The sequence below is a fragment of the Halichoerus grypus genome, chromosome 10 (assembly GCF_964656455.1).
Source record: "Halichoerus grypus chromosome 10, mHalGry1.hap1.1, whole genome shotgun sequence".
Classification (NCBI taxonomy): domain Eukaryota; kingdom Metazoa; phylum Chordata; class Mammalia; order Carnivora; family Phocidae; genus Halichoerus; species Halichoerus grypus.
Window position 1 is genome coordinate 137,558,581 of NC_135721.1, and position 66,003 is coordinate 137,624,583.

At 63.2% G+C, this 66,003-nt stretch overlaps 4 protein-coding genes and 1 long non-coding RNA gene across 9 annotated transcripts in view; 2 read left to right on the forward strand and 3 right to left on the reverse strand.

The window, feature by feature from the left end:
* Positions 1 to 407: 407 nt before the first annotated feature.
* RPS21 (ribosomal protein S21) lies at positions 408 to 1,566 on the forward strand. Its single transcript, XM_036105382.2, has 6 exons — positions 408 to 539; positions 661 to 723; positions 829 to 892; positions 1,029 to 1,100; positions 1,366 to 1,421; positions 1,507 to 1,566. Exons 2-6 carry the CDS (start codon positions 674 to 676, stop codon positions 1,514 to 1,516), a joined length of 252 nt encoding a protein of 83 aa, XP_035961275.1. The 5' UTR covers positions 408 to 539; positions 661 to 673; the 3' UTR covers positions 1,517 to 1,566.
* A 116-nt stretch (positions 1,567 to 1,682) lies between these two features.
* CABLES2 (Cdk5 and Abl enzyme substrate 2) lies at positions 1,683 to 16,145 on the reverse strand. Its single transcript, XM_036105323.2, has 10 exons — positions 15,640 to 16,145; positions 8,226 to 8,297; positions 8,060 to 8,152; positions 7,339 to 7,416; positions 6,768 to 6,876; positions 6,076 to 6,241; positions 5,556 to 5,659; positions 5,055 to 5,161; positions 4,138 to 4,342; positions 1,683 to 3,956 (listed from the first exon to the last, which is right to left on the reverse strand). Exons 1-10 carry the CDS (start codon positions 16,143 to 16,145, stop codon positions 3,816 to 3,818), a joined length of 1,581 nt encoding a protein of 526 aa, XP_035961216.2. The 3' UTR covers positions 1,683 to 3,815.
* Positions 16,146 to 16,613: 468 nt separating this feature from the next.
* Positions 16,614 to 46,245, forward strand: LOC144379305 (uncharacterized). Its single transcript, XR_013442115.1, has 6 exons — positions 16,614 to 17,661; positions 35,824 to 35,915; positions 38,079 to 38,279; positions 41,467 to 42,138; positions 43,660 to 43,910; positions 44,725 to 46,245. It is a non-coding gene; the product is annotated as an uncharacterized LOC144379305 (long non-coding RNA).
* On the reverse strand, positions 18,414 to 32,462 carry RBBP8NL (RBBP8 N-terminal like). Of its 5 annotated transcripts, none has more exons than XM_078057358.1 (14): positions 32,366 to 32,462; positions 27,228 to 27,358; positions 26,146 to 26,188; positions 25,565 to 25,660; positions 25,147 to 25,259; positions 24,587 to 24,659; positions 24,106 to 24,236; positions 23,859 to 23,941; positions 23,504 to 23,670; positions 22,281 to 22,995; positions 21,898 to 22,024; positions 21,358 to 21,428; positions 21,131 to 21,260; positions 18,414 to 19,459 (listed from the first exon to the last, which is right to left on the reverse strand). In XM_078057358.1, the coding sequence occupies exons 2-14, from the start codon at positions 27,286 to 27,288 to the stop codon at positions 19,329 to 19,331; spliced, it is 1,941 nt and encodes a 646-aa protein (XP_077913484.1). In that variant the 5' UTR covers positions 27,289 to 27,358; positions 32,366 to 32,462; the 3' UTR covers positions 18,414 to 19,328. The 5 variants fall into 5 exon arrangements, with proteins under 5 accessions (XP_077913484.1, XP_077913483.1, XP_077913486.1 ...); XM_078057357.1 differs by having other exon boundaries at positions 21,892 to 22,024; XM_078057360.1 differs by lacking the exon at positions 21,131 to 21,260.
* A 13,730-nt stretch (positions 46,246 to 59,975) lies between the features above and the next one.
* The window catches only part of GATA5 (GATA binding protein 5), a 10,115-nt gene continuing 4,087 nt past the window's right edge, over positions 59,976 to 66,003 (reverse strand). Inside the window, exons 3-6 of the mRNA XM_036105381.2 lie at positions 62,118 to 62,243; positions 61,639 to 61,726; positions 61,219 to 61,343; positions 59,976 to 60,870 (exon numbers count right to left, since the gene is read on the reverse strand). Coding sequence (XP_035961274.1) covers positions 60,715 to 60,870; positions 61,219 to 61,343; positions 61,639 to 61,726; positions 62,118 to 62,243 — 495 coding nt within the window. The 3' untranslated portion in view covers positions 59,976 to 60,714. The remainder of the gene's footprint in view (positions 60,871 to 61,218; positions 61,344 to 61,638; positions 61,727 to 62,117; positions 62,244 to 66,003) is intronic.

Genomic DNA, 66,003 nt, shown 5'->3' on the forward strand with positions numbered 1-66,003 from the left:
TCAGCGCGGCCCGGGACCCACCCCCTGCCCTGACAGCGCCCCCTCCCCGCTCTGCTCGGCCCTCGGTTTCCGGAGGGCTGGCGCCTACACGCGAGGGCGGCGTCCCCCCCTCGCAGGGGACCCCAGCCCAAGCCCGGCTTCCCTCCGCCGCCCGCCCGCGGCTTCCTCGGGCTCGGATCAGCTACACGCCCTGCTGCGTCCATCCGCACCTGGTCCTCGGCCACTTGCACGGGGCAAGTCCCAGGAGGGCTGTGCACAGCCCGCGTCGCCGCTCTTCCGAAGCCGAGGCCCGGGCCCGCCACCAGCCCGACCCGTCCGCCCTCGCGAGTCAGCGCCCGGCTGCTACCCACCCCGCGCCGCGCAACACGCGGAGGCCCCGCCCCCGTCCGCCGGAAGCGGAAGTGCATCCGAACCGGCCGGCTGCGCGCGGCGCGCCGGGACCCGGAAGCACTTCTCGAGGCCCCGCCCCGCTCGCCAATACCGCTGCCGGGGGACGCAGCGCTTCCTCTCTGCGCTCGAGCTCGTGGTGGTGGCAGCAGGTGGGCCGTGCGGCCGGGTGGGGGCGCCGGGCGGGGGCTCCGGGGCGGGGTCGGAGACCGGGGCCGCGGCGGGCGGGGGAGGGGACACGGCCCGGCCTCACGGCGCCGCGGGCTCTCGCAGGCGCGCCTTCGACATGCAGAACGACGCCGGCGAGTTCGTGGACCTGTACGTGCCGCGGAAATGGTGAGCGACCTCCGCCCCCTCGACCCCCCACTCCCGCCCCCTCGACCCCCCACTCCCGCCCCCTCGACCCCCCACTCCCGCCCGCTCACTGCGCCCCCCCTGCAGCTCCGCCAGCAACCGCATCATCGGCGCCAAGGACCACGCGTCCATCCAGATGAACGTGGCCGAGGTGAGCCGGGCGGCGGAGGGCCAGTCCCGCCGGGGAGGGAGTTCCCAGGGCGGCCTGCGGGGTCGGTCATCCCCGGGCCCCAGGTCGGAGCGAAACGTGCCTGGCGGTCTCTGTGACGCGCGTGGACGATTCGCAGGTTGATAAGGTGACGGGCAGGTTCAACGGCCAGTTCAAAACCTACGCTATCTGTGGGGCCATTCGCAGGATGGTGAGTGTGCCCCTGCTGCACTTGCCGGCGCGCTGTGGACCGGGGAGGGGGATGTGCCGGCCGCCCGCCCTTCCTGGGGGTGCGTTGGGGAGGGGGCAGGGGCCGGGCAGGGACCACCGTGACGGGGCACTCAGGCGCTTGCGGGCGGCAGGGGCGGCCTGGCCTCCAGAGCCCCCCCGCAGTCAGGGGTGAGGCCGGGAGACTGGGCCAGTCTGCGCTCCGGCGCGGGGGAGCAGGGGAGATGGCCTGCCGTGCTCTTTTCCAGGGGGAGTCCGATGACTCCATCCTCCGACTGGCCAAGGCCGATGGCATCGTTTCCAAGTAAGTAAGAGGGCCTGCGTTTGGGCACAGAGGTTCTGGACCTTCCCAAAAACAAGGTTTAACATTGTCCTTATTTTTGTCCTAGGAACTTCTGACTGGAGATCACGGATGTGGGATATTTGTCATAAATAAATAGTAAAACCCATTTGTGTCGGTTTGTTCTATGACTGGGTGCGTTCTTCTGGGTGTCAGAGGGTCAGGGCTGTGCGTGTTTGACAAGGAGGGGCCGCTCAGCCGAAAGGAGGCAACCAACCTACAGAGTACGTTGCAAAACCACGTTTTACTTCGAACCACAAATACATTACCATTTGCAAACATATCACCACATGTGACTGGACAATGAGGTCAGATGGTCGTGTAGCGCACTTTTCAGTCTACAGCTGCTACCAAGTGCCGAGAGCCGTGTTAGGCCCTCAGACACGTCTCACACGTCAGGGCTTGTTCCAGAGAATGAGGGGTTCAGGCTGAAGTTTGGCTTCAATACTGGCTTTGCTGCGGTGACAGCTGAACACCACACGAGAGCAGCTTTCTGCACGGATGACACGAGGACACACCAAGGGAGAAACTATGGGTTGTACGTGAATACGTGAACTCCGGTCGTCTCAGCTGTTCTAAGGTCGGCACGGAAATTCCAAGGACACGTGCCCTTTTCTGAGGTGAAGCTGTGGACCAGGATGTACACTTGGGGTCGGTCCCTTGCAGTACTCGTAACCTAAAAATATCCTTGAGACACAGGTGGTGGGACAGGTTGCTATCCAGAAGGAAACTTCCACCTTCACCTTGGGTACGTGTGGCTTAAGGGGCCACGTTGGAGAGGACAGGGCGGTATTCCACAATAAATAAGCTTGGAATATGGACTTGGGCTTTGACCTCCATGCTGCAGTCTCCCCTCACCCCAGGAAGGAACGGCTGGCCTGTGGGCAGACACGGATGCTGGGGTCTGGGTGGAGTTGCTGGTGCCTGAGCGCTGTGATGAGAACTGGGGTCTCCTTGCAGAAGCACCGGTCCACACACGAGTACAGGCGGGGTTGTAGCCAGGGCCCTGTGACAGTTTCATAGGACAACAGTAGGGAAGCAGCTAAATGGCCCGGCCAACATGGACATTTTTGACAGCAGCTGACCCAAGGGGAGAAACTCCTCAGTTCTTCAGTGTTTGGTGGGGCAGCACGCTGGAGAACCAGGTCACAGAGCGTGCGCAACGGACACGCAGACCTGGGAAAGCAGAACACGGGCCCTGTTGGCACGTGGGGCACAGGCGACGGCCACTACCCCTTGGGCTCCTTTCACGACAGCCGGGACTGCTGCTCCCTCCTGCCTGGGAAGAAACTCTGAGCACCGACCCCTTTAGGGAGGTGGTGCCATGGGGTGCAGGGCCGTGGAGGAGCCCGTCTCCTGCCTGCTTGAGGATCAAGTGTGGTTTCAAGTCAACTTCAACAGATCTCACGTAACCAGTTTTTGTTCCCTTAAAAAGACCCATAGAACCAAATCCCAAGTAACAATAAATAACGCTGTTTTTTTCCATCACAATATTGCTTAGGAAGATCAAGAGCCAAGAGCAAGCAATCCAGACATCCTGAAAGTCCAGAGTGTCGCAGGTGAGCAGGGTTTCCCGGTGAGAGGTGAGCGGCGGGTCCCCCAGGGGTGGACCAGTGTCTGCGCCGAGGCCTGCCGGGCTGTGCGACGCTCGGGCACCAGGATTTCACAGTGACAGGATGCTCGGAAGAGTAACGAATGAGATAAACCGGAGTCTGCTCTGGTTGACTTAACCTAATGCCAGAGCTCTGCCTGTGGACACAGGGGAGGCAGATGGGCATCCCCAGGGGGGGCGCTGCTGGGCTGGGAGCGAGCCAAGCCGTGGGGGTGCAGTGCCGCGTCTCCACATCCGAAAACCTGTAGTAGCCAAGACTAATGCTTCGTTACGTTAACTTCAGCAATTTCAGTGTGTCAGGTACGGTCTGGAAACCCAGATCTTCACTGAGATGCTCGCGCAGCAGCTGTGGTTTGCGGAAGACGCAAGGGAGAAGGACGCTGCAGAGCTGGGATGACTGCACGAGGTAAGCCAGGGTCCCCGTGCAGCCCGCTCTCAGGCACGTGGAAAAGAACACAAAACCTCCCACCTTGTTCCTGTGAAAATGCAAGCAGGCTCTCAGGAATACCATGGGCATGGTGTGCTTTGGAACGAAAGCAGTGTCCCTCCAAGGACGCAAAGGTGTGCAGACAGGGTCGTCGGTCACAGAGGGCAGGTGGGTCCCCGCCAGGTGGGTGCCGAAGTGGGGACCTGTGGGCGTGCCCTGCAGCGCCTGAGAACACCGCCCCGGCCCGCGTGTGAGTGCCTGCACCAGGGCTGTCTCGGCAGCGGAGGCCAGCCTCCCGGCATGCGGAGGCCGGCCTCGGCTAGAACTGCTGCGTGAGGCGTCGGTAATGAGGTAACACCTGGCTCTCGGGAAGGTAGAGTGCGAGTTCCAAGGCCACCAGCACCGTGAACTCGAACCCAATTAGATCCCGTCTGTTGAATCGAAACCTTTCTTCTAGCTTCTGCATTGAAAAAGCGAGGAGATTACGCGGGGCCCGGGCCCCGTCTCCCACCCAGGGCAGCGGGTTGGGGTGTGGGTGCAGGCCCGGCTCCAGGTTCCCCACAGGCTCCCCGCAGGTGGCCAGGCCTTGTTGGGGGGTGGGGGGGCTGCAGGCCAGGCTGGGGCGGGACAGGCACACTCACGTCGATGAGCTGCTTCACTTCACTCCTGCGGAGGTCGCTGCTGATCTTGGCAGCGAGCAGCACGCACGCCCCGGCGCACAGCTTGCGGTTTTGCTTGTTGAGTTTGCCCTGCAGGACGAGCTTCTCGAAGTACACGTAGGCCATGGACACCGTCACGGGCTCCAGGCTGCACTCCTCAGAAAGGTTCCGCATCTCCCGCTTTAAACTGCAGGTTACACGGAGGCCCAGTGCTCAGGGGCCGAGGAAGTGGCCACCCTCTTCCTGCCCCAGGAGGGCCCTTTGGGCGCTGAAAAAGCCCCATTCCCTGCGGGTGGGCCCGGCGCAGCACTCGGCCCGCAGCGTGGAGGGCGAGCCGGCTGATGTTGGCCCGGGGCACTCCCCCCCAGCTGTACTGGCCGGCCCACACTGTCCTCCAGAGAACACCACAGAGGACACGGTCCCTGCTGTCCTGTGGCAGTGAGGAGGACAATGCGGGGAGAAAACCGCCTGTGGAAAGGCCTCGTGGTGTAGACACACCTGTGAAGCCCCTGCGGGTGCTGCTGGGGAGGGGTCGGTGGGGCGCAGTGGGGCCAGATGGACCCAGGGCAGGGCAGTCCGCCACTTACTCGCCGTGAGGTCTTGGGCAAGCCTCCTCGGCCCTCGATCCCATTGATCACGGGGGGGTCAGTGCCCGTCTCCCGTGCTGTCCCGGGAAGGCTAGGAGGTGTGGGTATGAGAGGCAGCGAGGTGGCCTGGCCCGCGGAGGTGGTAGGTAGGGGGCTAGGGAGCTGCTGATCTTGGCCTGGGCAGACGGCAGGGGGGGTCTGGGTGGGGCACATCTGTATTTGTCAAGCTCAGGGACCTACCAGAAACGGGGGAGGAGAGGAACGGCCCCATCGGGCGGTGGGGCCCAGAGACCTCGCCTCAGCCCCCCTTACCTCCGGATCTTGCTCAGCGTCAGTTTGATGTGCGGGAACTTCTCTCGGAAAGTCTCGTTCATGTCCTTCTTGAGGTCAGAGGGCTTCACATACTCTATCACCGTGGTCTGCAGGACAGAAGGCAGCAGGGTAGGGAGCTGGCCCTGCACAGGCCTGGGGGCCCACCCGCCCCAGCCCATGGGCTGATCTCATGCTGGCCTGGGACTGCGATGTGAATGTGCGGCGGCTTCAGGCACCGGTGCTGCCGAGGACAAGCCTCCGGACAGAGGGCGCAGAGTGGGCAGCCCCGGGCCGCCAGGGTGTGGGCTGAGGGCAATGGTGACCCCAGGGCGGTGTGGTCAGCGCAGCCCCCCGGCCTACTGTGCACCCCCTCCTGTCCCGAGGTGCTGCTGGTGTCCAGGGGGTGGGGGGCACGTCAGCCCTGCCCTGGCGGCTTGCCCTCGGCCTGCCCCCAGATACCCAGAGGCGTGCGGACCGGGCACGTGGTGATGCTCACCGTACCATGTAAGAGGCGAAGATGAGGACCCGCTTGTGCTTGCCGCAGGGCCACTGTGGGTCGTCCAGGAGGTTGGGGTTATACTCCAGCGCATCCCCTGCGTCACTCCCTGCATGCAGAGGGCAGCCCTGACCCACCACGAGCCCCAGCTCTGGCCAACCAGCTTCTGCCAACCCAAGCCTCCGCTGGAACCCTGGTCTAGTGCCGGGGGGGCCGTGCTGCTGGGGTCTGGGGTCTGGGAGGGGCTGCAGGCCGCGGTTCCCTGTCCCTGAGGGCTGCGTGGAAGGAAGGCTGTCCTGACGAGGAGGGGCCCCCTGCCCCCCGCCTCCATGCCAGTGCCCGGCTGGGTGAAGCCTAGGCTGTCTGCTCTCAGGGAGGCCCTTCTCTTGACCCTGCCCCCGAGCCTGGCGCCCTGTCTGGACTGCGGACTGTGGGCTGGAATGGGTCTCTGGTCGGCCACATGCTGTCCCTTGCCCAGCTGGTGTGGCTGCCTGCCCTGCGCCCAGTTAGGGCATGTGAGGCTACCTAGCTCCGTGCCGGCGGGCGCTGACTTGGCCGGGGCTGCTTTGTATCTTGAGACTGGCAGAGCGCGGGGGACGCTGGGCCGGGGCTGGGGCGGCAGGCCGTGGCTGTCCGTCTTGTGTGTGACCAGGGCGTTGGTAGGGTACAAGAACTTGGCATAAGACACCACCTGGAGAGGCAAGGGTGTCAGGGCTCAGTCCCTACTGCCCCTGGGCCCATGGCCCCGTCCTGAGACCAGAGGGAGGGCAAGCTGTGCCTTACGCCTTCCTGCTGCAAGAGGGCCCTGCACAAACGCCACCCTTCCGTGGACAGGGAAGGACCTACTGAGAGCTAACGCTCCCAGGCAGCCCCGTGCTGGATGCTGCTCACCTGGGGTTAGCGTCCTCAGCAACAAGAATGTTCCAGAATGCCACCCTTGCCCTCCTGTGTGGGGTCTGCAGCACAGGGACCTTCTCCCCGCCTCTGACCGACAGCAGAGGAGGCACCGGGACACCCTCCCGACGCAGGTCATTTTTCGTCACTTGGCCACTGAGTGAGGCGACGGGGTCTGTTCTTACGGGGCTGTGGGGCTTCCACCCACACCGGGCGTTTTATAAGATTCAGGGGGAAACGCAGCTCCACGTGTTTACTGCCTTGGTGAGCGCAAGCTCTGTGCCCGCCCACCCGCCCCGACCGTGGACGGCACCCACACTTGCCTTCCCATCTGCTCCCAGCTCGACGCCTTCCAACTCAAAGACCATCTCAGAAGACACGGAGACGCCACCGGAGGGGTGCCTCTGCTTCTGGCTGTCCACCCTGAGGTCACTGCAATGCACAGGATGGGGGACAGCTGCCTTCCTCTGCCCCTGGAGGAGGCCCAGTCCCGCCGCTCCGCGGGCCCAGCACTTCCTGTTCCAACACTCTGGAGGTTGGCAGTAACGGGGCAGCACTGACCTCTATCTGAGGCCACCCCCTTGGCCAGCGTGGCCCAGGCCCATCCCCCGTGAAGGGTTCCCTGTTGCCAGGCCCCCTGGTGCCGCCCCCGCCCTGACGGCCGTGTCCTTCTTCCCGGAGTTCTGTGTGGGACGCATTTGCCTGGACTGCTCACGAGGACGCAGGGCAGCATCCCCATGAGGCGCGTCCCAGGCATCTGCACTCAAGCAGCTCAAACAAAATAACGGTGCAGACACACCCCTGCTAGAGAACCAGGACCCAAAAGGCCTTCAGAGCTCCTGAGGAGCTTTGGCAGAGCCGATCCCGAGCTCGGTGCCTCCCCGGGCCGCTCACCTGACCCGCACGCCTTCTCCGTAGGGCAGCACTGAGAAGGCCGCACACAGGGACCGCCTGGCGCAGATGAGCACGATCCTGGGGGGAGGTGCTGGTCAGAGGAGGTGGCGGGCGTTTCTGGGACAGAATTCCTTCCCCCCTAGACTTGGGTGACACAGGCTGCTGGCTGGGATACCGGGCCCCTGGGCGCGCTCGGGCCTGCGCCTCAGCACCAGCACGAGCCCGTCACGCTGAGGGTCACGCTGGGGGGGCGGGGTCTGGGCCGCTGCTAGGAGAACAGGGCCGCTGGGTGGAGGCTCGGCAGCATGGCCTCCAGCAGGAAGGGCAATGGGCTCAGATGCCTCAGGGTTGGCAGGGCGGGCCGTGAGGGCGGGCGATGGGAACCCCTGGGGCCCCCAGGCAGCGCCTACACACACACAAGCTCCGAGGGCCACCGCACCAGGCCTGTACCCCTTTGGGGCCCCTGCATCCTGGCTTTTAGCTCAACCACCCCCTGTGCTTCCCAGACAAACCAAGCCCTTCTCTCTTGGCCACATTCCATTGCCACACCTGCTCTGTGGCCCTTCCCCTGGGCTACCAGCGAGGAGGACAGGGTAGGACCCAAGCCCTCGCTAGGTGCGAGGCGGACACGGTGGGCAGCTCCAGGGCTACAGGCAGGGGCCCAGGACCGGATGGCAGCCCTGCCTCTGGGCGGCCACGTGCTTGCCGTGGCACGTGGTACCTGCTGTTCCTGGTATCATACTGCCTCATGTTCTTGATGAAGTGAGTCTTCTTCAGGCCTTTGTGTCTTGGGGATCCGGATATGTGTTTGGTTCTGCAAGGTAAAAACCAGGTCACTCTTCCCTCCCTTGAGCCCCCCTCTGGCCCCGGGTCTCAGAGACTCTTACCTTTGAACTGAGGCACATCCCACAGCATCTTCCAGGAACTCGAGAGAGCAGCGCTGGGAGGCGACTCGCCTTCTGTAAGAAGACAGAGCAGGGCCTCAGCTAACAGACCTGGGAAGGGGCTGCCCTCGGACCCAGAGACGTGCGCTCAGTCTTCTCCCTGCCGAAGGGGCAGCCCACAGCCACCGACCGGGTCAGGAGCCGGTCTGGGGTGAGGTCTGAGCCTTGGGGAGGGCCACCCAAGGACCAGAGTTTGCCAGAAGAATCCAAGCGGGACCAGCACCCTGGTCCGCTGCCCGTGGCCTCCTAAAGCTCAGCCTACACGTCCCAGGCGTCCTCTCTGGCCCAGGATTGGCAGGGTGGGTCGTGCTTACCCACAGCAGGCTGAAGGCAATGAGGCGCTGCAGGAAGGCCTTCCAAGATTGGAGGAGCTGCTCCTGGAGAGCTCACAACCTCCTACCCCGTGTCAGGGGAGCTTCTCACGCCTGAAGGCTCAGAAACCCTGCGTGTCTGCACCCTCAGTTCGAGATCACAAACCCCGGTTACTGGCACCCAGGCCACCACTGTGGTCACCTGTCAACCTCCTAGTCCTCATGGGGCAGACATGCACATCTCACCAGTAAGGCCCACTTATGACAAAGCTGTGCAGATGGGCCCCAAGTCCCCACACCTTCCCAATGAGAGGGAGGCTCCCAGAGGCCAAGGCTGCGTGGTCCACAAAACAAAGCGACATGGGCGCTGCACTCAGCCCAGGCCGGCAGGTGCCAGGTGCCCTGCGCGTCTGGAGTGTGAACTGAGTCCAGGCTCCTGGGGAGGGGTCGGGGGGACACACGTGGCCGAGGAGGCCACTTCTGGGAGCTACAGCCTGCCCAGAAGCAACTCTGTCCTCCCGCAGGACCCCTGGCTGACAGATGAAGCCCAGTGTGGTCAGGCCACCTCACCAGGTGGAGCGAGCCTAGAATCCACGTGGCCACCGGCGTGTGCTAGGGGCCCAGCCGCCACCTCCTGCCATGGAGCCACTGCCTGTGGGAGCGTAGAGCAGCTGGGCACCTGCCCCAGGTCACACAACCAGGGCAGTCCTGGGGGACTCCAAGGCTGTCAGCCACAGCCCAGGTTCCACGTAAGTCTTTAAAATGACAGAGGCAGCAGACACTCGCTGAAAAGAAACCAGAATCGAACACAGCACAACCTCTAGTGAGATGCTGGGTGTCCCCCACTGCGGCCCCACCTCCGGAGAGGGGCGGGGCCTGGGGGGGGGAGGGCACCCGCCTGCGGGATGAGAGTGCTTGAGGGTGCTGTGAGTGCGAGAGTCCATCAGATAGGGGAGCCCAGGCTGGAGCCGCGGTCTGAGAACCGGCCGGGGGGGCGGGGGGAATGGGCCCAGGGGCCTCTGCAGGCGGGTGTGCAGCTGCTCAAGGGACGGCAGGAGGGGCATGTCCGGTGGACACCCAGCGTCCTAAGAAGCCTGGGGGGCGGGGGCGGGTGAGTAGGTGGACGGGCAGGACCCATGCCAAGAAAAGCCGCTGACTTGGGTAGAGCCCGAGCGGCCCTGCAGGGCTGGGCTCAGAGGCCCCGTGCAGCGGCCCCGTGAGGCTTCCTCAGGGCATTTTCCAGGTGGTGCCCCAACGGCTTCCGCACACCTGGGACCTCACCTGCAGGGCCCAGGCCAGCAGCGGTCTCCACAGAGGCCCGGCCCCGCACACAGCCTCTGGCCCGCTGCCCGGCAGGCGAGACATGGGCATCTGCCGCCTTGCTCGCACCTTCTGTTGATTCTGGGATGATGCCACTCAGCTCACCAGGCTTTAAAATCTGTTCCCAGTTGCTTTTGCAGGTACCTGTGGTTTTCTTCCACTTCTCTCTCCTCCTGAGCATTTTACAGATACTCAGCCCTCACGATATCTGCACACGATGGGCGGTGTTACTACTCTCAGTTCACACGTGGGGAAACTGAGGCACAGAGCGGGCAAGCAAGCTGCCCGAGATCACACAGCTGGTCAGGTGCTACTGGGACCTGCACGCCCGTGGGCGTTCTGTGCATTTGCCAACAGCAGCAACACTGCCTCTCTACCCCCTGCAGACCCCGGGGCTGGGCTGGCTGGAATTGAGGCCACCCCTCAACCATGCCCTCAGGCGCTCCTCTGCTGAACTTGGCCTGCGTTCCAGGTGTGCTGTTTGGGGTGGCATGAAAAGCCTATGACAATGCTGATCACCGAGCCCCAAGCTCTGATGCGCAGGTCTGCGGGGGCACGTGGGACATGGGAGGCCCAGGCGTGCAGACCTACTGTGTTCTCAGGATCAGGCTGATGTGCAGATATGGGGGGGCGGTACATCCCCGTCTGCAGAGGGCCGAGTGAGGGCACAGTGATGAGCTGGTGGCTGCAGAACATTCTGGAAGCGCAGCGTCTGGGCAGGAGAGAGTCTGGGCTCCCAGGGACCCCAGACTCTTTGGTGTGGAGGTGACTGCGTGTCGGGCGGCACCTGGTCTGCAGGGTTCTCAGAAAGTGGAGGCGGTAGGGCAGCTGGCAGTCAGAGCCCCGGTCATGGACGCACACGGCTATCTAGGGGCCGCCCCAGGTGGTCAGGCGGTGCCTACCCTTCCCAGAACGTGGAGCAGCTCAGCCGCTCCGGGGACAGTGCCCCTTTCAAAAGGGACTGCTGGCTAGTCAACCTCTGGCAGGTGGCTCCTCTGGAGGAATGTCCAGCCCCTCAGTGAGTCCCGAGGCGAGAGCACCACGCCCTCGCATGTGGCCCCAGCAGGATGGGCTCCGGCCAAGGGTGCCCTGCTCAGCCTCTCTGGAAACTGCCCCCCAGGAAGGTGTCCGTGTGGCCAGCAGGCATGACAGGACATCCCAGCAGCTGCCTCTGCAACAGTCCCCGCGGGAGGCAAGCCAGCGCGGTCAGCAGGAGCTGGGCACGCCGCACTCAGCGCACCTGCATGCACGGCACCCACGGTGGGGACGGACGCTGGCTGCGGAGAGCTTCTGGGGGACGGCGTGTGCTGCCCCCAGGGCGCGACACACATTTTACACCCCCATTTAGAAACACTGCTAACAAATACGCTACAAAGAACAAAACTTGGGCTCTCTGCTCCCTGCACCGCCCCCCTCCCCTGCCAAGTCACCCCAGCCCAGGAAGCCTCTCTGCTGAGCCACGGCCAGGGCCAGGGTCCGCGGGATGGGGTCTACTCACCGGCGACTGGCCCGAGGCTGCCTGCGTTGGACTCTTGGGGGAAGAAGGAGCCAAGGGTCGGGGTGTGGGAGAGGCACAAGCGGCCACTGTCGGACCACGGGCCTGCTCAGCCTCTGGTTCACTGTCAGAATTGCCGCCCCCCACCCCAGATGTGAAATGCGCCTGCAAACAGGAAGCGAAATCACTACTGGACGGTTTCTATCGTCTGACTAACGCCCTTTACTTTGTCACTGCAGAAATACCCAGCCAAGGAAGGCTCCCACCTGAGGTCTGTTTGAGGGCCGAGAACCACCCAAACAGAGTGAGGGGCCAAGTGAAGGGGTCAGACCAGCTGGTGTGGGCTGTTGACAGGCACTCGTGCCCACGACTTGGGCCCCTCTCCTGCTCCGTGCCCATCTGAGCATGGCACCTGACCTCGCAGATCCTTGTGCATATCTGCCCAAGGAGTGGTGGTCCTGGGCACCCCATCTCACCAAGTCCCTGCCAGGAAAAGCACAAACCCCACATTCCAGCCAACCGCTCCGAGAGGCCTGAAGTTCCCCCGGTGATGGGACCCCAGGTGTGGTCTCTGGGGGCCAAGTCTCAGCAAGGCCTCCGAGCCGCCACGGGATGATGCGCCTCTAGGCTCTAACCTTGGCAACCATCTCCAGCTGTCCTCCAGCAAGAACCCCTCAAATCAGAGTTGTAAGCAAATTGCCAGATGCTACACTGAAAATGGTTTAATTTCGACAGGAGCTTGGCAGCTTCGGGAACACGAAGTGGCTCCTGGCCAGCATGGCAGCTGAAACCCCAGGCCCTTTCTCGGAATCGTTCCAGTGTGAACCGTCCAGAGCTGCGAGGCTTTCTGCTCCCCCCTACCGCAGCAATGTCCCTGGCCTCACGGCAGCACCCCTAGCTCCCCTGTGCCTTGGACACTAATGAGGGCTGTCGTGGGCTGAGCTGTGCCCCCCAAAAAGTTATGTTGAAGTCCTGACCCCTGACATCTGTTACTTTGGCCCTGGTTAGAGACAGGATCTCTGCAGATGTGACCAAGTGAAGAGGGGGCCCTTCGGGTGGGCCCTGATCCAATGACTGGCGTCCTTACAAGGAGAGGCCAGGTTCAGACACAGACACACAGGACAAGCGTCATGAAGACGGAGCAGAGACTGGAGGGATGCCTGGGCCACCCAGAGCTGGGGGGAGGCAAGAAGGCTCTTTCTCTGGGGCTTCCAGAGGGAGCGCAGCCCTGCCCCGCCCCAATCGCAGCCCTGCGTCCCCTAAGACAGAGAGAGGAAGTGAGGCTGCGGTCCGACGCTGCCCAGCTCGCGGGAACCCCCTCGGGTTTTCTAGGAGAGGAGGGTGCGGGGCCCGAGAACCTGTTTCTGCCAGCTGGAGGAGCCCAGAAGCCCGCCTGCTTGCCTTAAGTGACCGTGGTGTTGAGATGAAAGTAAACACCGTGTTAAAGGTTCTAGGAGGGAGCTTTGGACTCCAGTGACTTGCTCACTGGCTTAGCAGGAAAAGCCACACCGGGCTGAACCCCGAGGGTGAAACACAACTTCCCTGCTGTGGACTGAGTGTGAGCACTCACTGGGTAACCTGCTTGTGACAAGTGTCTGCTCACCTGGCCCTGGCCACGGCCACCCCTCACTGAGCCCTTGACCTCATCTGACCTCACAGAGCCCCTCAGGTATGTAGTACAGAAGGCAAAAGCACTTCACAGAGGAGTAAACTGAGGCTCAGGGAGGCTCCTGCCCAAGGTCACAACAGAGCCCCTGACGGGTGGACCTAGGATGACAGCGCGTCTATCCCCAGAGCCTGGCTCAAACCACCACACTCATGGTACAGACTTGAGGAGGGGGCCCCACTACCGCCACTCTGGAAATACAACTGATCCTCAGACTGGGCCTGCAGCTAAGAGCCCCTTGGCTTGGCTGAAGGCCCCTCATGCACTCTGCAGCGACTCTCTTGGGCAGAGCCCGAGGAGGGACAGTTCTGCGCAGGCAGGTGTGGCCCCAGAGGGCAGGAAGGAGGGAGCAGCAGGAGAGGGTTCATGTCCCGGGTGGAGGGACAGAGGGATGGGGGTGGGTGCAGCAAAAAAACCAAAGAGCACCCCGCTCACATCATTTCCCGTCCTGCGCCAGCGTCCTCCCCAGCTCCCAGGAACGGGTGGTGCGGGGGCCCCACCAGCCCCTGTGGCCTCGCAGGGCTTCTGCTCACAGCTGCTGCACCCAGCACCCACGCACCCCCCCCCCCCAAGCCCTTCCCTGGAGCGTGGCTCCAAGGGGCAGGCTGCCGGCTAACCTGGTTTGCAGGGTCTGGCCCACAGCAGGGTTGCCTGTTTGCTGAGCAGAGAGCCTAAAACGACATGCGGTCTGCCCAGAATGCACACGCACTCCAAAAGGGGAAGGGGGCGGCCCAGCGTCAGACAGCGGACGGAGAGAGTAGACACAAACTGCTCGCAGGAAGCTCGGGTCTGGCAGCAGGTGAGCCCCCTTCCCTCTGAAGCCCCATGACTCGTCAACGCCACAGAGGGACTGCAGAGGCCCGGCGTGATCTGGGGACCATCCTCCGGGCGGACTCTACGACTTCAAGGAAGAGGACAAGTAGGCTTTGGGGCTCTGGTTTTAAAATGGACTGATTTCCACGGATCAAATAGTTTTTTCTGAACATGAGCCTCCTCTCGGATAAGCAGTCCCGTCTCCCCAGGGATGGCAGGAGTGTGCTGCTCAGCAGCCGTGTTTGGGGCCGAATGATCGCTTGGCTCCACTCAGCCCCCTTACCGTCTCTGCGGCCTCAGCCAGGCCTGCTTGTGGAAGGGTCAGGTCCACGGGCATCCTCCTGGCCTGCCCAGGAGGCAGCCGCTTCTCCACAGAGTTGGAAATACTTCCGTCTACGGTGTGACGGTGCCCTCAGTCAGCACTCAGCCGTGGGCCACACACCAGAACTCAGAATGTAACGTCAAGAACTGATAACCAAGCCTGCATTCTGGTCTCAACCCCATCATCTTCAGCGCTGTCTGACGGCCAGGGGTGTGAGGCAGCCATGGTGACCTCCAGGTGACAAGAGCCGCCTCTGAACCCCAGGGACTCGAGGCCTCGGCCCACCCATGCAGGGCAGTGAGCTGCAGGGCTCTGCTCTCGGCCCCTCCCTGCATACCTGCGGGGCCTGCCTCAGGAGGGCCTGCCCTGCGGCTCTGTTCTGCAGACAAAGGCTAAGCAATGCCCTTCCAGAAGGACTGCGATAGCAGCCTCTCCGGAGTCCCAGGCCCAGGCACCAAATCACTCGTCACGGTGAAGGTGGGCAGTGGGAGGGTAGGGGATAGCCCCAGCGTCTGGAGGAGGGGGCACCCAAAGCTGAGCTCTGCAGGCAGCTGTGGAAGGGTCTCTGGGAGAAGAATGTGGGTGTCTGGCAGCCAGGGGCTTTCTGAGCACAGGCAGACTGGAGGGCCAGGGGTGGTGGCTGCTCTGGGTTGGGCTGAGGGCTTCCCAGACACAGGGAATCAGGGCAGGGAGAGTAAGTGCAAGCTGGGAACAGACAGGGCCAGGGACACTGAGCTCAGAGGGACTGGGGTGGGGGGACAGCAGTCAGCATGGAGGTAATGGGGTGGACCAGGGACCAGTAAGTTGGGAGGCGGGGAGGTTCGGCCGGGCGCAGGGGCTCGGAAGCCACATGTCACAGGGCAGGGGGACTGGAGGGGTCACTCGGCTTGGAGAGCACAAGGAGACACACAAGGGATGCTTGAGAGTCCCTGAGTCCTGGGACTGACGAAAGCAGGTTGGGGAGGGGCGTGTCCAGGGCTGTGTGTCTGGGGGCTGATAAGGGCGGAGGGAACCCTGAAACTCAGGTTTCAGGGGATTGCCAAGGTTGAAAGGGGCTGACAGAATTAAGGGGACCATGACCCCTGTGTCTGGGGACACGGCCTGAGGACCGCTGACCCCCACATCTTAGACTCATGGGGCCCAGGCAAAACTCTCTTTCTAGTGCTGGCAAAGCCCAGGACACCCCAACCCTGTGTCTGGGGCTCCCAGGGGAGCGGGGCCCCCTTCTGATCCCTAAGTCCTAGGCGACCCTCTGTCATGGGCTCCCAGGGCCCCAGGTGACCCTGATCCCCAAATCCTGTGCAGATGGGGCCCTGGACCACTCCACCCCCATCCCCTGGACCCATGACTCCCAGGTCACTCCGACCCTGTGTGCTGAGCTGTCAGGTCACCCCAGCCCCGCGCGGGTCCGGCCCAGGGTCCCCACTCACCTCTGGCGCTGCATGTCCAGCCCGAGTCCCAGGCCGAGGCCGAGGCTGGCGGGCGCGGGGCCGGGCGCCGGGCTGAGCAGGCCCTGGGGCGCCGACGCCCTGCCCGCGGGCCCGGGCAGCCCTGGAAGGCCGGCGGGGGGCGCGGGCGGAGGCGGCGGCGGCGGCGGGGCCCCGCGGGCGGGGGGCTCGGGCCCCGGGGGTCCTGGTGGTCCCGGCGGCGGAGGCGGCGGCGCGGGCGGCTCGCGGGCCTCGGCGGGCGGCGGCGGCGGGGGCTTCTCTCCGCCCGGGCCCAGGCTCGGGGGCCGGCCGTCCAGGGAGATGTTGTTGAGGAAGAAGAGCGCGGCCTGGCGGCGCCGCGAATCCCCGCGCCTCCGGAGCGCCTGCGGCGGGGCCCGGGCAGCGGGGCCGGGGCCGGCGGGCGGCGGGGCCCTGGCGGGGCCGGGGCCGGGGCCGGGGCCGGGGCCGGGGGCCGGGCCCTGGGCTCCACCCGCCGCGGCCGCGGCCATCCTCCGACTGAGCCCGCCGGCCGCCCGCCGCCACCGCCCCACCTGCGCGCACGCGCCCGCGCACGCCGCCCATTGGCCGAGGCTCGCCCACATGCAAATGTCTTGCTGTCGCGCTTACCCATTGGCCCGCGCGGTGCCGTGGGCGGGCCGCGGAGTTCCGGGGCGGCTCCCCTGGGTCCTAGAGGCGGTTTGCTGCGCTCCCGGGGAGCGGGAGACCGGCGCCCGCGGGGCACTCTACCCCGCGGGGCCTGGCCGGGGGCCCAGCGCCGGCGCTGGGCCAGGTTCGAATCCCCGCCTCGGACGCAGCGGCTACGGGGGCGCCGGCGCCCGGTTCTCCTTGCGGGGCTGCGGCGTTCATGGTCAGCGTCGGTGCAGCCTGAGTCTTTAGGCTCCAGTGCACGTCTCCTGTGGGGTGTGGGTCCGTGCTAGCGGCTGGGGCGCGGGGTGGGGGGCTGAAGCTGTGCCGCCTGCCCTCTGGGGGGGGGGCGTTCAGGTTGCAAAGGGCCATCCCCTCGAGGAGCCCCTAAGACTCCCTGGAATGGCGGGCGGTGCCGCCTGGCTTCCCTCACTGACTGAAGAAGACACCGAGGGTCTGAAGGGAGAAGGCACCTGCCTGGAATCACCGGCAGGTCGGGGCCGTGCTGGGCCTTCAGTCCCAGGCAGAGTCTTGCACTGCCCTCAGCAGCAAGGTGACTTTGAGCCTTGGTGCCGCCTAGGCCCCCTTGCCCTCTCCTGTACCCGGGTGCCCCTGACTTCAGAGCAGGTGGCTCCATGCTCAGGTGCTGCTTCTGGAGCCCCCAGGAGCCCACCTGTGTCTTTGCGGGGACAGGGTCCTGCCGCCACCTCTAGGCCACTCTTCTGGTCTGCCCAGCGTTCTGCCTGGGACAATGACTTCAGGGTACTGTCAAGGTGAAGCGGGCTCCTGAGGGGGCATCCCCAGGCTGCAGGTCCGGGCACCTGCTGGTGGGCTCGCCCACACAGCTCAGAGAGCGCTTCTGCGTGTGGCCGCTCAGCACACGCCATTACCCCGCGTGTATTCTGTGCCCATGCTGGAGCGGGCGTGGGGCGGGGCGGGGCAGACGCCATGAGACAGAGCTTCCTGTCCCAAGGGAGGCCTACTGCATGGCCCGGCTCCTCTTTTGGACCCCATACCCCCCTTCACAGTGGCCGTGTCCCCTCCTACTGATCTTCATTTGCCACCATGCGTAGGCTCACCCAGTGTCCAGCCTGACCTCTTTCCTCTTCCCTCTGCCCTTCCAAATTGGTCTTTAAAGCCTCTCCCATGCCTGGGAGGGAGTGGACAGTTTCCCATCAGGTAGAAAGTGGGGCTTGAACACGTGCCTCCAGGTGCTCATGGGCACGAGAACTGCACTCTGAAGGCCCCTCTTGGGGAGTCCCTGTGCCCACTGATGGTGCCCTCTGCTGCTGCTGCCTGCCGATGCACAGGGAGCAGGGAGCTAAGAGCCTCAGCTCCAGCTTCAGCCTCCTCGGCCACCTGCCAGCTGGGTGACCTTAGGTGAGTTACTTGCCCTCCCTGAGCTTCAGCTTCTCTGTCTGTAAAGTGGGGGTGCTAGCTGTGTGTGCCTCATGGGGCGCTGGTAAGGGAGGAGTGAGACCAGGGCTGTAAAGTGCTGTGCCCAGGGGATCATGGAGGGGCAAAGTGACAGAGGAGTGTTATCTGCTCTTGCTTCTCGGCTCCACATCCATGCTTGTCTGCAGCGTGGTGACAGAGCTGGGCCCTGGAGTGTTGTTTCTCCTTTGCCAGTTGGCACTGAGTGACGTTTTGAGGGTGGTGGGGGGACCCCAGGAGGAACGTGGTCTTCTTGCAGGGTCTGTTGTGCACTCTCCCTGGGCTCCCACACCATGTGGCTTCTCCACTGCCCAGGGTACCCCTGAGCCAGCCCTGGCCTACAAGTCAGATGTGAATGGAGCACCCAACTTTTATTTGATTTCAGGAAAATCAAAACAACTTTTAACAGGAGGTTTCACACACACTTACACACAAACATGCACATACACACCCCTACACCTCCCTCTTGGGAAATTAGTCCCTTTGGGGTTTGGGCCGGCCACAGGGAGCAAGGCGGAGTGGTGTTCCCATGGTCCGGCCTGTGCTTCCAGTTTGCCCCAGGCCTCACCCAGCCCAGTTATTGCCCGGTCTCCTGCCTTTGCCTTGCATCGGGCAGTTCTTAGATTTCTCAAACTTCATGTGCAGGTGTGGCCCTAAGACCCGGATTCAGTGGGTCTGGGATGGGGCCTGGGAACCTGCTTAAGCTCCTCTCGCAGAGGGTGCTCTGAGACACACCCTCCGGAAGTGAGAATGGTTGAGGGAGCAGGATATCCCTGAGCGCTCAGGGTGAGGTCCTGGGCCAGCTGCCCTGGGGCCCTGCAGGTGGCCGAGCGGTCGGCGGCAGATGTGGGGCCAGGGCCTCAGGAGTAGCTAGTGAGGAGGGGACTCTGTGGGGGGACTGGTACACATTTCCTGTTCTTTTCCCTGCAGCCCTCCCTAGAGGTGCCCCTCTGCAAATGGGGCTGGTTTTGTTCCTCAGGCCTGGATGCATCCCAGAGTCTCTCGAATCATCTGCGGAGGCAGGTGGAGACCCAACTGACCCCTGAGTCTGCCAGCCGAACATGCCATCTTTGACACCTTTGATCCTGGGTGTCCCACCTCTGCTGGGGTGCCCCACACCCTCACCACCCAGCGTATTTGCGGGACTCCACGAGGGGGCGCCTGAGACCACTGCTCGTGCTCCGCGCCCCGACAGGGCCGGGGTGGCCAGGCAGCAGGGCCCAGGGAGTCAGGGAGGCCAGTGGAGTTTGCGATGGTGAGAGGTGGGGGCAGCCCAGGAAGGGTTGCCTATGAGCAGCCGGGGTGGGGGCTGGGCTGGGCTGGGCTGCAGCTGGAGTCACCCCTGCCTCCCCTGCCTCCCCGAACCCTACTTCCCCCAAGGGAGCAAATGCTAGGGTGTGGGAGGGGCAGCAGGACCAGCTGGTCATTTCTGAGATGGGTAGAGATGGAGGGGTTCAAATGACCAGCCAAAGACCCCTTCTTGGGCTTCCCAGCCCCTGTGGCCACAGGCCAGGACCCAGTCCCCTCCTGCCCTGTGCTGGGCCGTCTGCCGGGCTGGTGGCCAGGTGGGAAGCCATGTCTGGGCAGGCTGTGGTGCCCCTGGGAGCAGCCTGCTAAGTCTCCTCCCAGCTGCTGTTGCTGGGTGAGGGGCTGCTGTCCTCAGGGTGCCTTGGGCTCCCGGGCCCCTCGTGTGCTGTCAGGGGCTCCCCTGGATTCCTTCTTGCCGGTGGCGGCTTCCTGGGGGCTGTGGAGAGTGGAGCAAGGTTAGGTGGGAGCACAGCGGTGGGCTGGCAGCAGTCGGTTCTCGCTCACTGCGATGCGGAGTTCTTGCCCAGGGCCTCGTGGACAGGATTTGGGCGAGGGGAGCGAGCACTTGTGAGCCCACACTGGTGGAGTTGACTCGTTCCTGGAAGCAGGAGACACCCGGGCAGGGCGGGTCTGATTGAAGGGTGAGCATGGCCACCTGGCGGGAGGGTGGGCTCTCTGCGGGTGTGTGACCCTGCAGACCATCTGGCCCCAGTGCCCGAATGCCTTGCTGAAGGTCCGGGACCTTCTGGATAAATCGAGCTTCTGGGGAAATGCTCTTAGGGTGCCCAGGGCCCTGGTGGGGTGCCTCCATGGGCCTAGGGTACAGGGGAGGACCCTTGCAGGCTGGTCCTGCTGAGACGCTGTGCCCTAGGCCCATCTCTGATGCAGGACGAGCTCAAGTTCTGGGTCAGAAGAGTCAAGTAGGGATCCTGACCCCATGCACCAGCTCTGTGAGCTTGGGCAGGTCATCTCACTTCTCTGAGGGCTAGTTTTCCCAGCTCTGAAACAGTGATGACCATCCCTGGGCAGGGTGGTGAGCCCCAAAGGCAGTGGTTACTGTTTATCTCCACCTTGAACCTCTGCACGGGCGCTGCCCTTGGCGCTGAGTGGTGCCAGCCACAGGCTGGGTCAGGGCCCCGTTCTCACTGACCAGCAGCGTGTGTGTTGCAGCGTTCGGGTACCTGCTTGGGAGCCCCTGTCTTGGCCCAGCCGGGAGGACCGGGGAGAGCTTGGCTCCGAGGGGGGCGGCGGATGCCCCAGCACCCCTGTGGACTGTGGCCACCAGGACAGTTTCCCAGCATGCCCAGCAGGAAGTGGCTTGAAATAAGACAGGTGTGCTGGCCTCCTCCACCGTGTGCTCGAGCAAACACAGGCCACTGTCACTTTCCCGGCAACAATGGCATATTGTGGTGGCCACAGTCCAGCCTGCCTGTCGCGGGCCCGCGTGCACAAACACTGGGGCGGCATCCATTAGGAGCTCGGGCCTTCACAGGCGCCTGGCGCCCTGCGGAGCTGCCTCTGCGGCCAGAGCAGGAAGCGGAAGGTCGCGCTGATCCCCTCAGGCCAGCCCGCCGCCCTACGGGGAGGAGCCCACAGGCGCCACCCTTGGCACACAACCGAGCAGCCCCCAGTGCCTCAGCCGGAGCAAACACCTCCACACCCAGAGGGCGGCACCCTCCTGCTGCTCCTCTTCGAAGGTGGACGGGGGTCCAGGAGTCCCCCCACCACGAGGGACGGGCAGAGTGGCAGGGCTTCAGGGCCCCCAGGCCTGGGGGCTGCTTGTGGCCCAAGAGGCCCCTCCGCCCTGATGGCAAGGACGGTGAGAACCACTGTCCTCAGCCTTATTCTGTGGAAATCTCACGCTAGCCCTGGTATTGCCCCCCTTTCTGGGGGGAAACTGAGGCTCAGGTTGACGGGACTGGCTCGGGCTGCACAGTGAGGCTGAGAAGAGCCAGGATTCACGCTGTCCTGACCTGGGTCCCTCCTCTTAAGGGGTCTGTGCCAGGAGAGGTTCAAGGGCTGGTTTCTGGTTCCTAGCAGCCAGAAAGGTGGGGTGGGGGCATGGTGTTTCGGCTGCCCCCTGCCCCCCATGGCCCCGTCCGCGTACCTTTGCACCACGGGCCCGAGGGCCGTCTCCTCTTCTGCGGCAGCCCTCGCCTGCACTCCTCGGTGCCGGAGCACCTGGACCCCTCCCCTGGCGGGCTCGGCTTGGCCCCCACCTCGGAGCTCAGGCCCACCTGGGGGTGTGGGGGTGTGGTCAGGAGAGGACCTTCCCCCAAGCCTGGGGCAGCCCTGGCTCAGTGGCCCCAACTGAGTGTGTGGCTGGGGACCCACCTCATTGTCCGAGGGGTCCAACTCGTCCAGCTCGTCTGACTCCAGCCCCTGCACTTGGGCCTTGCTGAGTTCTGCAGGACGCAGGGTGTGGGTCAGGCCAGGCTGGGGGCCCTGGAGCCTAGCAGAAGCATAGACCTTTCTAATGGGCCAGACTAGGAGTGACAACTGAAGGAAACTGAGGCACAGAGGGACTGTACCTCAGCGTCTCCCGTGCCTTCTGCAATGACCCTGCCAGCCGGGCTGTCCCCAGGCTTGGTCGCTCTCTGACGGGGAGCTCACTACCTGCCCTGAAGCCCTAATTGCTAGGATGCCCTTCCCTTCACTGCCTATGATCAGAGATGTGCCTGCCCTGGGCCCCCACCTCTTCTCTGGGTCTGTAGCTGGGGTGCCAAGCCCTAGACCCAGGGTTTGGCGGGGCAGCGCAGGGGACTGAGCTGGGCTCTAGGACAGGTCCCCCCCAGCTGATGCTGACCACTGCCCCTCCCTTCCCACTATGGCACCACTTCCTGGGTTCTCAGGGCCCCAGGTACTCACCCTTACCTGGGGGGCCATCAGCATCAGGCCTGTGTGGGTTGGGGGGAGATTTTGGCTTCCCTCTCCCCTCAGCTCCCGTCCCGCTTGGAGAGGGCGTGTTTGGGTGGGGCCCTGTTAGAGGTTGGGAGGGATCCTGGGGGGAAACAAGTAAGCGGCTTGAATTCACCTGAGGCAACTGCCCTGCTTCCAGCCCAGTGTTGGGAAAGGCGGTGAGACTCTGGCTCGGCCCGGCTGCCGCTGGAGGGTGAGCCATCTCCCCTCTAGTGCGAATCAGGCTTTCTCCCGGGGACCGGCCTGATGGTGCAGAGGGAAGCACAGCCCGGGCCCCGGCGGGGTGCTGGCCCGGGCTGGGGGCATGTGGAGGCCAAGAGCAGGGGTGGGCCCCTTACCGCAGGAGCGGAGGGCCCTTCTGGCTCTGGAGCTCTGGCTTCCTTGGTACCGTTGCTGAGTCCCCGGGGTCCAGACCGGGCAGGTAGCTCCACTCCCTGAGGTGGCGCCAGGCTGGGAGTGTGGGCACTCGGGGGGCTGAGGGACCCCGGCCGGCCCGGAGGCTTGGGGGCATGCCGGCCCCGGCCCCGCTCGGAGAGGTCCAGGGGCTTGTCTGGGACATAGTCTCGTGTGGCCCTGTCTTCCTGTCCCCTGGGGCTGCCTGGGCCTGTGGGCTGTGTGTGCCCCCCTCCGGACAGGGCTGCTCCGGCTGCCTCACCCTGGGGGCCTTCCGAGTCAGAGCTGACTGGTGGGGAGGGTGGGGTCCCCGCTGGCGTGGGCGGGCCCCTCAGCCTGGCACTGCCCACCCGCCCCTGTGCCTGCAGCTGCTGGGCCAGGAGCAGGTGCAACGCTCCTTTTAGCCGAGGGTCTCGCACGTCCACCAGGGCGCCCGGCAGCCCCAGCAGGCCCACCGGCTCATCCCAGGCCTCTGCCTCCCCAGCCTTTGGGCCCTGGGGCCGGGGGCCACGGGGGGCTGTGGCGGGGCCTTGGGGGCTGCAGCGGGGGCTCTGAAGGTGCAGAGACAGGTGATGGTTCAGGAGGCACAGGTGGTCAGCCTGGAGGGAGCGCTTCAGGGACTCATAGGCCGTGGCGGGGGGCCGGGAGGCCCGCAGAAAGCTGCAGGATGAGGAGAAGCTCAACTCCTGTGGCCCTGGGTTAGCCCCCACTTCACAGGGGAGGGCCTGGGGCCCACAGGCGAGCTGTCCCAGGTCACAAGGTGGGTCGTGGAGAGGGGTAGGCCCACGTGGACGGTTGTGGAGGGGCCAGAGGTGACCCAGGGCCTGGGGCTCTGAGGAGGGACCTGCACATAGAGATCTTTCTCTCTTCGGGGCCTGGGCTACCTGCTCTGTTCCCGGCCACCTGTGTATGATGCTCTCAGACACGGATGATGATCTTAGACTACTTCTGAGAGGGGTTCCTTGGCCTCAGTCCCCATTGCTGCTCCCACACCCCCCGAACTCTGTCCTGCCACCTCCTGAAAGGTGGGACCAGATCTGGAGACTGGGTGCTCCACTGTGGCTGCTCCTGGTGGTGGCCGTGGGTGGGGCCTCACCTGTCCAGTGGGAGGCTGTGCTTGTAGGGGCCTCACCTGTCCAGTGGGAGGCTGTGCTCGTAGGGGCCTCACCTGTCCAATGGGAGGCTGTGCTCGTAGGGTGGGCTGGGCGGGCTGCTCCTGGTCAGTGGCCGTGGGGGTGTCCCGTTGGTGGAGCCCCGGTCAGTAAAGCAGGCCTGGGAGCCCGGCCGCACCACGGCGATGGTCCCATGCAGCTGGTTGGAGATGCGCTGGGGGCTCTGCACGGGGTGGAGGGGTCAGCGCGGCCCTCTGCCCTGTTCTCTCTTGACTTCGGGCAGGTCACCCACCCCCTCTGAGCCTCGCCGCCACCCAGTGGTCCCTGCGCGGCACAGAGGACAGGTGAGCTGGCATAGACCTGGGCTGCCCGCCTCCCGCCTAGGGCTGCCCAGCAGAAGGGGGTCCTCACCGTGTCCGGGGCCCGTGTCTCTGGCAGGCTGGCACTCGGGGAGATTTTGGCTACTGGAGATGTCCTGTACCCCGTAGACTTTTCTGTGGGAGGAGAAGCGGTGGGCAGGGCAGACTGGGAGGCCCTCAGAGGGGTGGGCGGCTCAGCCCCCTGCCCCCCGCCCTGGGCCAGAGGGCTCTGTGATCCTGCAGGGCCCAGCTTTCTGGTCTCTTGTCCCTCAGAGCACCTTCTCTCTGGGGACTCGCACCTGGATGGTCGTCCTCGCCCTCCTCGTGGCCTCCCAGCGTCTTCTCCGCGATGGCCTTCCAAGCGCCCGGGGAGGGGAGTAGTAGGGGTGAGGGGGGGTCTGAGGCACCCTCCCTGTATTGGGGCTTGAGCCTAACTCCAGAAGGGAGGCAAAGACAGGGAGGGTGAGCGAGGGCAGCACCCCCCAGAGACAATCAGAAGGGCCAGGGCACCCTCCTGGGGGCCAGGCCAGCCCTGCGGGGACACTGGGGTGACCAGGAAAGAGCCCTCTCCGGACATTGCCTGGGCTCCACCACCAGTGGCTCATGCGGCCGGGCTGGCTTCTCACAAATGCCAGTGTCCTCAGGGGGGTCTCGGGTGTCGGCTGCCGCGGAGCTGGGGCCCCCACCCCCACGGTTCTGTGCCCTGCTCTCGGCGCCATGTGCCCGGGGCCTGCCGTGGGGAGGGCCTTGGCGACTGAGGGTGTTCGCCTCCCCGCTCACCGCGGGCCCCGAAGCCGCTTCACTTCCTCTTTCAATGTCTCGTTCTCCAGCTGCAGCCGGTTCAACTCGTTGGCTGCAAAAGGCTCTGATTAGTGAAGGACGAGGGGAGGGGAGGCCGGGCAGGGGCAGGGAGGTCCCCCTCTGTGACCTGTCCCCAGCCGGCCGCCAGCACTTGGCCCGGGGCTTGCTGGCGGTGGCCGCACGAGTGAATGGGTGAGGCTGCTGAGCCTGGAGGCCTAAAGGCTGGTGGGAGCCCCCCCGCCCCCATCTCCGACACCAAGCTTGTCTCTGGTGAGAGCCCAAGGGAAGGGGGGCTTGTGCTCCTCATCGGCAGGTGGGACCTCCGGGCTCTGCGGGACTACCCTCGTTACAGGGGGCAGGAGTTGAGGTCCTGAGGGCAGGGGCACCCCCAGCCCAGGTGACTGACCGGTGAGGGACATGCTGGGGCTTTGTACCATTGTTTCCCCGAGACCCCATGTCAGGCTGAGCAGGTCCTGGGGGTCACTGGACCCCCACAGGAGGGGACACCGAGGTGCAGGGTGACAGGGGGCGGGGCTCACTGAGGATGAAGACGTGCTGTAGGTTTTGGAGGAGGGAGTTCTCGAACTCCTGCTGCTTCTTCCTGGCCAGCTCCTGGGTGACCATGCAGCGGTCACACAGGCCGGCCCGCAGCCTGCGGGACGGGGTGGGGGTGGGCGGTGAGAGGCCACTCTGAGGAGTGAGACTGAGGCCCACAGAGGGGCTGGGACCCTCAGCGCCTGCTCCCGAGATGTGCCCTTGCCATTCCCAAACGGCGGAAGCCCCACCCCACCCCTACCCTGTGGGCTAAGCGCGCCGTGTTCCGCCGAGTTTGGGAAGGAGCCTCGCAAATGCAGTTGACCTGAGGCTCTGAGAGTCCCGCGGGGGCGGGGGAGACCCCTGCCTCGTTCAGTCTGCCCAGAACTTCCCGAGCTCCGCCGCCCCCCATCCAGAGCTCACCTGTTCTCCAGCACCCACACGTTCTCCTTCAGCGCCTTCTGCTGCTCCCTAAGCTGATGGTTCTTGGCACAGAGCTCCTCCACCCTCTGGGCGTCCCTGTGGGGACCAGCCGAGGTGGGGGTTCTGCTCTGCCCGGGAGCCCCACGCTGCGTCCGGGCTGGCCTCGCCCGCCGGAGTAGGTCCCGGCCCGGGGCCTGCTGGGTGCGCCCGCTGTGGGGACTTCCTGGCAAGGGCTGCGCGGAACCAGCAGCCCAGTCGTGAGTGGGACCGGCCGGGTCCACGCGCCGCTCGCAGCGCTATGGAACTGCAGCCCCGTAAGTGAAATGGGGAGTGAGGGGCCACTCCACTGGCCGTGGGGCCTCCCAAGGAGCATTCCTACTGATCACTGTTGGTAGCCCAGGTGCCCACCCCCTGGAGAGTCCCCATTCACTCGGGTGGGCTTGGAGGTTCCATTCCTGGCTCCACCTGCTACTGGAGGCATGGCCTCGGGCCAGTGATCACCCCCAGCCCCCACACTGAGCCTCAGTTTCCCCTTCTGCATCACTGTCTTTCCCGCTGGGCCAGGGTCTGTCCGGACTCACCGGCATCTCTCCGAGTTCAGTTCCAGAAGCTTATTCTGCAGGCCTGGAGGAGCCAGGGAAGGGGTGGGGGTCAGGCCCGGTCCCGCAGCAGAGCCCGGGGCACCTCCTGTCCCTGGCTGTCTGGCAGGGCTCTCCGCAGAGCCCCGCTGCCTGCCTGGACCCCCTCACAGATGCCCCAAGGCTGCCCCACCTGAGGGGCTCCTGCCGCATGCCCCCTGGCAGCTTCCACCTAGTCTCATGGCTGCCTGGGACCCCTTGCAGTCTGGCTCTGGTGTCTGCCTGGAGGTTGGGAGGGACCCTGACACTGGGAGTGACCGGCCACCGGGCCATGTCCCGGAAGTGTGTTTTTGGGGAGGCACAGCAGGGTTGAAATAAAGCAGGCTCTTTGGGGAAACCGCAGCGAGAGGTTGCCTCTTTGCCACCTGGTCGCCCTCGGACGCGGGCCTGCTAGCCCACACAGCCCCCCGCGTCGCTGGGTCTCTGGGTCGCTGGGGAAGAGATCCAGGCCCTTTGGCCCTCAGGGTGGTGTGTCAGTGCTGGGGAGAGGTGCTGGGAGGGTCTGGCTGGCTCTAGAGTGAGGGGAGTGGGGTGGCTCCAGCCCTGTGGTTAGGGGGTGGAATGCACAGTGTGGGGGCTGGGGCAGAGCTTGGCCTGGGGGTCCTGCAGGGAAGCAGAGGGATTTCAGCTCAAAACCCTGGAATGCTCTGAACAGGCCTCCAGAGCCATGAGCTCCCATTCCTAGAGGTGGGCAACCGAGCACCCCCCTGCCCCACCCTGGGTGAGGGGGCCCATCTCAGCCAAAGCTTCTGGCTCTCCGCTGGGGGCGTGGCTTTTTATTTCTGCTCTGCTGTCAGTGGACCCTTTGGGAGAAGACCCTCCAGGGCCACACTCAGGGATGCCAGTCTGCGGCTGGGCGCCTGGCTACGTGGCAGCTCTGGGCTCTGGGTTAGGACTCCCTGTCTGGGCCTGGAAGGCAGGGTCCCCAGGTCTGGCAAGAATTGGAGGTGACCTGTAGGAGCGCCCTGACCGGGCCCAGGTGAGGGCTAGGGACACCTGCCCCCACCCGGCCCCATGACACTCACCTCGGACCTCGTTCTCGTGGACCTCCTTCAGCCTGTTTAGCGACTCTGTGAAGCTCTCCATGGCTCCCTACGGCTCTGGCCCAGACCCCTCTGAGGCTCCTCTTGGCCTCTACTGCCCCTCTGTTCCCAGCCTGGGGAGGAGGAAGTGGGGAGAGGTCATGCTGGCTTGGGAAGGGTCTGTGGGCTCTAGGGCCCCATACGGATGCGCGTGCAGACACAGATCTGTAGAGACACACCGGCCTCATCTGCTCAAGGAAGTGGGCCCCGTACTGAGAGGCTGCAGGGCTCCAAGGAGGGGGCGGGAACCCCTGTGCAGCGAGGCCACTGATTGCTGAGCCCTTCCCCCTCCCCACAGGCCCTCAGAGGCACCTACGTGGGTCATACACACCCTGAGGTCCACTGCCTGAGACCAGAATTAAGGGGCCCGGAAGCCTGGGGCCTGGGCACCCTGGCGCTCACTCCCTTCCAGGCCTTTCTGAGACTCTGCCAGCCTGGAGAGGTCTCGGGCAGGCAGGCAGTTGGGAGCAGTGAGCTCACAGGGCTGTGGGTCCCCACTCCCTCCCCACCTCCCCTCCCCTGCCACTGCCCCTGTGGCCGCAGGTGGGTCCCAGGCCTGGCAGGCTGGGCCACAGGTCAGGAGGCTGGGCCAGGCCTGGCCCACAGTGACTCCAACACCCGTGGCATGTGCTGTTACCCTGAGCTGCTTGCCACACGCAGAGCCCTTCTGGGGAAGTCTCTGTCCCGGCTCCTTGAGAGGAGGGGGCGCTGCCATGGCTGGGGCGGGCGCCGGCCACCAGCCCAGACCTCTGCCCCGGGCTGCCCCTCACTCGGGCGGCGTGCATGCACTGTGTGTGTCTGTGTCACACAGGTGTGGTGTGAGTGTGTGCACATGCGTGTGCTCTACGTGTGCTGCGTGGTGCCGAGGCCCCAGCTCTCCTTCTCCCGTGTTCACCTCGAGTCTGAGTAATTGTGGTGCTCATGCTGACCCTGGCCTGCGCTGACCGAGGCTGAGCTGAAGCCCTCCGTCCCCACCGCAGGGCCCATGCTCTGAGTCTCTCAAAGGACAGAGTGGGGCTTGTCCTGGCCCGCCTGGGCCGGAGCCTACACTCTTCCTCTCCGATGTCACCACCGGCCAGGGGAGGTGGCCCCTTCTGGTCCTCGGCCCGAGGAGCCCTGGGGTCTGCTGGGTCCCGCCAACACGCGGCTGGGCTCCTAGCCCTCCCGGCCGCTTGCCTGCTGGCATCCTGCACCCACCAGCCAGCAGTGACTGTTGGTTGCTTCCTACGTCCACCCAAACCTCACCTTTCCCTCCCCTGCCACACCCGCCAGGGCCCAAGCCACCCCCTTTCGTGAGGACACGCTCTCAGCCCAGCGGTGGTGCGGGCCCCGGAAGGCCTCTGCTCACACCTGCTCGCGGTCCCATCCCTGCAGGCTGGGCCCGAGTCCCCGCTGTGGCTGCCCAAGGGAGCGCTGTCTCATTTGAATTTCAGTTTGCCCTGAAGATGTGCCCGCAAGTGTTTGCAGCAGCACTCTGAGAACAGCCCCGACCTGGGAACCCCCACATGCCCCTGCCAGTGGCCCCTGCTGGGAGGAATGACCGCTCCCCGCCCTCAGGGGCTAGCACACGGTGACACCCCGTGATGGGAGCCGGCCTGACGTGGGGTTCATGCACACGGAGCACGGCAGAGGCATGATGCTCTGGGCTCTTGGGAGCTGGGGTGGTGGCCACTCTGGGCGTGGGACTGAGGGGTGTCCCTGACTGAGGGGAGCAGACCCCGTGGCTCTAGGAGAAGCCACAGGTCGGGGCCGGCAGGGCTTCTAGAGCTGCCCGAGGAAGACTGGACCGTGGAGTCTGGCTCAGCAGGCTCTGTGCACCTGAGGTCAAGCATCAGAGCACCGGAGGCATCGGCCGGAGGACAGAGTGAGGTCCCGTGTCCTGCGGTGGCTTGGCTGCGGATCCAGCTGAGCAGGGCTGTCTGGGGTGTGCTGGGAAGGTGGGGCTCCTTAACTTGTTCTGAGGACCTGCCTGGGCTCTGGGCCACTCCCGGGTGATGGCCAGGGGCATGGGGGTGGCTGCTGGGAGGCTGTGTGCTGAGTGGTGAGGGCTTAGGAGGGTCCCGCCGCCCGAGGCTGGGAGCTGACACCCGATGAGGGACATCCTTGCAGGTTAGGAGACCACACCGTACATCTTAGGGCTTTGGGAGCAACCAGTGCTCGAGCGGGTACAAATGACAGTCCCAGCCCCATTCCCAAGCGCGACACACACCGTCACTTCCTTTGCAGCCTGTCTGCCCAACCCTGGCCACGCTGTAGGGAGCCCGCTCTCCACGTGGGGAACCGAGGCCCCAAGGGGTAGCGTCGTGTTCGTGGGAGCTGCGGTTTGAACTCACTCTGGGGTCGGCACGGACCAGAGACGAGATCCCCGTGGCCGTGCCGTGCGGGCTGCGGCGATGTTTACCTTACGGCCGGGCGCCTGGGAGCTCAGGCGGGGCAGGCGGGGCGGGCAGGCTGAGGTGGCCGGGCAGGGGCTGAGCTGCAGCTGGAAATTCCACCCCGACCCGCCAGACAGGCCGCTCCCCCCAGCCGGTAAAGGAGCCGCCCGAGGGCGCCGAGGGTGCCCGTAGGTCTGGAGAGGCTGTGCGGGCTCTGAGTCTGCGCGGGAGGTGGGCACTGGAGGAAGAGCGGATGGGTCGGCCTCGTTGATGACCCTGTGCATCACCTACACTGGGCAGAGGGCTAACCCTGTGGGTGTCCAAGCCGACAGCCTGGGTGGGGGTCCCCGTCCTGCCTCTATCCTCTGTGTGACCCGGCAAGTCGTTCACCTCTCTGGGCCTCAGTTTCCTCACTGGGGGGTAATACCCCCCCCCGCAGCAGCTTGTTACACGGCTCCTTTCCATCAGATGATGCTTGTCCAGGTGACACCTGTCCAGGTAATGCTTTTCCAGGTAACGCATGCCCAGGTGACACGTACTCAGCCAGAAACCCGGCAGGTCGAGTGCTCGGCTAAGTGCAGATGGAGACCCCCGTGTCCGCTGCCTGCAGTCCCTCCACGAGCCCCGCCCGCTCACGCGGCCCCAGGGGCTCACAGTGCGCTCACAGGAGCGCTCCTGCCTTGGACAAGCACGAGTACCGCAGCTACCAAGTTCCTTTGCAAGAGGACCAGACCCCCACCCCCAAGTTCAGGGGAGAGGGCTCAGATTCCAGCAGGCACACACTTGCATCTTTGGACAGTTGCTCACTGTGCGGACACTTTGGGCCCACGGAGTCTTGGTGACTGCGTCCAGGGGAGGCGCCATCCAGCCCCTATGCACAGAAGAGGATGCCGAGGCTCCGGCTGTGGCCCCGGGCCTGGGCTGGGCACCGTCAGGCTGTGCGGCAAAGCCCACCATGATGTGGGGTCTTGCCTCCTCCCGGGCCAGCCCGGCCCCTGGGCTCCTCCCGTGTCTGAGTGTGTGGCCGTGGGAGCGGGGCTCCTCACCCCCTGGCCTGCTCCCCTTGTCGGGGCCACCCCTGCTCCAGCAGGCCCCCCGGGTGCAGGACAGTTGTGTGGGTCCCCCTGCCCCCGACTCTGCCCCTTCTCTGCAGTCGCTCCTGTCTGTCTCTCCACCCACCCCTAAAACATCAACAACAGCAGTAGAAGGAGCGGGACTGCTGCCCCCGAGCATCCGCTCTGTGCTGAGTGCTGGCCCTCTGTGCGAGCCGGCCTCGAGGCAGCTCAGACGCTCCAGGGTCTCCCTCCACCCTCTCTGGGGGTCTCTGTGGTGATGGCCAACGCTTCCGCCGCAACTTTGGCCAAGTCACATGCCTGGCCCTGCGTCAGTGTCCCCGTCCCTAAAACAGACGGTGGAGGTGGATCCTGCCCTGGGCTCCTGGAGGCACGTGAGTCCGTGCCTGCTGGGGCTGTCAGGACTCCTTGCACGTGGACAGGCCAGCTGGTGGTCAGGGGCCAGCCCGGGAGCCCCGGGTGCCGGGCACCCATGTGAGCATCACATGCAACTGCTCCCCGGATCTCACGCTTACCGTGAAGTAACTAGGACAACCCCATTTCACAGATGAGGAAGCTGAGGCTCAGAGCGACATCACCTTTCCACGGTCGCCAGCTTGCTAGGGGCACAGCCGGGGCAGAAGCCCGCAGCCTGGGCCTCCTAGCAGCCCCCGGGCCAATTCACACGCAGTAGGTATCACTGCCGGGGTGGTTCCAGTATTGCCAGACCCATAGCCCATGACACACGGGCATGCACGTGTGATGCCCACACACACCCAGGGAGGCAACAGCGTCCTAGCGATGTCCCAGCACACGTCGGCGTGCACCCCAACACAAAGAGGCCACGCACACGTGTGCCATCCTGGGTCACCCCCTGCACCACACGCTCAGCCCCGCACAGGCCCAGGGACGGCCGCACACGCACGTGCACACATGTGCAAATGCACATGTAGTTGTGTACCCCACGCACACGTGTGCACATGCACAGAGGAACAAGGCGGGTGTGCGCTTGCTTGGCGGGCTGAGGCGTTGCTCTGCGGCTCGGGTAACGGCGGGCCCTGCAACCTGACTCCTTGAGGATGGGCTGGCCCTCGGTGGCTGCGCCCTCGCTGGCTTCCACCCTGAGGCCTGGTCAGGGGAGGCTGAGTGGGACCTACGTCCCTGTTTGTCACTGTCTTTCAGGGGACACCGAGCCGGGGGCAGCCGAGGGCCCCACGGTGCCCAGCCCTGAGCTGGGGCCGGCTGTGCCATGTAGTCCCCTCACCCCCACGGCTGCACTCCTTTGCCCTATGAGGGTCTGGGCAGTGGGGCAGGTCCAGGATGGAGTGCCTGGCCACCGGCCCGTTCCCGGTGCCCCCGGAGCCTCACCAGACGACCACTTCCTGGTGCGGTGCTGTCAGGCGCAGCACTGCCCCTCTGCACCCTGACCCTCCACCCAGGAAACCCACCGAGCCTCCTTCCACCGCTCAGACCCCGGACCGGTGCCCCGGGGCAGGGGGCTGCGCCTCTCAGCCAGTCTGCTGACCCCCTCCTCCTGCCCAGCAAGCAGGGGCTGGGGCTCCTGCCTTGGCGGCAAGCACCTCCCAGGGACCCCGCCCCGCCTCCCCCACCCCGGTTGTTGGAGCTGCCAGCCCTGGGGCCCCCAGGTACTCACATGGCCCCTCGCTGCAGCGACCTCCGCGACCTTGTGAGCCGAGCGCTCCCCACCTGAGGGAGACAGAAGTGAGCAGTGCGTGAACTTGCACGGGCAACAAGACACAATTTTGACCAAACCCGCTTGACAGGTTTTGGGCTCTCTCCGCCAGGAGCGGAAAGGAGACAGAGACTGCCCAAAGCTGCCCAACGGGTTCCGCCTTCGCACAGAAAGTGGCAAAACGGGTCGGGGCTGAACCCACACAGACCTGGGATTGTTTCCCCATAATTACCAGTGGCCGAGCCCGGCCAGTTAACTAGCCCAGGGCCCGATGGGGAGGGTGGCGGGGGTGAGGGGCACGGGGCGGGCCGGGGCAGCAGACCCGCTAGTCTTGTCTCCTTAGGGAGAGGCCTGCAGTGGCCCCTCTTGCCTCACATCCCGGCTCAGCACGGGCTGACCTGTCTGGCCTCAGTTTCCCGGTCTGTACGGCGGGGCTGATGAGCACAGGTGTGTCCCTATGAGAGCTCAGGAGACGGGAATCCAGAGGTGTGGCTGGAAGTGTCCCCGCTGGCTCTGGGAAACGCTGCCCCGCACTGCCTCCCGCACCCCTGGGAGGGCCCAGCCTGGGGACATTGCTGGGTCTCAGGGCAGGTGGGGGGCGCCGGTGGGGCTGGGCCCGGGGACGGCCGCCGAGCTGCGGGACGAGCCAGGCGCTGTGGCTGCGGGACGAGCCAGGCGCTGTGGCTCCCCGCGTTTCTTCTGTGCGCTGGGGCGGTGTGGTCGCACTCCTGCGGAAACCAGCGGGCCTCCGAGGGCTGCGGTTGCCCATGATGCTGCCCCTGCACCTTGTCCCACGCCCCCCGCTCCCCCCATGAGTCCCCCCGCTCTCATTCTCCCATGCCCCCCATCCACCACCGCCCTCTTGCCCTGAACCCCTGAGCTCCCCTCCCCACACCCCCTTCCCCACATGCTCAGAGTCTCCCCCAAGGGCACCGTAGTGACTCCAGGGAGTGCTCAGGGCTCAGGGGGGAGACCCGGGGCTCCCGGCCAGTAGAGCTGGTGAGGGCCCGGGAGGCACTCCCTGCTCCCTGGTGAGGCCCCCGTTGGCCGCCGTGGCCAGACTCTGGGGTGGCAGGAAGGGGCAGAGATCAGCCAGGGCGATCCCGGGCTCTGGCCAGGCCCTGGGGCTTCGAGGAGGCCTCCTGCACGAGGCCTGCCCACTGCCGCCTCCCGTCTGAGCCCCTTGGGAGTGGTGTGTGCGTGTGAGGGGTGGGTGCGGGAGTGGGGCCATCGGGGAGCCCGTGTCTGAGTGTGCTTGCCTTTGGTGCCAGCGGGTATGCGCTGGATCGCGGCCCAGAGAGTTGTGCGTGTTCCCCTGCACGAGTCTGTGTGTCTGGGTGCGCTCTCGTCGTGTGGGGCTGGGGGCACCGCGCGCACGGTGGGAGGTACAGTCATGCGGACATGCGTCCTGACTGCATGTGTGTGCTGGGGCGGGCCCCACGGGGAGGGCAGCGATGGGGGCACACCAAACCCTCTCCCCCAGCACTGCTGACCCTCAAACTGGCCAGGGTCAGCCTGTGTCCTGCTCCCCGCCCCCCTACCTCAGCCGGGTTTGAATCCTGACTCTGTCCCTCGAGCGCTGAGCCAGCTGGGGCCAGTTACCCAAGCTCTCTGAGCCAGGGCCTCTCCTGCAAAGAGGAATTTGTGCTGATAGCTGGGCCAGGGTCCAACCCAAGAGGTGCTCACCGTGCTGGTCAGCTGACGGGCAGGGGCTCTGACTGGACCATGTTAGTAATCGAACAATAGCTGGAAGTTTCTGGAAGGTAAACACCTCTGCCCCACGACCTAGTGGCCCCATGATGCTCATGCTGCTATATTCACAGTCGCTCCGAGTGTGCATCGAGGGGCGGTGGGTAAACAGTCGGTGGGCTGTGCTCCCCGGTGGTCACACCCAGCGATGTGGGGGGTGAGTGTCAAAGTATCTCAGGGTGACAGCTGGGTTCCCACAGAGGGACAGCGCCCGGCTCCGCTGACAGGAGCCCCTAACAGCCAGAGGCCCGGCAGAGGTTGTCTGGGTCTGGGGTGGGGGCGGGCCAGTGGGCAGAAGGAAACTTCTGGGGGGCGGGAAGTCCTACGTCTTGATCGTGGTGCTTGCTAGAGGGCCGGGCTCGTTTGCCAAAATGCAGCCACCAGACACGTGAGAAACATAAACTTGAATGCAAATTATACCTCAATAAAATTGTTTTTTAATTGATAAACTTTTTTTTTTTTTAAGATTTTATTTTATTTATTTGACAGAGAGAGACAGCTAGAGAGGGAACACAAGCAGGGGGAGTGGGAGAGGGAGAAGCAGGCTCCCGGCCGAGCAGAGAGCCCGATGTGGGGCTCGATCCCAGGACCCCAGGATCATGACCTGAGCCAAAGGCAGACGCTTAACGACTGAGCCACCCAGGCGCCCCTAATTAATAAACTTTTAAAAAGTAGTTTAGGCTCCCAGCGAAATAAAGGGGGAGGCACAGAGATTGCCTGTGGGCCCCCTCCCCCGCCCCAGCGTCCCCCATTATCCCCCCCACCCTGGACATTTTTACTGTCGACGAATCCGCACGGGCGCATCCCTGTCCCTCGGAGCCCACAGTTTTTGTTAGGGTCAGCCTTGGGGTTGCACGTTCTGTGGTCACCCCTTAAAATCCTCCGTGCTCCGCCTGTTCGTCCTCTCCACCTCCCGACGCCAGCAGCCGCGGGTCTCTGGGCCGTCTCCGTAGTTGGGTCCTGTAGCGGGCTTCGCAGCGGGTGGGGCCTCCTCAGACGGGCCTCCGCCTCCAGGGATGGGCAAGTATGGTTCTGCCCCGTCCCTGCAGGTTTCATCGCTCATTTCCGGTCAGCACAGATACTCCGCTGTGCGGATGGGGTTTTATCCATCACCTACTGAAGGGCATCTTGCTTGCTTCTGAGTTTGGGCGATTACGAATACAGCGGCCGTAAACATCCGTGTGCAGGGTTTGTGTGGACAGAAGTCGTCTATGCCTTTGGGTAAATGCCAGGGAACGTGATTGCTGGACTGAATGGCAAGGGGACGTTTGGTTTTGTAAGAATGAGGTTGAGTTTTAAAAAGCTAAACTGCTCTTTAGGACCAGGAGGTATGACGGTCTGTCACCCACAGGTCCGGCCAGCAGCGTCAGCCCCTGTCCCCTTCCCCGGCTGCTGGGTGGACACAGCCCCGGGCTGGCCTTGGGGCAGCAAACCATGCTGGGCTCCGGCCTCGTTTTCCCTGTTTGCCCCACCTGCCTGCCTCCTTCAGGCCTCGCCTGGACTCTGGTGTGGCCCCGGGGCTGTGGAGGGGCCACGGCTCCCCCTCTGCCTCCAGGAGGTAAATTGCTGGACCTGACACCACCAAGGGGACGCAGTCACCTCCGCCGGACCATGTATGCGCGGCGGGTGGGTCCTGGAGGACAAATATGTGTCTCCCATTCTGTACTCAGGGCCCCCCGTTGCTGCCATCTTGCTGGGATGATGACAAGGCTGTCCCTGAATGCTGACCGGGGCCCCTTCGCACCCCCTCCCCATCTGACAGGTAGGGAAACCGAGGCCAGGGAGTGGGGCACGTCACCTCGTGAGGGATTTGAGGCTGGTCTGCCCGAGAGCAGCACCTATGCTCCCCAACATGATGTGGCCCCTCCACACAGGTGGGGAGTCAGGTCCAGGGGGTGGGTCCTCCCCTGGGTGGGGGCGTGGAGGGGAGGCCCCGGGCCCCACCCATCCTACTCCACCATCTGTGCACCCCACAGTCTCCCTCCCCATGCTGCGTGTCCAAGCGTGGCCCTGGGGGTTCCCAGCCTGGGGTCTGTGATGCACCGTGGAGACCAGAGGACGGAGACTGTGAGGTGCACAAAGTGGAGGGGTGGGTGACCCAGGCCTGGGACAGATGAGTGAAGGCACAGGCTGGAGGGGGGATGTGCATGGGGGGCTGGAGGGCTCATGGGGTCAAAACAGGCTGGGAGGTCAGGGGGAGAGGGTGACATGGCCCTTTCCCAAGCCCTGGCAGCCTGGGGAAGCCGTGTCTCCCCCCTCCGTTGGGCTGGGCATCGGGAGCACTGGATCCTGAGCTGCCTCTGATCCACTGGGAAATTCTGGTTCAGGCCTCAGTTTCCCCAGCCTGCCCGCAGAAAGTCCCAGTGGCCTGCAGACACAGAAAGCAGCCCACGGAATGCACAGCTGGGCTGGGCAACCCCCTGGACATCTGGGGAGCATCCCTCCAGGTGCGCCGAGCTGGAGGCCCCAGGGGAGGCCGCCTTCCTGGGGAGGTTCGGCTGTCAGAACAGGGCACACGGCGAGCTCCCTCTGAGCCTCAGTTTACCCATCTGTAACCCAAAGACAAAGGTGTGAGGACCGAATGAGATCCTGTCTTGGCATTCATTCCTTCAGTGTTTCCCGAAGCCCTAGGATGCTAGGTGCTGGGGAATGTGATGAACTAGCCCGGCAGCAGGCACCCCTCAGAAGCACCACCCCTATCACCCCCAGCAAGCAGGCGAGGTGACGGTGCTTGGAGGCTGCTCCGTGGCCCCCGTTCTCCAGCGGGAAACTGAGGCCCGGCGGCCCATGCCAGGGCTGTGGGGAGTTAGGGGTGGCTCCTGGAACCCAGCCCAGGGCTTCTCTGGGCCAGGCAGCCCTCCCCCCACAGCAGGACTCCCGGGCCCCCCCAGCCCCGCTTCCTGGGACAGCTGGAGGCAAAATGCCTGCCGGGGGTGAGGTGCAGCCCTCGGCTCTCACCGGCTTTTATCCCTGGGGTGGGAGCGGTGGGAGATAAGGCTTCAAAGCCATCTGCAAACGCACCTTGAAAAGCCCGGCCTGTCCGGTCTGCTGTTGGTGTTACTGGATTGATAGATGGGGGAGTGGGCAGCGGCCAGGCTGGGCCTGCTGCTGTGGCCCTCAGATAAATGGGTCACCTATTAATGTGGCCCCGTAGACAGTGGGGGGGGGCCCTAAAGGGGCCAGGCTGCTTTCAGTGATGTCTGGGGCTGCAGACAGGCTTCTGATGACCCGGCTGGACCCTGGTGGTTGTGGGCTGGGGGTGGTGGGAGGGGCACGTGTGGTCCTGGTCTGGGCAGCTGGGAGGGGAGACACCCCCTCCCCCCTCCCCCTTCACGTGACCCCTGCACCAGGCCCCCAATTTTCCAGTTCCCTTTCGATAGCGCAGGCGCTGCAAGATGGCCACTTGCAAATAAGGCCAAAGTCCTTTCCGTCCTCCCTCCCCGCTCCCAGGCAGCCTCTGCTTGGGCAGACTGTGCCCCCCACCACGTCCTTCCCCATGCAACCATCTCTCTGCGCACGGGAACACCCTACAGGGTATAGTTCATCTGGGGCAGCCACAAACGTGTGCAACCACACGACTAGATTCCAGAACATTTTCGTCACCCCAAAACCAAACCCCGTACTTATTAGCTGTGGCTTCCCGTGTTCCCTGGCAACGACTAACAACAGTCTCTATGGATTTGCCTGTTCTGGATGTTTCCTACTACAATATGTGATCTTCTGGGTCTGGTTTTGTTCGCCAAGCATCCTAGTTTTGAGGTTCATCCATATCGTAGCGAGTGACAGCACTTCACGCCATTTAAGGCTGAACAGTGTCCCACCGTAGGGCAGGACCGCAGTGTCGTCCCACCCCGTGCTTGCCCGTGCGTGTGTGTGTGTGCGCGTGCGTGTGTGAAATCCTCCCCCTCTCTCTCTCTCCACTCAGCTATTCACAGACACGTGGGTGGCTTCCACCGTCGGGCGACTGAGCACTGCTCCCGCCAACATTACGTACGAGGTTTGCGTGAAAGGCCTGTTTCCAGGTCTCCTGGATGGAGAGCTGGCGTGGAAGCGCTGGGCCCATGGAGGCTTCCGGCTGGACTTCCCAGGAACTGCCCACGGCTCCGGGACTTTAAAAACTTCTCAGGTATTTAATTGTGCAGCTAATGAGAGTCGCTGACAGTCTTGAGCGCGACATATCCTGCACACTGTGATGGAGTCATCTGGGTCCTTGCTACCATCACCTGTGTGACTACTATGGTGCTCGGAAGGCAGGTCAAGAAGCGACAGAGCACAGACAGAGGCTAGGTAGGTAGACGGAGAGATGGGTAGACGGACGGAAGGTAGGTAGACGGAGAGATGGGTAGACGGACGGATGGTAGGTAGACGGAGAGATGGGTAGACGGACGGATGGTAGGTAGACGGAGAGATGGGTAGACGGACGGATGGTAGGTAGACGGAGAGATGGGTAGACGGACGGATGGTAGGTAGACGGAGAGATGGGTAGACGGACGGATGGTAGGTAGACGGAGAGATGGGTAGACGGACGGATGGACACACAGATTGGTCTATGGACGGATGGACGGATGGATAGACAGACAGACAGACGGATAGAGAGATGCTAGATGCCCAGGCCCTGCCCTGCAGACCGGGGGTCAGCAGGTCAGAGGTGAAGCTCTCAGGCAGTTTGTATAATCGGGTCAGTCCTGGGAGCACGATGTCCCCCATTCCTCTTCAACAGCTCCATGGCGTCCCTCAAGATGAACATCCTCACTGTATTTAGCCGTTTCCCACCCATAGACACTCATGCTGCTTCCGTTTCTGAGCTGTTTGGTTTCCCCCATGACAATGTGCTGCATGGCTTCTTCCTTGAGCACGGGTACAGCTGATTCCCGCAGAGAGCCGAGATGTGGAATTGCGAGGGGGCTCCCTGCCGGTGGAGGCTCCCAGGACCAGCGCCGGGCTCTGAGCTGGGCCGTGGAGGAGACCCAGGTGCGGGAGAGTGACAGTGAGGGGCTGGGGTGGGAGGATGGCTCGGCGCTCAGTGCGCTGCAGGTTCTCTACCAGGGCCGGGATCAAGATGAGGAGAATGTGTGCAAAATTGAGGGCGGCACCAAAAACTCAGTGATCAAGAGAAATAACATACATTGTTGCATTTTGGTTTAATTAAAAAAAAATTTTTTTTTAAGATTTTATTTATTCATTTGAGAGAGAGGACAGAGGGAGAGTGAGAGGGAGAAGCAGACTCCCTGCCAAGGGAGCCTGATGCAGGGATGGATCCCAGGACCCTGAGATCATGACCTGAGCCGAAAGTAGGCCCTTAACCAACTGAGCCACTCAGCTGCCCCGCTTTAATTAAAATTTTTATTGAGACAAGTGTGGAGTCACCACAGCTGTAGGAAATAATCGAGGGATTGAACAGTGTGCCTTTGACACAAAAAGCATCATCCCACCCCGTGCTTGCCCGTGTGTGCAAGCACATGCGTGTGCATGCTTGTGCATTCATGTCTGCACGTGCGTGTGTGAAATTCTACAGCTTTATCTTCTCTGTAGGTTTCTGCACCCACCACCCACGTTGAGACAGAATGTTCCCAACACCCTTTTGTGACTTTCCTCTTGTCCCTTTATCACCACACCGCCTCCCTCCCGGAACCCTGGCAGCCGCTAATGTATTCTCCGTTTCTAAAATCTGTCATTCCAAAAATATTGTATAAACGGGATCATGCAGGAGGTGACCGTTCAGGACCCGCTCTTCCCTTCAGCACGACGGGCTGAGGGTCCCCCAGCTGGCGGGTGTGCGTCCCAGAGCTTCCTGCTGTTGGCCGCTGAGCAGCACGGCGCGGTGTGGACGGACCCGCGTGTGTACCCCACAGGGAAGGGAGGGCAGCGGGGCCCAGGCCTCCAGTGGCTGTGGGCACTCGGACGCGGGTGTTGTGTGAACAAGTCTTCAGGAGAGCACTTGCTGGGTCGCTCGGTAGTCGCCTGTTGAGTTTTTAAAGAAGTTGCCGATACTATTGCGATGCAAGATTTTAGAAGATCAAAATTAATAGAAACATTCCACAGTGACCAGGGTATGCAGTTTTAAACAGAGACAGGGCTGGGGTGAGGGAGCGAGGTGCTCCGTCGCAGGGCTGTGAGGGCAGGGCCGCCTCCGTGCTCGGCCCCTGCCGTGCAGCCCTGAGCCGACCTGAGCCGCCGGCCTTGCACCTCTGCTTTTTCTCCTGTAGGAGGGGCTGACCGCGTGTCCACCTGTCATGTTGCTGGGAAGAGAGGGTGTCAGACATGTGCCCCAGGGCCAAGCCAGCTGGGGGGTCCCTCAGGGGACCTTCCCTGGTCTCCACCTGCCACCTCCCAGGGACAGCCCTCTGCTTTTCCAGTCCGGCAGCTGGGGGTCTGATCTCCCTGGACGGCCCTGCTGATGCCCACAGACCGGCCCCTCATGGCCAGTCCTCCCCCTGCGTCGTGCGAACCTCCTTAGAGCAGCCCTTCTTGGCTGCAGAGAGGTCAGGCCCTTTCTCAGGCTCGCGTGGCGACTGCCTCTTGGTTAGCAGGGTAACTTCAGGACGCAGTCACCCAGCCCCACCACCCGGCACATGGTGGGTGCTCCCGAGGACATCCCACCCGGGCAGATTTTGTCTGTTATTGAAGAAAGAACGTGAGAAACGGTCCCCAAATGGAAGGACGCGTGTGTCCACAGAGGAAGGCTCTCGAGGGCCAGAACAGTGACATGAGCAAAGCCCCACGTCTGGACATCTTGGGGCAACGTTTCTAAGCACCTGGAATCAGGAGGCAATCCTGGGAAGCTTCCAAAAAGAAAGGAAGAGGTCCTAGGTGGGGGATCAGGACTTCTCCCCAAGGGTTCTGGAGCAAAGTCTCGCATTCTCGAGACCATGGTTTCCAACCCGGGAGTGTCTCCCCAGCTGCTCGTCAGCTCGGCGTTAGGACTGGAACGCACTTCCGAGGTAGGAGGCGGCTTCCTGGGCAAGCGGCGGCGTCTGTGCTCCAGCAAACGGGGCATCAGCCAGGAGCAGAAGGCTGGGCTCCAGGACAGGGGTCCCCACCTAGGACGGAAGTGAGGGTGTAGGGAGGTGACGCCAGGGGTGGGAGCCACCAGCTGCAGGGGCCGGTCTCGGAGGTGCACTCCAGTGGATTGAGAAGGGGTGTAGACAATTGCAGGCAGGTTTGGGCAGTATTTGCTGATAGGAAGACAGAATGAAGACAAAAGACAATCACTTGTTTCCGGGTGTTCAAAAGTTGTGCAAAAAGGGGAAAAAAATCTTAGCACATTCCAAAGCTCACCTCTGAATAGTGTTGTTGGTTTTCTTGTTTTATAGACTATGTTTTAGGTTCACAGCAAAACTGAGTGAAAGTACAGAGGTTTCCCTGCCCGCTGCCCCCACACACGCACGGCCTCCCTGTCGTCCACATCACTCACCAGAATGGTGTATGTCGCACAAGGATGAGCCTACACGGACACGCCGTCGTCACCCAAAGTCCGTGGCTCACCCTCGGGTCACCCTGGGTGCCGTGCGCTCTGCGGGCGTGGACAGACGCATCGTGACGTGCGTCCAGCTTTACAATGTCATACAGAGTAGTCTCCCTGCCCTGAAACCCCCACTGCCCTCACCCCACCTCCCGCCACCCCAACGACCACTGGTCTCTTTACGTCTCCGTCCTTGTGCCTTTTCCGGAAGATCACAGGGTTGGATTCCCACGGCGTGTGGCCTTCTCAGATGGGCTTCCTTCACCGAGTGACATGCGTCTGGCTTCCTCCCTGTCTTCTCAGGGCTTCAGAGCTCATGTCTTGTCCGCCCTGGATCCTCTCCCACCGTCTGGATGGACCACGGTGTATTTGTCCATCGCCTGCTGAAGGACGCCTTGGTCGCTTCCAAGTTCTATCAGCTGTGAATAAAGCTGCTTTAAACACCCGTGTGCAGGTTTTGTGTGGACATGAGCTTTCAACTCTTCTAGATAAATACCACGGCGCATGATTGCTGGATCGTACGGTGAGAGTATTTTAGTTTTGCAAACATTGCCTTCCAAACTGCCTTCCGAAGAGGCTGCGCCATGTTGCCTTCCTGCCGGCAACACACGAGAACCCCTGCTGCCCCACGTCCTGGCCCGTGTTCGGTGTCATCCGCGTTGTGGGTTTGGGTCCTTCTGATGGGCGTGCAGACATCTCACTGCCATTGTCATGGGCATTTCGCTGATGACACAGGACGAGGAGCGTGTGTTCGGGTGCTCGTCTGCGTGTCTTCTGTGGCGAGGGGCCCGTTCGGGTCTTGGGCCCATGTTTTAATTGGGTTGTTTGTGTTTTTGTTGCTATGTCTTGAGAGTTCTTTCTGTATTTTGGATGACAGTCCTTTATCAGATGTTTCTTTGGCAAATGTTTTCTCCCAGTCTGTGGCTTGTCTTCTCACTCTCGTGGTGTTGTCTTTTGGAGAGCAGACGTTAATTCTCACGCGCTCCAGCTTGTCAGCTTTCTCTTTCACGGATCCTGACTTGGTGTTGTGGTCATTGCCATCCCCAAGGTCACTTGGATTTCCTCCTGGGTTATCATCTAGGAATTGATAGTTTGCACTTTACATTTAAGTCTGTGACCCACTTTGAATTTTCGTGAAGGGTGTGAGACTGCGTCTAGATTTGTTTTTCTGCAGGTGGACGCCCGGTGGGCTCGGCACTGATTATGGAAGAGCCGGTCTCTGCTCTATTGTGTTGCCTTCTCTCCTTTGTCAAACATCAGTTGACTGTATTCCTGGGGCCTGTTTCGGGGCTCTGCTCTGCCCCACTGGTCTGTCTGTCTCTGCTTCTGTGGGACACACAGGCGTGATTGCTCTGGCTTTGCAGGAAGTCTCAATGTCGGGTAGGCACCCTCCAGCTCTGTTCTTCTGTGCTGCTTGGGCCGCCCTGGGTCTTTTGCCTTCTCTCTGCTCGAACTTTAGGAGCCGTTTGTCAATATCCATAAAATAACTTGCTGGGAGTTTGAGTGGGACCGCAGTGAATCTCCCACCATCCCAAAACAGACTTCCCTGGCGGCAGGGCGAGGACCCTGGGGAGGGGACAGAGGGGCCGGGGGCCATCCCCCCACCTCTGTAGCCCCAGCTTCCTTTCTGGGACAATAGGGGCTCCCAGCCCACCACGTGCCCTCCTAAGACTGTTTTATTTGTTGCCATTTTGTGGCTAAAAAGGGCCCAGACCCCTCAGCCTGTCGGCCAGGCGGGACATGGGCTTAGGGAGGGGGTTTGTCAGCAAAGGCCATCTTGCCCCTGAGCACAGTGTCCTGGTCACTTGGGCCATGACGCTCACCTCAAGACCCCGCCCAGAGCAGGGCCAGCAGTTCTGGGCCTCATCACCGGACTCCAGGAAGCTGAAAACTTGTTTTTCTGCTTACTCGTCCCAGGATATAAACAGCGTCGACGGCCAATGGCAGCTCTCCCGGGCCCTGCGGGTGTGCACAGAACGGCCTCCGGCTTCCCGAGCTGCGGGGATTTATGCAAGCGTGTAATGGGGATTGTAAATCTCCGCAGGTCGGGAGAACTCCATCCATGATTCTAGGAGAGGAGGGGGTGAGGAGGTGTCCGTGACGGGAGTGAGCCCGGCCTTGGGCTGGGCTGTCTGTCGGCACATCGCAGATAATAAAACTGCATCTTCCTGCGGGGCATGGGCAGAGCGTGTCAACCCGAGATGCTGCAGCTGATGTTGTGGCCAGGAGCGTCCTGTCAGGAAGCCGAGACCCAGGCACCACGCATCCCGCACACATCATAAAGATACAGTAATGGTATGCGTGTCTTTAGAGAAATACTAATATTGTTGTTTTATGGGAAGCAAGAGTTGAAAATATTAAAAGTCCGAATTTTATGGCCAAAAAGGAAGTTAAATGATGAGGATGTGGGAAGGGAGATCCAAATATCTCTTGCCGCCGGTCCCAGCGTCCTGGAGGCGGGAGGGTGGGAGGCCACCTGGGTGGACCTGCGGGCCGGCAAGGAGCTGCCTCCTCCTCCTTGGGAAGGGCCCGAAGACGCCCAGAGAGGCCAGAGAGTCGCAGGCCCAGGAGAGGGGCTGAGCGTGCCCTGGGCAGGGGCACAGTGGCACCAATCTGGCCTCCAGCAAGCACAGGGTCCTGCTGGCTCTGGACAAGGGCAGGGATGTCCCGACGGCTTGCTTTCACTCCAGATCTTTCCAGAAGGAAATGCTTCTGGCTACCACGGGCTCCTTGTTGGGTGGTAATGCACCGTGGGGCAGGATTTAAGTCTTTATTTTATGGATCAGCTTGAACAACCCGATGAAAGGAGCAAATCAAGGGGCCAGGGAAGGTACTGAGGATGCGCGGGGGACCAGGTGGGTTCCTGGCAGTCCCCCGGCCCCCCAGCTCTGGAGTTGTCCCCGTGCGTGAGGAGGACCAGTGATGGGTGTGCCTGGCTGGGGCTGATGTCCCCCCCACCCCCCTCAGGGTCTGCCAGGGACAGAGTCCTGAGCTCTGTGCACGGCTCTCCGGGCCCTGGCGGGAAGGCTGCCCCCATGTGTGCCCTGGGACCCTGCACCCTCAGGTTAGGATCTTCCAAAATTTTGCTGAGGTTTACTTTTTTTTAAAGGTGAGGTTCCCATGATTTAAAATGAACCATGGTGGAGTGAACAACTGATGGCGTTTGGCGCTTTCACAGTGGTGTCCCCACCGCGCCTACACACCTTCATCAGCCAGGAGGAGCCCCGCGCCCCGTGAGCAGCCGCTGCCCGTCCTCCGGCCCCGACCGGCCTGCTCTGGACGCCGCCGGTAGACGGAGTCCCACGTGCGGCCTTGGCTCTGGCTTCTCACTCTGGGCAGCACGTGTCTGAGGCTCGTCCGCGAGGTGACCGTGCTGCGTCCCTCTCGCGGCCGAGGCGCACTCCAGGGTGTGCGTGGCGCACTGCGATTCCGGCCGGGGCTGCTGTAGAGCTGGGACGCGCGGAGCCCAGGGCCTGCTCTCAACTCTTCTGGGCATTTTGCTCCGGAGGGAGACACGTTTCCTTCCCAGTCCTCGGAGCTCCCGACTAGCCGCCGCCGCCGTGGAGCTTGGCCAGGCGGCCCGCGGTTCATGCAGCAGCACACTTGATGGGAGGCATTCGGTTTGAAGGCCTTTGGACCCTTCCCTCTCCTCGCCGCTCCCTCCCCCTCCCGCCACGCAGCCCCACTCTGGTGACCGTGGTCTCCGGCAGCGCCCTTGAGCCTACCGTGTGTGCGCAGCCTCCCGGCCGGAGTGATGTACATCACGCGAGGGCCGTCCACACTGTCGCTTTCCCAGCAGTGGTCCCTCCTCCTGGCTGAGCCCAGTCCTCTCGCACGACCACTCCCCGCGCTGTGCCCTCCACGTCCTTTGGGAGCAGCATGTCTTGGCCTCTGCACCTCACGTGACATGCAATGAATAACACATTTGAAATGACAGCAAGTAGCCATTCACACCTTTCTGTCCTGCTGAAAAGGATGAAGGAGGGCAGAAACCGTGGCTGTCTTGCTGCCCTGGTGGCAGGGGGGCAGGAGTGGTCCTGGGGGCCTTGCTGGGGCTGCCCGCTGGACTCTCTGTGCCCGGATTTGAGCCCACCGCCCTGAGGGACACCCCGCCCGGCCTCAGCACCGTGTAGGGCACCAGGGAGGCGGCCAGGTGTCTACCTCCAAAGAAAGCCCCACCCAGTGGGATTGTGAGTGGACACGTCAGGATCTGAGGGGACAAGCAGGACAGCGTCCCCACCCCACGACTGGGGCTGGATGCCAGTCCGTGGAGACGCCCCTCTAAAGCTTCAGTAATGCCCCCCACAGGGAGAAAGAGCTCCTCCCTGGCCTTTTGCTTTAGGGCGGCGGGTGGATGCCTTCCTCCCTACCTGACACCGGTGGGTCGCTAGGTGGCCCGGGGGACGGCTCCCTGACCGTGAGCAGTGGTGAGAGCCCCAGAGCAGAGGCTGGGAGGCTGGGGCCGGGCCCTGGGACCCTCCCTTGCCCAGGGAGGTGTGGCCCCGGGGCTGAGGCCTGTGTGGTCCGTTACGTCCCATGTTGCTTTCCCAAACACGCACAGTTACATAAACGATGATAACACTTCATAAACATTTTTCTAACATGCGGAATGTTTGACATGAATTTCAGCTATTTTAGAACTAATAAACAATTGTCAATGTCACAGTCGACACGGAGCAGAGGCCACAGCGCTTTATGGAAGATCAAAGGCGCGAGCAAAGATCTCGTCTTTTAAAGAAAAAGAGGATGGGAGGGAAGCCCGCCCTGGTCCAGAAGGCAGGGGCTCTGTGGCTCTGGGCAGTTGGCAGGATCCTGGGGCCGGGGCCGGCGGGCAGGGGCCCTCGGAGTCCAGAGGTGCTGGGCCTCCCAAGGCGCCAGCTCCCTCGGGCTCAGCCGACCAGGTCCTCTGCTCGGAGTGCCTCCAACAGCTCGCGACACTGACGTCCGTGCCGGTCCCAGCGAGGGCTTTCTGGGGAGGGGTCTGCCTTGGTCGGTGTGCGCCAGCAAGCTGCCCGGCCTCAGAGCCCAAGGCTGGCGCCAGAGTGCCGGCCTGCCGAGGCCAAGCCACTGCCCCAGCGGGCCGTGTCATGGGCCTCAAGGATGTGCTCCATCTGTGTGCGGCCCAGGGCAGCCCCGGGAGTCAGCACACCTGCCACCTGCGTGCACGTCCCAGTCGCCACCGGCCCAGTCGGCCTGAGGGCTGCCTGCTCTGCTCTTCCCATGTGTCATGTGGGTGTCATTTGTCACTGCTGGGGCTGCATGCTGCTCAGGACGTGTCGGTGATGCTCAGAGGACCCTGGGCCAGAGCGAGGCAGCTGCCCTTTCAGGGCAAGGATGCTCAAAGCCCAGGGAGCACAGGGGACCCCAGGTGACCGTGCAAGAACAGGTGCGTGTGGGTTGCCCAGAAACACTGAGACCCCACACTTATGGGGGCAACACAATAGGGACAGATGCATCACCTGTTTTCCTGTGAGCCCCGGGGAGAAGTGGACAGACCCCTCTCACCCTCCATGTCTACGCAGTCGGGGCTGGGCGGAATGAATGCATGCACGAAGGAGGGAAGGAGGCTCTACCTGCCTGGCTCCTGGCTCTCAGCCACTTCCCTGAGCGCTGCTGGCCCCAGGGACCCTGCCCCAGCTGCAGTGACTTGTGGGTTCGGGGTCCCATTCGCAACTGAAGTGGTCCCTAAGGCTGCGTCCTCCCAGCATGTATGTTTTCTGTCCTAGTTCCCAGAGGCCAATGAGAGGGTTTCACAGGCAGTCTGTGGCCACTTCCCACAGGCACAGCATGTCCCCCTGAATCTGTCCCAACACCGAAGACTGTGTCCTTCTCTCCCCGAATTCTGCATAGCCCCGCCTTTACTCAGAGCAGCAGTCTTCCCAGAGGCTGGCGAGGCCCTGTGACCTGGGCCGCGCCCTCTGTGTTCTCCTCTAGCCTCCTTGCTCCCCCTTCCCTGCCCCTGCCTCAGGGCCTTTGCACCAGTTGTCTGCTTTTCTCATTTTCTTCTTCACACATTTTCTGTCCTGCCCTCACCCAAATATCCACTCCAGGAGGGGAGGGGCTGGCCACCTTTGCAGATACCTCTGAAGAACCTCAATGGGACTGGCATCTGTTGTGGGGTGAACTGTGTCCCCCAAAAGATATGTTGAAGTCCTAACTCCCAGAACATATGAGTGTGGCCTCATTTGGAAATAGGGTCTTTGCAGATGTGGCCACGTTAAGATGAGGTCACTAAGGTGGGCCCTGATCCGACGGCCAGTGCCCTCCTAAGGTCACATCCCAGGGCCATGGGAGGACGGAGGCAGGGATGGGAGGGACGCGGCCACAAGCCCAGGGATGCCTGGGGGCCTCCGGGAGCTGGGGGGTGGGCAGGAAGGACCCTCCCCCTGGAGGCTCCCTCTGGAGGCACCCCGATTTCAGACTTCCCGCCTCCAGAACTGGAAGGGCATAGATTTCTGTTGCTGTCTCCCCAGGAGACGAACAGCACATCCTCGACAATGAGTAAATATTTCAGAGTGAACTAATAGTTGAGGAAATGCAGAATTCCTTACTGTGCAGTCGCCTCTGCCACGGACGGTCCCAGTTAACCTCGGGGCCGAGGGCTTCCCAAGTGGTGCTCCCTCGGGGACAGGCTGTGTGCCCTCCGTGGCCTGGCTGGGTCTCGCCACCCCCGCTCCCCACCCAGCCTAGCACCCTCCACCCTCCTTCTCTCTGACTCTCCCCTTGAACCTGGGGCGGGTGGGGTCAAGGTGGAGGGGAGGAGCCAGCCCAGCCCATTTCCAGGGTCCCAGGGCTGGGACGAGTTGATCTCCCCACGTGGAGCCCACGATTACCCAGGAGAGTGACAAACCGTAGCCTGGCTGGGTAATTCAGAGAGAATGTCCTGGTAAGTGTAGCACCTGCTTCGCCTTCTGTCGCTGTAGGGAGGACCCTGCTGGTCACTGCTGGCCTCGCCTGCCAGGCCCGCCGGCTGTCTGGTGGCCCCATGCACCTGAGGGCTCATCTGGGAGGGGCCTCGGAGGGAGGCGTGGGGCTGCCGGCGGGAGCGGGGCACCCCAGGGATCACCCTCCTCTCTGTGGCACCCTGGATTCTGCCTGGGCCCCCCCGGGGACAGTAGCACAGGAGATCCCACTCACGTGCATTGCACCCACGCCGGCTGGAGCCGAGTAGAGGGTGTAGTGGGGGCGTGCATCACTCCGAGCCCTGGTGTGTGGGATGCGGCTGCTGGGAAGGCAAGTGGGCAGCGTGGCCTGGCCACCACTCTCCACTCCATCCCTCTAGAACCTCACCTGTGCGTCGGCCCCAAAATGCAGACCCTGGGAATGGCCGTTCGAGGAGGGCCTCATTCGGCAGTTTGGTTTTTTGCATGAAGTGGACCGTCCCGAGGACTTCCTCGTGCGGGGAGCCCACGGCTGTGCTCGCTGTCCAGCCCCTCTGCCCATAGCCTTGGGGGGCTGCCAATCTCTGCAGTAATAGGCAGAGCTGTGATAATCAGAGGCACAGAGAGGTTAAGTGACTTGCCCAAGGCCACACAGCTAGGATGTGCAGAGCTGGGGTGTGGCCTGGATCCCGGCTCCTACCCAGCTTGCACCTGTCCCTCCCTGATGGCATGTGACGTCCATCGAGGCTCACATGCTTGTGTGGAGGACCTGCGGGGCCAGGGCCGGCCGTCTGTGCTCACCATGTCCAGTTGCTGGCCCCGCTGCTAAGGTGTGTGCAGGGCCCTGGCAGCACTACTTACGGGGGTGGGGCAGGTGGGTTCCGGAGGATGCCATGTGGTTGCACTTGTCCTGTGTGGCCCTTCCTGTGTGGCCCAGCGTGGAGAGCCCACGGACTACCTCCTGGTGCCTGGAGCTGGCCGTGGCCCTGAGGGAGGCCGTCATCCTCTCAGAGGAAGTGGGAGACCCGGCAGACGGGCCTGGCACGTCCTCCTCGCCCCCAGGCCCACCTGGGCCCCGCTGACCTGTGGCTGCAGCCCCGGGGTGATCAGGCCCTGTCCTTTCAGCTGGGCACCCAGCAGCCCATCACGGTGTTCTCAATGGAGAACGCGGTCTCCCCTCCTCCTGGCTGTCGCCCCACCAGGCCCCTTCCTCCCCCAGCCATCAGCAGACACGTCTGCCTGGCAGCAGAGCCTGGCACGACCCCCACCCTGCCTGGGTGGCCCGACTGCTCTGGGGTGTTGGCCAGCAGGCTGCGTGGAGAGCCCACCCCATCTGTCACTGGCAGAGGCTGTGTCCACGGACCTGGGGGTTCAGTCTGCGGAGGCCTCGTCCCCAAGTGCTGGCTCGACCTTCCTATTTGGGGTGGAAACTAACCACAGGAGTCCAGTTGGCCCGGGTGTCACGGAGGGGGCTGCGGGGGGCCTAGGCTCTGCCTTCCTCTCCCATACCTCGGGGAAGGGGGCAGGAGGGGGAGCAGCCTGGCTCCCACCCTCCCCCCCACCTGGCCCCCTGCCCACAGAGCTTGTGCCACCTGCACTTTGGAGCCAGGTACACCCACACGCCCCAAACTGCGCCCCGCCTCCTGCCCGCCCCACCCCGCCTCCTGCCCGCCCATCTGCCTGCCCGCCCCGCCTCCTGCCCGCCCCGCCCCGCCTCCTGCCCGCCCCGCCTCCTGCCCGCCCCGCCTCCTGCCCGCCCCGCCTCCTGCCCGCCCCGCCCCGCCCGCCCCGCCCTCCCGCACAGGTGCAGACTACGGCTTCGAGGCCAGCTTGGGTCACTGCACGTCCGTCCACGCGGTGACTCTTTCATTTAGTAGCAAATGCGCACAGGTATCTACAGCGCCTCACCCTTGCCTCGGTTTGGGGATAAAGCCCCGTGGAGCTGTCTCTCCCCGTGCTGTCCGCACGGAGGCCCTGCGTCACTTGTCACTCGGGGCTGCTGAGGACCAGCAGGTCCCAGCGGAGCCGCCCGGTCCGCGTGGAACACACGCGGGATTGCAGAGACCCAGCCCAAACACGAGAACCGGAGGGTCACATCAGCACTTTCTGTGGCACTAATGTGCTGAAAGGGTAACAGTTTGGGTACACGGGGTTAAAATAAGTTACTACATACATCCCGCCTGTCTCTTGCCCCTGTCTTCATGCGGCCTGGCATTTCACAGTCACGCTCGTGGCTCGAGGCATGGCTGTACCAGACAGCGCCGGGCTGGACGGCACACAGACACGTGTGTGATAAGGACATTCCAGATCCCAGTGATGGCCCCACAGAAGAAAACGGGGTGGCTCACTGAGAGCAGGGTCAGGGTCAGCTCCTTCTCTCAAACCCTGTGCACCCTGCTCTGCCGCCATGGGCCCGTGACCGACCCACTGTGGCCTGGATGAGGGCGCCCTGCCTTCCTGTGTCTGGGGGGCGGGGATGTGGTCAGGGCAGCTCAGGAGAGCTGCGGTTGTGAGGTTCATGCACTTTGAGGTAAAAGGATCTGGGCCCATATGGGCATATGGGCTGTGGGTTTTGCGGCTGCCAGCAGCAGGGGGAGGCCCTCTCTCCTGGGGGGACCCTCCGGGTGGAGGAGCGGAAAGGTGGTGAGCTGGCCTGGGATGTGAGTGTCCTGGGGCCACTGGAACAAAGCACCATGGACGACGGCTTCAACAACAGAAAGGTGGGGGGCTGGTTCCTTCTGGGGGAGAATGTCTCGGGCTTCTCTCGAACTTCTGGTGGTCGCCAGGTTCCTGGGCTTGTGGAAGTGTCACGGGTCTCTGCCTTCATTGTCACACGGGCTTCTCTCTGTGTGCGTGTCTGTGTCCCGATGTCCCCTTCCTATAAGGACCCCCGTCACCTTGGATGAGGGCCCATCCTAATGACCTTGCCTAACTGAGTGCATCTGCAACAACCCTGTTTCCAGATGAGGTCACGCTCTGAGATGCAGGGCTTAGGCTCTCAGTGTGGGTCAGCCGGGGCACGAGTCCAGCCACACACGTGGGGGGAGGAATTCGCAGCCCCGAGCTCTGGACTCTGTGCAGCGGGCCCCAAACCTGGCTTGTGCCTGACCCTGGTAAAGAGTGGGGCCAGCAGCCCCAAGGTCAGGAGGGATCTGTGCTCTGTGCCGGGACACCTAGTGCTGAACAGACTCTGCGCCCCTGCTTCCCTGGGGACCCATGAGGTTGGCTTCCCTGGAAGCAGTGCCTGTTCCAGCGATCCCATGAGAGGGGCCCTGGCGAGCAGGTGGGGCGGGAAAAGATAAGCAGGTTGGACCCCCAGGACAGCGGTGGCCCAGGCCTGCCCAGCCCTGCTCCTGACCTTCCCCGGGGCCCTGGCTCTCAGTGGCTCCAGGGAAGACCCTGCTTTGTTCATTTTCCTTTTTTTTTTTTTTTTTGTCTATAGCTAGATTTAACTGTAAAGAGCAATAAATTATGAATCAGGAAAAACATCCCTTGTCCCCACAAAGGACGTGGCTGTCCCCAGATGACTAATGACTCTGAATTAACATTACTTAGTATTTATAACTTCCGCCGGACAGGACTTACAGATGTTCCTGGGAAATCCTGCCTGCCCCTGGTGTATTTTTAGCGCCCATTGTCTGTCCTGACCAGGTTCTCCTAGAGCTGTCTCGGCTGAGGAGGGAGTGTGAGAGTCCTCCGGGTCTCAGGGGAGGCCCAGTGGTGCCCAGCCCTCTCGCTGCAGGACAGGGGAGGGCCCTGGGCCCCTGGGCAGGTTGCACCTCCATCCGTCTGGAGTCTGCCAACAATTCCATCCAGTACTGGTCTTTACTGAGCACCTGCTGTGTGTCCGGCCCTGAGCTGGGGGCTGGGGGCGATGGCAGCGGGGAGGAGCCCCTCGGGGTAGCAAGAACACATGTGAGGACTCTGGGGAGGCTGGGGGAGTAGCCGAGTCTCAGGAGGGGCTGAGCAGGGCCGAGGCTGAGAGTGGGGGGAGCCCCCGCAGTCAGGGTGGGGTGGGAGTGGTGGAGAGTGGCATAGAGGGGGCCGTGGAGAGGGCCGGGGGCTCCCGAGGATCTGTTAGCACCTCCTCTTCTCCTGGGTCCCCAGGGGCTGCACCTCCTTCTGGGGGTCACAGGGAGGACCCAGAAAGGGGCTCCTTCTCCGCTCCAGAGCCGGCCCAGGACGGAGCTGTGCTAGCCTGATGACCGTGACAGGCCCCCCGGTGTGGGGCTCCATGCTCCCTGCACAGAGCTCCCCACCCCTCCATCCCCAGACCCCCCAGCCCGTTCATGTCCCGGACCAGCCAGCTCTCCTCGCTGGAGCCACCCCTCCGGCCTGGCCGTGGGTTCTCTGAGCCCCCCAAAAAGGGCTGGTGCGGTAAGTGTCTCTTGGCCTCGGGTGCGTTGATGTACTTTATTTGAGTATTTAATGTCCTCTCTCATTCATAAAATAAACAAGGGAGGTTTATCTGCAAGTGGCTGTGAACTCCGGCGGACACCCCGCAGAGCCGGGGCCAGGAAGCCTTCAGAACTTGACCGAGGGGAGGCGCAGGCCGGAAGCCGACAGACCTAATATTTTACCAAGGAAGGTTAATGGGGCTGGGCTGCGGGGTCTTAAATCTTCCACCAGAAGACCCTGGAGGAGCTCCGGGCACACGCCTGCTCACAGAACCCTCGACTGGAGGAGGCCGTGGTGGTAGGGTTTTCCGTGTTTGGTTTACAAGCTCCGGACAAACTCCGTACGCTCTCCCTAAACTGGGCTCCAAGCTCTGCACTGAGGTACTCAGAGGGGCTTCCGGTGGGGGTGACTATTGCCTACCCCCATCCTTCCGGAAGCCGCTGGAGTGTCATGGAGGGAAGGGACCCCCAAACCCCTTACACTTGGTTCATCCTATTCCATGTGTCTGGGATGGACTTCCCGGCCCCACTGAAGAAATGCCCACAGTCCAGGGTCAGGCTGCCGGCCCGCAGCCAGAACCCCTTCTCCCCCTCCCCCGGTCCCTCACCCCCGAGGGTGGGAGATGGGCCAGTGGCTGCCATGTTCGAGCAGACGACCGCTGCCCATTCTCCTTGGGGACACCATGTCCAAACTGTCCAAACCCGGGCCCTCCGTTTTCTTAGGAGGCTCAAGTCCCCAGGACATGTTCTGTCAGTCTCAAGCTGGCCAGTGCCCTGGGATGACCAGGGAGCGCTCCCTGGAGGGCCGCAGTGGTGTGGGGCCCCTCCTGACTCTCTGCGCATCCCCCCATCCCCTGTTTCGGAATTGCTGGAGAGAGATTCCCGTAGGAGGGATGTGGCTGGGTCCTGGCCCGGGATCGGCCATGCTGACTGACTGGGCATGAAGGGCTTTTCGTATTTCTGTCAAAATCTTCAGAAAAGCTCCTCACCCGCTGTCCCTGTGGCCTGGTGGGCTCTGCCTCTCGAAGCTGCAGTCCATGTCCTCTCCAGCCACCTGCCTGCCTTGTCTTCCATGGGGAGGTGCTAACCCAGCGGCTCCCGGGCGTCCAGCTGAGTGCAGGTGGGAGGGGCCAGGCACTCCTGAGTCCTTCCTGCCCCCAGTGTCCCCCCCAGGGCTTGTCCCGCAGGCATCACGCAGTGGGAAGGGACACAAGTCCCAGGCAAGCCCCAGGATGGGCCACTGGGAAAAGGGGGGGTAGGGTCAGGGGGTCAGAGTTGTGTTTTGTCCGTCTCTTTGTCTCTCTCTGTTTCTCTCTATGTCTGTCTCTCCAACTCTCTCTGTGTGTCTGTCTCTCCATCCCCTGCTGCCCTCTCCCGGCCTCACCCCTCCTCGTCTGCACAAACAGTGGCTTCATCATCCCCATGCAAGGACATGACTGCTCTGGGTCTGACTTGACCTGCCCCATTCCTGGCCACCGGAACCTCTCAGAGGTCAAGGTCAAGGTCAAGGGCCCTCCCTGCCTTGTTCTGAGGTCTTCTGCATATTATTAAAAAACGAAGAAATGCCAGAACAGGGTTTGAAAGTTGTGTAATCTCTAAAATGTGTACGTTGCACAACTTGGCACATTTTACACTCAGGAGACATGACTTAGAAAAGATGGATTCGAAGGTCAGACGTGAAGCCCTCCAGCCACCCCCCCGCCCGGAGTCATGTACAAATCTCTGGGAACTGGAATCCTTCGGGCTCAGCCTTCTGGCGGGAGGCCTGCCCCACCCCGTGGCCAACCTGAGTGTGCTCCCAAGGCCCCTGGCGTGGGCCCCCATTCCCACCCCTGATGATCCGGGCATGGGAACCAGCCCCGCAGAGTCCCTGACCCTGGCCAGGCTCATGGGCCCAGCTATTGGAACTGGCCCTGGCCGCGTGTGCTTTCCTGCCCCGTGCGTGGAGCAGCGCCCACCCGAGGGCCCACGGACCCAGACCGGGGTTCCTGAAGCCCTTTGCTGCATGCATAGGGCCATCCCGGTGGAGGGTGGACGCTGATGTCCACACCCGGGGCCGTGCCCTCGCTTGAGCACCTGTGGGATCGGGCTGGGGCTGCGAGGCCTGGAGCGGCACGGGCAGGCGCTCCTCTCCCCACCCCCTTCCACGTGTCTGGATCACCGCCACACAGATGCCCCTGGGAGCGTGCTTCTGGGGATCCTGCCTCACCCAGGACCCCTCACCTCACATCTGCCTTCCTGGGGACCCCAGCACACCCCTCCTGTCCCCGTCTTTGGCTGTCCTCAGCAGGACTGAGCCCTGCAGGGTGACCGAGGACAGACAGAAGCCCCCCGTCCCCATGGCGGGTGGTCCCGGGAGGGGCTGGGCAGCCTGTTCCCCCCCGCCCCCCCCGCTGAGCCAGCAGGGGCACCCGGTCCATTCACGCATGGATTCTACCATTACCGAGTGTTGGCCAAGCACTGGGCTCATCACTTTGTGGCCTCCTTCCTGGTCATAAAAGCCTTGGACAAGGCTTGGGGAGACAAGTTTTAGAATAAACTGTAACCGGTCAATGCTCTCAGGATCTCTGATCTCGAAGGCTCAGTCTACACAATCCCTCAGTCGCATCCCCCACCCCACTTCTCGGGCACATGGGTGTCTCCCTGTGCCAGGGCAGCCCCAGCAGTGGGGATGGCTCTGCTTGGAGACACCTCCTGGCATGGCCTGAGGAAGACTTCCTGGAAGAGGTAGCATCAGAGGGTCTTGCCCCTGAGTGCATGTCACCAGTGAGGCACACAGGAGAAAGAGCATTGCCGCCCAAGGGAAGAGCACGTGCAAAGGCCCAGAGGCATGGCACATTTGGATGCCGACAGGTGTCCCCTGTCCGTAAGAGTTGACACAGGTGTGGGGAAGGGGAGCCCTGAGGTCATGGGGGGTCAGGGTTCTGGCCAGCTGTGCACTTGCTGGGCTGGTACCTGGGTTGAGTGTTTGGAAACAAAGAAGAAACACGCCCAGATTTGCATCATGGAAAATCTGAGCTTCGGGCCAAGTGTGGAGGGGTGGGGGATAGGCAGCTGGACGGGAGGGGCCGACGGTGAGGAGGACCCTGGCTAGGATTCTCCAGAGACCATGCGGGCTCAGGTCTTGCGGAGTGTGACTCCCAGACAGGGAGGCCCAGGGTCCTTCTGTGCTGGCGCTGGGCTCTCCTTGGCCTGCTGGCTCGGGGGCAGTGAAGAAGGAAAGCCGCTCGCCAGGAAAAGTCCAGATTCCTCAGTGTGCCTGCCCCAGAGTCCAGTGTGGAGGCTGCTCTGGCCTCCTGGCCTCCCAGCCACCCGCCTCCCTCCCCCAGGCCCCAGCACGGCCAGACGCCGTCCACCAGCGGTGCCGAGAGCCCTTTATCAGATAATAAATAAGGCGGCTGGAGCCGTCCATGTCAACATCTTGGCGGGCGTCGCAGGGCATTGTAGGGGGGGCTGCCTGCCATGGCCTCCGAGTGGTCGTCGAGGGCCGGCCACCCCCACCCCGGCTCCAGCAGGACTGTGGGCTGGGCCAGCCCCCTCCCCTCTGGGGCCGGTTCAGCCTCTGCCTAAGTGCACACGGGAAGAAGGACGGGGACCCCTGGCGCCTCAGCCGCGCAGCCTCGGGGGCACCTGGCCTCTCGGCCTCCGTCAGCCGAACGGGGATCCACTTGGGGGCTGGGACCCCAAGGCCTGGCCGTCCTCTGTCTGTCCACATGGCCTGGAGGATGGCAGCCGGTGCCGCCACAAGCCGTCCGCGGTTTGAGGCAGAGGAAACAGCGAGAGGCTATAAAGGCGTCGTCCCGTCCCCAGAGACAGCGGCGGCTGCGTCTGGTGGCAGAATGGCCTGTGTCTGATGATGGTGACAACAGCAACTGTTCTCTTCTAAGAAATGTCCTTATTTGGTCAAATAAAACGTTGGTACCCTGCATTGCTTACGCCAAAGAACCATTTTCCCTTCTTGAGAAGCACGTTCCAGTTTTCAGCCGAGCACCTTAGGGAAGCTGCACCCGTTTTTCAGTGAGCGGTCTTTGGTGGTAGCCCCGGCGCCCCCGGAAGCCCTCAGGTCCCGCCCAGCTGCACGTGGTGCCCCGGGCTGCGCTGCCGGGGTGACGCAGGGGCAGGCGACTGGCGGAGGCCGGGGTGAGGCGGCACCAGGGCCCGAGGGCACAAGCGCACCCTGGGGTGGGCACCGAATACACTCTTGGCTAAATGCAACAAGACTCGGAAAAGCAGGGTGAGCCGCGGCCGCGGCTGTCACTGACCCTGGCTGGGTGCCTGATGACCTGGGGGTGGGGTCCCCTCGGAGGAGCCCCCCAGAGGTCGCTGGGTGCTTCGGACCCCGGCTCTGCACCTGCAGAGAAGTGTTAGGGCTCTCAGTGGGTGGGGGGGAGGGAAACCGACTGGAGGGACCCGGGTGTCTCCCTTTCTTCTGCGCCCTGGACGCTCAGTTTCTCGGCTTCAGTGACAGGGTCCTCTCCTGCCTCAAGGCACCCAGGACGGACCCGCGGGGGTTCAGGGGACACGTTCTGTGGCCGGGACAGTGGCAGGATCCAGGGTCCCTGCTTCAGCTGGGAGGTGATGGGAATGGACTGCGCGGTCAGGCGGCGCACACTGAGCAGCCCTTCCATGCGTCCTGTCCTTGCGATAGCGGCTGGGCTGCCCACGCCGCCAGGCTCCCCAGCTCATCCGGTTGTTTATGACCAGCCGGGCGGGGCCGAGGGGTGAGCTCGCGGGAGGAAGAGCTGCAGGAAGGGGGCTGCTGGCGGCTATATTAAGGCTCTGGGTCCTGACAGCTTCCGGCCCTGAAGGGGCACTGGGGAAAAGGCTTAAATTAGCAGCAACACCCATGCCCAGAGGTAGGGTGCCCGGCCTCCCTCATCCTGGGCACGACACATTTAAAAATGACAAAAACAGGGAGGAGGTCACTGCTTCCTTCCCTCTTTGTCAACCCTCCCCACTTCCTGTCGAGGACCCCTCTTCACGGGCCGGGTGCCTGGGGCCGGGGCATCCAGTCCCTCCTCCTCTCTGTGGGGACCCTACCCATCCTACAGTGGACACCTCCAGGAAGCCTCCTTGCGTCGGGTAGTGCAGAACGCTGCTTCCATCCCCAGGGACCTCCAGGCCCGGACGGGCTGCGCACTCGTGTGGATCCCAGACCTGGCCCTAGGCACGTGGCATCCTCCTCGACCTACGGATGGGGAAACCGAGCCTCCAACAGAAGCCCTGGGCTCCCAAGCGGTAGCGCAGCTGTATGAGGATGCTGTGCTATCCCTCCATGCCCAGGCCCTGTCGTGCTGCCATGTGGTCCTCGAGGGTGCTCTGTGGCCTCCCACTGTCTCCTGCCTCTCGTCTCCTTCACTCTGGGGCCCGTTACCCTCTCCCAGAGCCTGGGGTGCCCGAGGACGGGCTGGGCCCGACAGGGCAGGAGGACAGATGTGTCCCCCCCAACAGCTGCTCAGGGCTGGGCAGGCAGAGGAGGGCACTGCCACTTGGTTCCCTCAAAGTAATGATCTGGGTCTCCCACTCGGGGACCCCGCACCCTGGCAGGGTGGGAGAAGGCTCCACAAGCAGGTGGGAAGGGGCATTGCCCTGCCCCGCCGGATGGCTGCTCACCTGCTCCCTGTGAGCGGTCTCCCGGGAACGGCAGCCCGGGGCCTGTGGGCACGGAGACGAGATGGCAGCAAGCTCCCCGTGCCCCGTGACAGGGGTGTGATGCCCCGGCTGAGCCCCATCCCCCCGGCACGTCCGCCCATGGGCACAACGCTGCAGGTGTGACTCCGTTCCCACTTCTCCTGCCCAGCCTGTTTCCTGAAAGTGCTGTGACTCGTTAGACAGACTGCACTCCGGGGGTCTTCCTCTGCAGCCTGGCCCTGGCCACAGGGCTCCCAACGCGGCTCTGCAGGGACCCTGGGCGCTGGGCTCCATGCAGGCTCCCGGGCCCTGAGAGTCTGCGTTTAACGGGCCCGTCGGGTCACCAGATCTGGGCGGCCCTGCTGAAGCCCTCCGTGTAGCGGGGTGGGTATCCTGACTCACAGATGGGGGCCGAGGCACCAAGGCTACGGACTTCCTGTGGACATTCGGAAGATGAGAGGTGGCAGCACCTGGCCTGCCTGGGTGCCTGACTCATGCGTGTCCCTGTGTCCCCCGGGCTCATCCCAACACTGCCTGTCTGCCTGCTGACCTGCAGGGAGGAGCACGAGACCTACATGGGGACACGGGCTCCCAGTGCCCCAAACCTCATCTTGGTCCCTGTCCCCTCCTTGCCACCCAGCGCGGCCATACGAGGCAGGGCAGCGCCTCAAACTCCAGTCCACCTGACCCGGGAGCGAGGACTTCTCCACATGTGGCCCCCCAGGCTGACCCCGTGTCCCTCCCCCATGCGGACAGGCGACCTCGAAGGCACTGTGCTTAAGGGTCTCCTGGCCAACTTGGAGTGGCCGGCGAGGTCCAGCAGACCAACGCGTGGAGACAAGTTTCTGAACGGACAGACAGCCTGAGTGAGCACCAGACCTGGAGTCGACCTGGCCGGCAGGGACCAGGCTGGAAAACCCCACAGGCATTTGGGAAAAGGAAATGCAAAATCAACGTCTTTATTTTACATTTTTCTTATGGCATCATTTGTCTTTGATTAAAAAAAAGAAATAGACAAGATCAGGTGTAAGTTGCGCAGCTTGAACTCGAGGTGCCAGCTCAGGACGGGCGGACGGTCCGGAACCTGGCGCCGGGGGACCACGGTTCTTCAGTGTGAAAGACGAGCCGTAGCCAGGGCGGCACACGGGGCGCCCACAGCTGGCTCACTGGCGAGAGGCAGCCGCTGAACAGAAGCCAGGATGTGGCCCTTGGGCACGGAGCACCCCGCTCCCTCCCTTCCCTACTGCCTCCCCGCCACCAAGCTAGTGGTAGTCACCCTGCGCCCTTGGGCAGCGCTGTCTCTAGCCAGCGTGACCCGCTAACTTATCACCCCACTCCGTGAGGGGAGGGCTTCCACGGGGGCAACAAACTAAGCTGGGCTGACCCCAGGTGAGCCAGGACATGTGGTCACCCCCCCCCGGCCCTGACAGTTCCTATGGGGTCAGCACGGGGCCCCAGGTCCTTTACTCTGCCTGTCAGAAACGGTCACAATACAGATTCAGTCAGAATGAGGACTCTTACTGCCCCCTCTGGGAAAACCATCCACATAAATATACAAGTAGATGATGACTAGAGTGTGAGCGGCTTGCCCTTGGGGTGGCATCCTGGTACAGTGCACAACCTGCACATCTGTCCCTGGCAGTCCCTCACTCACGGGAGGGGAAGTTCTCCGTGCCTTGGCTCTATCCATCAGATGCGAGAAAGGGACAGATCCTGAGGCTTGAGGAGGTCCCACGTCCGGCTACTCCCCTCATTCATGTTGCTGGCCTGACCTCGGCCATTTCGTTTGTGATCCTGGTTTTATGACAAGAAGTTAGGTTTTTTTTCCAGCTTCTGCAACATGTAAACATGGCGATGGCAAATGTTGACAAGAGAACTCAAGTTGGCGGTGGGCGCTGCAGGTCAGCCTTGGCTGGAGTGGCCTGGGCAGAGCCTGGCACAGCATTTGGGGGAGTCTCCTGCTGTCTGCGGTGGGGGCTCGGGCTCTTCTCATTAGCCTTCTTCCTGCTCTGGGGCCTGACCGCTGTGTGTACACAGGCCTCCCCCCGCCCATGGCGAGCGATGCCCAGTGCCTCGAGGTCCCTCGAAGTCCCACTGGCTGGTCTCTTCTGGTGGGTGGGCCTGGTGGTCTCTCTCTGCTGGGCTGGAGCCGAGCAGGCAGCGAGGGGGGTCTGGTGGGTGCCTGAGGACCTAGGCCAAGGCCAGCGCACACCAGGTCTCCTGGAGCAGGGTCCTGCCGAGGCCAGCCTGGGGACCCAGGGCTGCGGAGGGGAAGGCAAAGTCCTCGGGCTCGAATTTGAACTCCACGTGGCTGGGGGCCAGGGGGTCATCCGCCTGGCCGGAGGTCTGCAGGGAGAGCATTGGGATGCATGGGAATGCAAGAATGGCCAGTTGGCCTCGCTTGGGGTAAGGAGACCTCAGGACCAGGCCATTTGCCTTAAGGGGCTTCCTCAGGCCCTGGAACTGTGGGGGACTCCTTGAGATCGGCAGGATGACACATGTGGGGCTCAAAGCCCGGCGTCTGCCACAGGTCAGCTGCTGGTACCAATGACCACCTGTGTGCCCAGCTCTGAGCTCCTGGGAGAGGCCCTTGGGGGCTGTGATGGGGGTCTGACCTGGTCGGGGAGTCGGGGTTCCCTCAGGAGGTACCCGGGAGCCAGCTCTGGGCACCCCACTCTGCCCTACCTCCCTTACCTGGGAGGTGACGCTGGACCCGGGGCATGAAGGTGATGCCAGGCTTGGTTTGGGTTTCAAAGTAGCCGCTGGGCTCTCAGGGTCTGGGACGGAGGGCGGCGAGGCTGTGCTGTTCCCTGAACATCCTGGAAGGTGGGGCATTTACTGAAGCCATCAGATCGAGCTGCACCGGTCACTTAATGAGAGGGCCTGGGTGTGGCATCCTCAGCCTGCCCTCCTGCCCCTCACCACCCGCCGCCCCCCCCAGACCAGACAAGACCAGGGCAGAATCAGGGGTATTTGCACTTCAGGAGGACAATGCTTGAGCCAAACATGTAACTGTCTAATGGTGGAATTTGAGACACTTGACGTGACTCCGCGGGGCAAGGGCTGGGCATTGGGCTCCCTCCCGGAATCCCGACGGGCCCTGGCCCCACACACCTGAGGAGCTCTTGGTCTTCACAATGTTCTTGGGTTTCCGTTTTCGTGTCTGGATACTTTCCTTCTTCATCGCCAGGGGCCGTGGCACCTGGCAGGGGCAGGCAGGGGTGGGCAAGGGCGGGTGGCTGGTCCCGTCCCTGCTCACCCCTGGGCCCCTTGCATGGCCACGTGCCCTAATGTCAGCCCCGCGGAGCTGGGCCCTCCAGGAGCCGAGCGTGTCCTCAGAGCCCCGTTTGGGGAGCTGCTGGCCCTGGCATGGCCCCTTCCTCCAGGAAGCTGTAGGGGCCGGGAGGTTCGGGGGCAGACAGCACATCAGGGGGCCTAGCCCCTGTCCCAGGCTGAGCCTCAGTGGGCCCGCCAGTACCTGGCAGTCCGTGGGGGCCACGCGGGAAACACACCGCCCCCTCTGCCCCCTCGCCCCCTGCCCCCCCTGCCCCGTGCCCCCCGCCCCGCCCCGCGCCCCGCCCACGCCCGCTCACCCCGTGCAGCTTCATGTAGAGCCCACAGGCATTGCACACCGGCTCGCCGTCCGCGTTGCGCCGCCACAGCGTGGTGGTGGTCGTGTGGCAGTTGGTGCAGCAGAGACCGGCACGGCGGGACGAGGACTGTGGATGGGGGCGGGGAGGCCGGTGTGAGCGGGGGCGGGGGCGGGGGGGGGGCGGGGGGTGCCCTGGGCTCCACCACCCGGAGGGGCTGCGAGCGGGACTCAGGACTGACCGGCAGCCAGGCCCGGGACCACGCGGGGCCGGCGAGAAGGTGTTCGGGGCGCTGAGGTCGCGAGGTCTGCCCCGACAGGGACCGCCTGCATTCCCTGGAGCTGTGACTCCACGCACCTCGAACCCTGGGACGGGTCACTTCACCTCTCTGGGCCTCAGTTTCCCCCCCAGTAAAGAGCGGGTGAGAACAGACCCACCTGTCGTGGGGTCAGGACCCCATGAAGAACCTAACACAAAAAGGCAACTGCTTTTCTGGTGCTATCTCTTTCGCGGCCAATGCTGGGCCTTCATCCCAGGCTGCTAAGATGGAACAGAACCCCATGGGGCCACAGGGTCCCCCCCGGAGCTTGGGCCCCAGGCTAAGCATGCAGGGCACCTGCCTTCCAAGACAGGATCTAGCGCACGTGCTCAGCTCACCCACTCTCGGGCGGGCGGCGGGCTGACCCACCCGTACCTCCCTCGTACTGCTCACTGTGTCGCATGTCAGAGCAAGACTGGACCCATCCAGAACCTTCCTGAGGCCCTGACGTTCCAGAGGCCTACCTCCTTCCCACGTCTCCCTGCAGGACTGACCCCCAATTCTGCAGGTCTCATATGACCAGGGACCCCAAACCTCTCCGCACTTGGGGGCCTGGCAAGGCCCAGACAACACCAACTCCAGGGATCCTGAGAGAGTGGGTCATTTGGGGCTCAGGAATCTGAGCCTGACAAGGCCTGGGAAGGGGCTCTGCCCAGCTGGCGGGCTGGGGTGGGCCTGACACAGGGGATCTCCTACCTGCTCAGGATTCCGTGAGCTGCCAAAGCCCAGCCCACCCCCCGTCCTGGCCCTCAGGTGCCCGTGAACCTGCTCAACCCTTCCCCCCACTTGCTCTGAGCCCCCGGTCCAGGTCCCTGGCTACCCACTGGACCACAGCGATGTGATGCAGGGTCTCTGACCCGTTCTCCCCATGGCACCGGCGTCAGACCGGGCCACATCCCATCCGGTGTTTCAGTGGCACCCTGGGGCACCAGGACAGAAGCCCATGAGGACCCCATATCAAAATCGTCCCCTGGATGTGTTCTCCAGGACGGAGCTGGGGGGCAATCAAAAGTGAGGGGGCCAAATACAACCACAAAAGGAATGTGTCCTCGGTTAGGAGTGGCAGACAAGGGACCGGGCTCAGCTTCCCCATCTTTCAACCGTCTCTAGGACCCTTCCTTCTGCAGTGGCTGAGCGTGGCCGGCCTTGCCAACCACCTCCTGCCCACCCCTCTCCCCCAGGCTGTGGTCAGCTGGTCGAGGGTACAGGCCTGCCCCTGGGAATGGCCCGGGAGGGAGAACGGGAGCCGGTCTCAAGCCCTCTGCCCAGCCATCCCCAAGAAAACTCAAGACATGGAAATACCTCCTCGCCCTCCCCACCTTCCAGGTGCGGAGGCTGCCACAGGCTACAGAGAATTCTGCGCTATTTAATGAGAGGCTTGGCCTCCAGTCTCCAGCCAGGACTCTGCCCCAGGCTCTGGGACAAAAGGGCCAAAAGGCAAGGAAGGGACGAGGCCTTCGAGACTCCAGAGGAAGACTGGGCCAAGTCTCTGGCCCGGGTCGGGGAAACCTCATCCTGATGTCCAGCCTCCCAGGGATCTCTGGCGGTCTTCCTGGGGGCACCTGGGGCTGGACTCGTGCGCGAGCTAGAGTGGACAAAGCTGGCTCCCAGCTGAGGCCCCAGCAGAACCGGAAGGGAAAGGTGGCTGCAGCCCCGGCCAGACGGTGGAGTGTGCTCAGAGGCAGGAGTCTGGACCCGGAGTCAACCAGGGTCCCCAGCCTGACCCTGCCTAGAAAGCAGCTGCTTTTACCGAACGCGATTTGAGTGTCCTCTCCCTGTCCCGTCCCCCTCCCTGTGCTGTCCCTCTCTCCCATCTGTCTCTGGGGTGCCAGGAGCTATGCCCACGGGGGGTGGTGCCCCCTGTCCTCGTGAGGTGGGGTCCCTGCCGCCCACAATCCATCCACCTTCCTAAAGCGGGAGGAGGCCCGGGGACCTGCCCTAGGCCCCAGGATGCGCCGCTAGATGTGAACTTCGGACAAGCAACAGGTACTCTGAACAAGTGTGCCTCCAGGCAATATTTGGGACACAGTTACAGTCAAATGCTAGTTGCTGTTTATCTGAAATTCCCATTTAATTGAGCGGTATTTTATCTGGCGAGGTCCCCACTTCCTGCTGCGCCTTGCTCTCCCCTTCCAGCTGGGACCCTCAGGCACTTCTACCAATCTCAGCTCCCTTAGAGCTCATACTGCCATCCCACCTTCCAGAAAAACCGCACCACTGTTGAAAGATGGGACTGCCACGCGTCTCGCCTCCTTGGGCCATCAGCCCCTTCTCACTAAGTCCTTCCCGCGGGAACACTCGAGTGGCTGGGGCGCAAACATGCCCGCGCGAGCCTTGAACCCAGTGCTCGTTTTCGGTGGCACTTGTGAGTGCACAGTCAGGCTCGCCCCCCACAAACGTCCCCCACAGTTCCCGTGCATCTCAGACGGGGACCCACGGGCACGCAGCGCCCGAGACACAGGCGTGGAGGCAAAGGTGGGGCCCGCGCCGTGTGTGCGCGTGGAAAGCAGCCCCAGGAGCTCGCGGACGTCACTCTGTACCCTGCGAGCGCGACGGAAAAATCGGGAACCCGGATTAGGAGTGAATTACTTTTCAGTGGACATAAATAAAAATTAAGAAAATGGAAAACAATTTCAAAGTGTTTGCTCATTCATATTTTCCTCTCCTCTCATCAGGCTGAGCGGGACAGATAGGACACGGAGGCCAGAGGCGCCGGGTGGGCAGAGCCGCCTCCCTCAGCTGAGCACACGTCAGGGACATGTCCCCGGTGCTGTCCCTCCCCGCCTGTCCTTCCCCGCCGCCTGGACAAGCAGCCCGGCCTGGCCGCTCTCAGGGCCTCCTCACAGCCAGGCCTCTTCTGGCTGAGTTTTGTTTTTCCTTTTTGGTCTGTTCTTTTCAAAAGAAGTTAAGCTTCAAAGCCTGCCCGTGCAGCAGAGCTGCCCTGAGCTCTAGGCCCTGCACGCGCCCGGATTCGAGTGAAGAATTCAGGGCGGTGGGCAGCGCGGAGCCAGGGGCGGGGCTGGCCGAGGGCCGAGGAGCAGGGGGCTGGCGCTGCGCGGCTTGCAGGGCTGAGGCGAGCGCGCACAAACACTTTGGAAAGTAAGGACCTCGGCTCCCAAAAAGCAGCAGAAAATGGCCCGATTTTGAGCAGGTCCTCCCAGGCTCTTGGAAAAGGATACGTGGTGGACACTTCACCTGATACCGCGCGTGTCCCCTGCTGTCCAAGGGCGAACCTGCCAGGGCGAGTCTGCGAGGCGGGCCGTGCAGGAAGGAAAACCCAGCGTCCTCGTCAAGGTCCGGATTCGCTTGGCGAAGGCTGCCGGGCCCCCCGCGGCACTGGCCACTTCCCGAGCGTCCCCTGGCCTTGGCCGTGGGGCTCGGACGTGCGGGGGGTGGGTGTGAGGAGCTCTAGAGCACCTGGTTACGCGTGCACGCACGCAGCAGTCTGCAGACCACAACTACCTACTCGTCTACACTGACAGAAGCCTCAGGTCAACGGCTCTGGCCTGGGACGAAGGATGCACGCGGGATGCAAAGGGCAGAACGGATATGAGCTCCTGCTGGGAGGGG

What these genes read in the sequence shown, in the direction of transcription:
- RPS21 (XM_036105382.2), top strand. Translation starts at nt 674, where the DNA reads ATGCAGAACGACGCCGGCGAGTTCGTGGACCTGTACGTGCCGCGGAAA. An exon ending in CTGTACGTGCCGCGGAAATG is followed by an intron (nt 724 to 828) that starts GTGAGCGACCTC and finishes CCCCCCCTGCAG; the next exon opens with CTCCGCCAGCAACCGCATCA. An exon ending in TCCAGATGAACGTGGCCGAG is followed by an intron (nt 893 to 1,028) that starts GTGAGCCGGGCG and finishes GACGATTCGCAG; the next exon opens with GTTGATAAGGTGACGGGCAG.
- CABLES2 (XM_036105323.2), bottom strand. Translation starts at nt 16,145, where the DNA reads ATGGCCGCGGCCGCGGCGGGTGGAGCCCAGGGCCCGGCCCCCGGCCCC. An exon ending in GGAGAAGGCGTGCGGGTCAG is followed by an intron (nt 6,877 to 7,338) that starts GTGAGCGGCCCG and finishes TGTGCATTGCAG; the next exon opens with TGACCTCAGGGTGGACAGCC. An exon ending in AAGTGAAGCAGCTCATCGAC is followed by an intron (nt 3,957 to 4,137) that starts GTGAGTGTGCCT and finishes TTTTCAATGCAG; the next exon opens with AAGCTAGAAGAAAGGTTTCG.
- RBBP8NL (XM_078057357.1), bottom strand. Translation starts at nt 27,288, where the DNA reads ATGGAGAGCTTCACAGAGTCGCTAAACAGGCTGAAGGAGGTCCACGAG. An exon ending in CTGAACTCGGAGAGATGCCG is followed by an intron (nt 25,661 to 26,145) that starts GTGAGTCCGGAC and finishes TGGTCCCCACAG; the next exon opens with GGACGCCCAGAGGGTGGAGG. An exon ending in TGGACCCCTCGGACAATGAG is followed by an intron (nt 21,261 to 21,357) that starts GTGGGTCCCCAG and finishes CCACACCCCCAG; the next exon opens with GTGGGCCTGAGCTCCGAGGT.